Source organism: Typha angustifolia, chromosome 4, assembly GCF_048772165.1.
Source record: "Typha angustifolia cultivar Huaian chromosome 4, ASM4877216v1, whole genome shotgun sequence".
Classification (NCBI taxonomy): Eukaryota; Viridiplantae; Streptophyta; class Magnoliopsida; order Poales; family Typhaceae; genus Typha; species Typha angustifolia.
The window spans coordinates 6934375-7006463 of record NC_133242.1 but is presented as its reverse complement, the minus strand read 5'-3'; the positions used below and the strand labels follow the sequence as shown (position 1 = coordinate 7006463).

Below are 72089 nucleotides of genomic sequence, written 5' to 3'. Positions count from 1 at the left end.
GATAGGCTAAATCATATGCACCAAGCAGCCCCACCATAGGCTGCATCGCAGGAATCGACGAAGTCCGTACACCATCAAGCCGCACATTTTTGTTTCCTTGTTTATATTTCATCCACATGCTCCAGAAATCAAATGTGATGGGTCACAAACTTTGTAACCACTGATCACGAAGGACAACGCCTGCTCCTCGTAGCGCCAACAGATACAAGTCCACAATGATGTTGTGTCCTTGCACCCGTATACCGACTCGGCGACACAAGCTCTCCGCTCTAAACTTCGTGCCGTCTCCAATCGAAATGTCAAACCCCGTAGTCGCATTCAAACTCAATCTCCTCACTAACCTCTTGTCTAGAAAGTTGTGTGTACTCCTCGAATCAATGAGGATATGCACACAATGCTTTCTAATGAGTCCATCTACTCATAACGTCATCGGTGCAGAAGTACCCGAATATGCATGCATCGATATTTCAGTTTGGATATCTTCCTTAACGCCCTCCTCAATGGTCTCCTCATGGGTCTCCTCTAGACACTCTCCATCATCATCAATCTCATCATCCTCCTCAGGACCATTGATAAACATCACACTCCCGATCGGTTTAGAACACCGATGATCGGGGGTGAAACGCTCATCATATCGAAAGCAAAGGCCCTTCGTTTTTCGCTCCTCCACCTGGGCAGGTGTGAGAGTTCGAATGGAAGGTCTAGTGCCTCCTCTAACATTGGAAGAAGGTCTCAAAGGTAGTCGTGGTCTAGTAGTCGCAATCGCTGTTTTTGAAACCGCAGAATTTGCAGCCGGCGTTCTACGTGCAAACCGCCCATCTCGGTTGCCCCAATTGGTTTTCGCTGTCATCTTTAGAGCCTTATGTTTTTGTTCCATCCTCACAGCCTTCTCAAATGCTTCCCCAAGAGTAGTAGGACATAGAGCACGAACATCCGCTTGTATCTCCTCTCGCAGCCCTGAAATAAATGTACTCATCAATGTACGTTCAGGCCACGGTGGCTCACAACGACTACTAACTCTTTCAAACTCAACTTGGTACTCCAATACGGTAGTCCTTTGAACCATCTTGCTTAATGTGGCAGCAAAATCTTCGTATGCCGCTGTCCCAAATCTGCGTATAATCCTCCTACAAAAATTAGCCCATCCGGTAAATCCACCACCACGAATAATCGATCTATACCAATGCAATGCCGTTTCTTGGAGGTGAAAGCTTGCCATCTGAACTTTTGTATCTTTCGCTATACCTTGACAATCAAAATAATGTTCAACTTGAAATATCCAATCCGTTGGATCACTGCCTTGGAATTTTGGAAAGTCCAAACGTGCAATTCTCCCCCGAATAGCATTGTCAGGTTCACTAAATACTTGGTTCAGGTCTAAACCTTTGTGCATGTTGATCACCTTCTCTAAATCCCCGAGCATGTCCATCACCATCTCCATAGGGATCAAGCTCATCCTCATAGTGCCAATCCTCCTCATTGACGAAGTGCACCGGTGCCTCACGCCTCTCGGGCTCCACCACCTCCGATCTTGGGTTTTGTAACGGAGGTGGGGGATAATGTGAAGGCATAGATAGGAGGGGACCATTGACACTCGTATGATGCACCTAGATCTATGGGGTATCGGTTCGTTGGGGTCCCACCGTCGGTCCTTCTTGAAACTTCGTTCGTCGTCGAAGAGATGACGAACCCAATCGATTCATGACATATTCCTTGAATTCATTGTGATCCTTTTGTATGTTGTCAACTCTATGCAACAACATTTAGAACATGCCCCTTAGTTTATCCATATTTGAACCCATAGACGTTGGTTGACTTGGTCCTGCCGTGGTTGCTCCAAGGAAATCAGCCTCACGGTTAGGATCATCGTGCATTGAGTCATCCCTTGTCGGTGTGCTCTCCATAGGTCTCCTTATTGATGTCATCTTCCTTGTTTCAACCATTAATGGAGGAATGAGGTTTGCTTGCTCTGATACCAATTGATAGGCTCTAATACCAATTTGTTAAAGCTCGGATACCAAATTGATGGGATTTAGAATCAAAAGATCGGCTACAAAACAATTTCTTAAGATCTGAATTTATTGCAGGAGAAACCTTGCCAATGGTAGAGGTGGAAGGATGGTGAAGAGGGAAGAGGGAGGATGAAAAAATATAAATCCCTAGACACACGTATGTATCTAACCTCTAGGCAATGATATTTCTCGTTCGCTTAAGTAAAAGTCGGAAGAAATATTAAAAATGAAAGTAGAGATGAACGCCAAGATTTTAACGTGGAAAAACCCAAAACGGGAAAAAAACCACGGATCCAAACTCGGATCAAAACCAATCACTATAATAGTAGCAGTTACAAGACTGACTCACAAAACACCCCGTCGATCCAAACGACTTTGTTTCTCTAAGTCTTGATCGCTAGAACCCACGATTCACTGCTTCCTGTGATTGAAGTCCAATCTCAGTAGCCCTCGAGATTGATCTTTCGTCTAGATCACCCTTAAGACGAAATATTAAATTCTTGTAGATGAGTGAAACCTTGTTGGTAGAAGAACCGATGTAGCTTCAAGAAGTCACCCTCAATAATATTTCTTCCACCACCCTAGAGTTAGGGTTTCATAATCCTTATATATGATATTCAAGATAGAGCCAAATTCGAGTCTTATCCGTACTCATGATCTTCAAGATAGAGCCAACTCCGAGTCTTATCCGTACTCATGTTCTTCAAGATAGAGCCAAATCCGAATCTTATCCATACTCATGATCTTCAAGATAGAGCCAAATCTGAATCTTATCCGTACTCATGAAAGTCCAATATTTTTAAACTTTGTTGGTGCGTTCGAACGGGCTCGAGTGCGTTCGAACGCGACAGCTTGAATTCTTCAGGTTGCGTTCGAACGCGTTTGTGAACGCGGCTCTCTGTCTGTGTGAACGCAGTGCCCGCGTTCGAACGCGTTTGTGAACGCTGCTCTCTGTCTGTGTGAACGCAGATTTCGCGTTCGAACTCGTTTGTGAACGCACCACGTTCGAACTCGTTTGTGAACGCACCGCGTTCGAACGCGGTGTGAACTCAACAGCTTTTCTCCAATAACCTTGCAATTCTTCAGACCAGAGATATTCTAGACTTGTGTAAAGCTCATACACATGTAAAAAATATACTTAGAATATTTTGTACACAATTGCCAACAAATAAAAACCTAACAGAGGACTTAGAATATTTTGTACACAATAGCATTTGATGATGGATTACGGTAAAAATTATTGCAGCACTTCTACCAAACTCCAGAGGCTGGTCATGTGGGTGTCTTGAGGACTTATCAAAGGATATCTTAGAGTTGCTCGTGGCCAAGATTGAGGCGGGATGTGAGAAGTTTTGTCCGTGCTTGCGAAGTCTATCAAAGGGCTAAAGCAACCACATTGAAACCTGCCGGATTACTACAGCCTTTACCTATACTGGACCGTGTTTGGGAAGGTATTTCTATGGATTTCATAGAGGGTCTTCCATTGGTACGTGGTTATTCCATTATCTTTGTGGTGGTAGACAGATTGAGCAAGTATGCGCACTTTTCGATATTGTCACATTCATTTTCAGCCAAGTTAGTGGCTGAAATTTTTGTGAGAAATGTTGCTCATTTACATGGCATGCTACGCACGATTGTCTTGGATCATGATCTGTATTTATGAGCGACTTTTGAATGGAGTTTTTCATATTACAGGGGACTCGGTTGAACTTCAGTTCGGTCTACCATCTACTGACAGACGATTAAATCGAGATGGTAAATCGAGGTATTGAGCAATACTTGAGGTGCTTTGTCGGAGAGATGCCGAGACGATGGTTGGAGTTCTTACTGTGGGTAGAGTGGTCTTACAATACTGCCTACCATAGCAGCATTGGCATGACTCCATTTGAGAGGGTGTATGAATGCACGGCTCCGACATTAGGCGCATATGATCTAGTGGCATCTACAGATCGGATAGAGATGGACTTAGCTTTGATGGATATAGACTCCACAATAAGGAGGTTGCATGCCCATCATAAACTTGCACAAAACTGCATGAATATGATCTTAACTATAGGGTGCAGGAGTTCGACATTGGTAGTTGGGTGTTTGTGAGGGTGCAACCGTATTGACAGGTGACTTTACGTTTGATGTGAAACCAGAAGTTAGCACATTGCTACTTCGGTCTGTTTCGAGTGTTAGATCGTATTGATTCGGTTGCATATCATTTGGAGCTGCCGGAGGGTTCGAGAGTGCATCTTTCTTCCATGTTTCATTGCTGAGGGAGCGGATTGGAGATCACGAGGTCATTGGATCAGTTCTACCGGAGCCATTGGAGGAGATAGAGATTGTACAGTTAGTTCGTGTACTTACTAGGCATCGACGACGACATGATACTAGATTAGAAATGGAGATTCTAGTCGAGTGGCTTGGCAAGCCATCCCATGAGGTGACCTAGGAGTTGGAAACTGATATCTTGGAGCATTTCCCCGATTTTTTACAACTTGAGAGCAAGGTGGGGGAAGCGTGGTGGGCTGATACATTTAGTTAGGATCTTTTCTTACTATATTAGTTGTTTATTTTTATTAAAATAAAATTCCTGTAATAAATCCAGATCTTGAAGGAATCGTTCCATACCCTATCTTTTGGTACCGTAACCCATCAATGGCTTGGCACAAGTCCCTTCTAGTCCATGCTACTCGCTAATGCAACCTCAACTCATGATGCTTCTCCTCTATAAGCAGTGCATCCTCTACCATCTCCTCCATTGTGCTCATCCTAAGGTCCTTGACGTTGACTTGGGTGTCATTGTGAAGACCTAGGAGGAAGGCACTTTGGTGAAGATCGAACCATAGTGGCTCACAACGCTATGGATTCACTCAAACTCTTCTACGTATGACTTTGCTGTTGTCTATTGGCACACCTTGCTAAGCATAGAGTGAAAATTCTCATAACCGGTTAGATCGAACCATTTGCACAAGGCATCAATAATGCAAGCTCATCAAGTGGAACCATCGCAGTGATGTGTACTCTAGGTGGAATTGTGACATGATCACCTTATGATCTTTAGGAGTCCCTTGTGGTACACTCTAGTAAAGAATATATTGGGGTTTAATTGATCTAGACTTCAATTCTGGAATTTATGTGTAGTTAGACTAGGGAAAGGCATAGAATATGATTTCGATGGCGAAATGATACACTTAGTCAAGATTTTATCTAATTAGCTAAATCCAGCTCTGCGCAGTTTTGGAAAATATTTTTAGAATATTCGACACATATCCAAATAATATCAAACTAGTTAGATAAGGTCGACAACCTCTAGATATACAACTTTGATATTCATGACTTCTCCAGATTCAGAATATATCTATGACAAAACGAAAGCTTAATCCAAAAGGTATTCGGAGAAGATAAGAAATACCGGTTTAGTTGGTTTGTTAGGGTTTCATATTGTTTTAGGATTTGTTGGCTAGCCTCTATAAATATGTGGATGGCAACCAACTTCATATTGCTATTGGATTCTTGATTTCTTGCCTCCTATCTTCTCTCTAGACTCCTCTCTCATCCCTCTTCATAATCCTTCCACCTCTACTGTTGTCAAGGTTTCTCCTCGCTTCTAATCTTCCTCGACTGTCGAGCCACCCCTCTTCCTTGGGATCTCGACCACTTCGTTCCCTTTGTCTACTTCCCTTAATCACTTCCATAATCCACCCTCATCTCCATACCTATTCATAACCCTAACATCCACTTCACCCGTCACCACCACCATCATCCACGTTATTCCATATTTTCATTGCTACTACAGTTTGAATCTGCGAAGGACGTAAATACGAAAGTTGTAGATTAGGAAGATACGGATCCAACCCAATTGGTTTCGTAATTTTCCAACTACTGGAGAATATCTGACAAATAGTTTCCCACGATTGTGCGGGCTGCTTTCTGTAATAAATTCAGATCTTAAGGAATTGTTCTGTAGCCGATCTTTTGGTTCTAGATCCCATCAATTTGGTATTAGAGCCTAACACGAAATTAGGCATGTGAGGAGGTTAAATCAATGAGAAGAGCGAGATGATCAAGCCGGTGGTAGTGGTTGGTGCAAAGACCATACTTTAATAGATGATGACCCTCGTTAAAGATTCGTGGTAAACTAGGGCAGATTGCACAGATGATGATAACTTGATAAAATGAAAGATAAGATAAGGGAGAACTTTGATCATTTCTTAGGTCAAGGGGGGGCAATCAATACTCTTACTTCAGTCAAGAAGGAAGAAAGCAATGGCCGAAAAGTTGGAGTTAGAGAGCAAGGGAGATGAAGATAAGAGATCAATACTCTTCAAACTAATCAATGCATAACTTGAAGGGGTGCCTCAACACCTATTTTTAGGCTAACCCACGTCCCAAAGTAATTAGAGAGTCCTAAAGCATGAAAAACATGTAAATAAGTTATGTCTGAATAGTATTCATCGTCGGGCATTCAAATAGGTTTATGGGCATTTGAATGCCCAAGAAGGCCTTCTGCTCTTGGGAACTAGTGTTCGAACGCCTAGACCCGATAATGGAGGTTCAGGCTGATTTTGGTATGTATCATCTTAGAATTAGAAGAATTTCTCCACTGTGAAGATCCACTCGAGTGGATAGCCTTTTTTAAATTTAGGGAAATTGAATTGTTTGTTTTGACCTTTCACATTGTTCTCTTAGTTTAGGTCAAACACAAACCCAGTTGATCCGGGGGGTGAGTGCATCACAATTTGTTGGTTTGGTGACCTTCGACTCGGTGTGCGATGTCGCAGTTCCTCCAACTTGTGCTTGGTCTCAGACACAAGTCCAGCATCCGAAAGGCATCATCTCCCTCATACAATCCCGGCACCATTCTAGTCATAGGACTCAGCTTCGTAGGGATGGGCATGATCGACATATGTGGCGTTGGGGTGCGGTTGCGATTGGTGGCCTCTATTCGAGCAGCAAATGATAGGGTGAGGAGCTCGATAGGTTTTTCATGGTTTTGGTTCACAGTCCTATTCATTTCCCCCATGAGAGTCTATATAGTTAAGAGCAAATATGGACTCTATCACACTCCCTTGCTTTTGTGTTTGGACGATAGCTTCCCCTCATTCCTCTCCGCACATTGATGTCTCTAGTACTGCTTCCTCCATCATGTGTCTCAGTGCCTTGGATTTGGTGGTCATCATCTCTGTATGTGGTCCGAGGATTGACCTGCTCTAATACTAAGTTGTTACAATCCGATCAGGGTAGGTGAGATCATAACAAGGTGCAGCTCTTGACAGATCTAGATAAGAAACTTTTGGGAGCAATACTGATCGATCTAACCATCCAAAAGAACTAAGATTTGATTATGTGTAGATCGAAATCTTGTCGACGGAATCTTGTCGACCGACTTAGTAGATCAAAAGTTACGTTGGGTAGAATGACCAAAAGTCAATGGTGATGAGATGGACATGGATGGTGAAAAGTGGAGTTATAGCTAGGGTTAGGGTTATGAAAGGTGGAAAATGACTGTGGTAAATGAGATAAAGTGTAAAGCTAGAGAAGGGGGAAGAAGGAGACCAACTCTCTATAGGGACGAGAGGGGCGGTCTGACATAAGGAAAGAGTAATGGTGGCAATGACCATGGCTGAGGATGAAGCTTGGCAAGAGAGGGAGGTTGCACGAGAGGGAGATAGTGAGCTACTTCAAATTTTAATTCATCAATAATCCTAAATATGGTCCGCACCAAAGTATTTATAGGTGACCATGGTACAAATCAATTGGCTAGCATAGTCGCATCAACTCAAATCAACTAAAGTTGAAAGAAAATGATCCTAATATGAGGACTAAATTGCAAAAAAAGATAAACTAATTGGAATAAGGGGTTTCGACCCCTATTTGGTCAGCCAAATGACTAGATTGGCCCTAGTTGTATCATTTTATTTAATATTGATAAATGGGGTATCATGTGAGAATAATGTGGATCTAATGCACATGAAGAACACATATTTTATTAGATGGTGCTTTTTTTGTTAAAAGGCAATAGTATGTTATGGTCGCTTTTGGTGAAGATAATTTTCTATCCAATTTAATAATCTAGGTGGAACTCAGTATGGAACTTGCAAAGGTAGTTGAGATCAATCCAACCATTTGAACGATCTGAGGTTGGGATGATACGATCTCCCCTTGGACTAAGATTAGATCTATCCCATTTTTCAGATCTTGACAGGATTTGGCACAGAACTTTGGAAAAGGAGTCCAAAAATTGTCAGATTGATGTAAAACTTTTTTACTTTGTAGCCCTAGAAAAGATCTTTCCAACAAATCTAGTTTTAGGGAAATCGGATGGTAGGATCTATAGATATCATCAAATAAGTAGACAAACATCAGGGGAGTCCGTTAATGGATCCGTGGATGGAAGCACGAGATCCTAGGTGGATTATGGAGGATTAAGGATGAATGGTGGAGATGGAATGGCTATGAATGGTAGATGAAATATGATGGAAGGGAATAGGGAAGATATGGAAGATATTTAAGGAAATATAGGAAAGAATTTGAAATAGATGATGATTGAGGTCTAATTTGGATCTAAATAAAGTCGTATCTTCCAGGCTAATTTACTGATGATCCGACCGTGGATACTTATCAAATTTGGATGGAAGATAGATCTCTGAGTCAGCTTTCTAGAATAGGATTTGTGGGATCTAGGGCGATATGTTGATTTCTAGATATTAAGGTTTTACCAAAATACTCCACTGGATCAGAATAGATCTAGAGCTAGATTATTTGAGATAAATTTTGATCAATCTAACCGTCCAAAAGATCTAATATTCTGGTAGGTTGTTCCCCTAGAAGTCAGGGATCCAACGAAATCAAAATCACGTTGATCGGATGAATAGGTCAAGAGTTATGGTGAAAATATTGACCGAAGGTCAGATGGTTGCGAGATGGACGTGAAAGGTGGAACCTACGGATCGACGGGATGGAGGTCGTCGATGGATGGTGGAAGGCCTATGAGTGTGGGGAAGACCTTAGGACGTGGAGGAGATGAATGAGATGGTGTGGGTTATAGAATATGATGATGAGTATGATGGATGAGTTAGTGTTTTGAACAAGATGAGATAGGAGAAGGGAGCTTCACTTTTCGCTAGAGGGAGAAGGGAGATGCGACGGATGATTATCCTCAGCCATAGACAAGAACTTGGGTTGGATTCCGAGGGCGAGGAAGGAGGAGGGAGGAGTTGACTCAAGCCTAGATGAAAGAAACAAGTTCCAATGATTAATAATCCAAAGAGGTTCCTTTTCCACATATAGCTGATTATCCAAAAACCCTAAACAAATCTTATTACAACTCAACTTTCTCATCACGTGTTCGAATGCACCTCGATCATGTTCGAATGGCCAAAACGCATTTTTTTTATGTGCGAATGTGAGATTAGGCATTTGAATGAGCAAAACTCATTCTCTGTATATGTGAACTGCAAATCAGGCATTCGAACGCTATCCATTTGCATTCGAACGCACCTACCAGAAACTATCTTATTTTTTTTAAAACATAAACATAAATTGATACAATTTGAAGTGGTTTAATTATGTTCACTATGCACTAAATCAAAAACCACAATAGTCCACCATGCTTCCCTCACCTTGCCTCAAGATGCAAAGTGAGGAAACAGTCCATCAAGTCATCCTTCATCTCCCACGTCGCCTCGTCAATGATCCGCCTAAGCCACTCCACTAGAACCTCCTTCTTCACGCTTTAGTAGTAATCTCTTTGGCTCCTCCTCGGTCTCTCCATAAATCAACATCATCGTATCGGTTGACCGTGCACAAAGGTGCCCCGAGATGAACTTCTCGTCATACATGAAGCACTACCCCTTAGCCTTTTGCTCCTCCAAGGTAGGTGTGAGAATCCTTATGGTGGTCCTAGGAGCTATTCTCACATCATTAGAAATGAGAAAAGCTGATCGTTGTCTAGCTGCACGAAGGTAATCTGAGTCATCAAGTGCATGCATCGGCTCTGGTTGTAGCTTACTAATCCATGGTTGCCTCAAGTGCCCACTAAGTGCTTGATGTTTATCCTCCATGAGCAAGGCATCCTCCACTGCTTGCCCTAAGTTCAGAGGTCGCAAAGCACATACATCGGCTTGAATTTCTTCCCTTAATCTGGCAATAAAAGTGGCTTTGATTTGACGATCCATCCAGGTGGTACACATCAACTAGACACCCACTCAAACTCTTCTTGGTATGTCCTCACCATCGTCCTTTGGGCCATCTTCATCAACATAGCATCAAATCTTTGTACCCCGACGATCCAAATTGTTCGTAGACCAAATGGTGAAACTCTACCCATGGAAGATGGAGAATTATTTGGCACGATGAATGATCCAAACTATTTGTAGCTGATCGAAACCACCGTAGTGCCACATCCTCGAGGTGGAAAGATGTAAGGAGAACCCTTTTGTCCTCCTCCGTGCCTTTGAAGATGAAGAATTATTTGGCACAGTAGAGCCAATCTGCTAGATCTCCATGTCGAAAAAACAAAAATTTCAACCGAATAGTGCGTCCACAGATGCTAGTATCGCGGTTGGGATCAAATCTTGCTCTAGCTCTAATTGAAGGTGGATGCTCCTCTAGCCATACATAATTTCTCCAATATAATCTATCAGCTTCTCGACCTTCCTCTTCATCCCTCTTAATATAGGGATCATCATCATCTTTGTACATATCATGCTTATTATCAAGGCCCACCTTGCCTCGATTGGGGCATGGTCTCCTTCTGTGGTCCTTGGTCGACTGGTAGAACCATCATGGAGGGTTCTAGTGTGGAAGATTTGGGTGCCTCATGTACTCGAATCACCCGTAACAAACTAAATTTTCATTGTGTGATGATTTGGCTCAAGGTTTCAATGGTTTGGACGAGGATGATGGAGAAAGTCTGTTCTAAAGCTTCGATAGTTTTTAACATATATGGATTCGCGAAAGAGGATAAAGGAGCCGGCGTTACGTGTGCTTGTTCCTCTTGCCTTTCGGTGCCCGTGCATGGAGGTGTAGAATTCCTCTCTTTTGTGCCCGTGGATGTCTCCCCTTCTTCTCTTCTTCAGGCCGCCATGGATCTAGTGGTTGGCGTCATTGTGGATTCATGCCAAGGAAAGTTGGCTATGATACCAACTTTTTACGGTCGCTTTTGGTGAAGATGATTTTCTATCCCATTTAATAATCTGGATAGAACTTAGTATGGAGCTTATGTAAGCAATTGAGATTGATCCAACCATTGGAATGATCCAAGATTCAGGTATGTTGTTCCTCTATGAGGTGGGAATCTAACATAACTAGAATCTCATCGATCGAGTTAGTAGATCAAATGTTATGTAAGAAAAAATAAATGAAGGTCAGGCGGAGGCGAGATGGACATGGATTATGTGGTTAGGATTACGGAAGATGATGATGATGGGTGTGGTGGATGGGTTAGTGCTTTGAACAAAATGAGGTGGGAATGATATGTTAAGGAACGTCCTCTTCAATATTTTGTTCGGTTGCAAGAAGCAGTCTGTGCAACCGAGGGAAAATATTCACCGAATGTTCTTCCATAGTCAAAAAATTATGAAACTAAGGGTGGTTGATCCGTAACTTCCAAATCTACGTTTTTGGTATTTACGCTCTTCACAGATTCAGACTGTAACAAGGATGAAAATATGCAAGAATGTGGGTGATGGTGGTGGTGATGGGTGGAGATGATGATAGGGTTATGGATGATAATGGAGATGAGGGTGGATGGTTGATTGATACACTTAGTTAGATCTTTTCTTATTGCATTAAGTATGTATTTTCATTAAAATAAAACTCTTGTAGGTCGCGTTCAAATGCCCTTTTGAACGCCTACATCAGGTTCACAAATATAGAGAACGCATATTATGCGTTCGAACGCGATCGGGTGAGTTCGAATGCCTATGTCATGTTCGCAAATCTAGAGAAGAGGCTCTTTTGAGTGCGTTCGAAAGCGATTGGGTGCGTTCGAACGTGATCGACGAGAATCCTCTAGAATTAGGGTTTCATATTATTTTAGGACTTGTTAGCTAGCCTCTATATATATGTGGATGGCAGCCACTTCATTATGCTATTGGGTTCTCGATTTCTTACCTCCTATCTTCTCTCCAGACTCCTCCCTCCTCCCTCCTCCCTCTTCACCATCCTTCCACTTCTACCGTTGGCAAAGTTTCTTCGCTTCTAATCTCCCTCGTCTATCGAGTCACCCCTCTTCTTTGGGATCTTGACCACTTCGTTTCTTTCATCTACCTCCCTTAATTACTTCCACAATCCACCCTCATCTCCATATCCATCCATAACCGTATCATCCACTCCACCCGTTACCACCACCATCACCCACGTTATTCCGTATTTTTGTCCTTCCTATAGTTTGAATCTGTGAAGGGTGTAAATATGAAATATGTAGATTAGGAAGATACAGATCCAATCCAATTAGTTTCATAATTTTCTAACTACTGGAGAATATCTGATGAATATTTTTCTATGGTTATGTGGACTGCCTCCTACAGTAAATTCATATCTTAAGGAATTGTTCCGTAGCCAATATTTTGGTTCTAGAACCTAATAATTTGGCATTAGAGCCCTATAATTGGTATCAGAGCCTTATCCCAAGGAGGTAGGAGGACTTGACAGACGAAGGAGATTAGAAGATAGGTGAGACCTTGCCAACGGTAGAGGTGGCTGGTTGGTGAAGAGGGAGGAAGGAGATTAGGATAGAGAGAGTAGAGAGAGGATAGAGGAAGATAGTAACTAATATTTATTCATCATAATGATTTTGGTTGCCATCCACACCTTTATATAGGCTAGCCAACAAGCCAAAAAAATAATTATTAACCCTAGTAGTAGTGGACTCTCACCGATCACGTTTGAACGGGGTTGATGATACACTCTAATACCAAATTGATGGGTTCTTGTACCAAAAGATCGGCTACGAAACAATTCCTTAAGATCTAAATTTATTGTAGGAAGCAGTCCATGCAACCGTGGGAAAGTATTCTCTAGTGGTCAGAAAATTATGAAACTAAGTGGATTAGATCCGTAACTTCCTGATCTACAACTTTCAATTGATGTCCTTTGTAGATTTGAACTTCAACTGGGACGTAAATATGAAATATCGTGGGTGATGGTGGTAGTGACGGGTGGAGTGGATGTTAGGGTTATGGATGGGTATGGAGATGAAGGTGGATTGTGAATGTGATTAAGAAGAGTAGATGAAGGGAACGAAGTGGTTAAGATCCCAAAGAAGAGGGGTGGCTTGACAGTCGAAGGAGATTAGAAGTTAGGAGAAACTTTGCCAATGGTAGAGGTGGAAGGATGGTGAAGAGGGAGGAGGGAAAGAGTCTAAAGAGAAGATAGGAGGTAAGAAATCAATAATTAATAGCATAATGAAGTTGGCTGCCAGCCACATATTTATAAAGGCTAGCCAACAAGTCCTAAAACAATATGAAACGCTAATTCTAGAGGATTCCCGTCAATCATATTCGAACGCGCTCGATCGCGTTCGAATGCACTCAAAAAGCTCCATCTCTGTATGTGCGAATGCAATGAAGGTGTTCGAATGTGGGCATTTGAACTCGCCCGACTGCGTTCGAACGCACAATATGTGTTCTCTGTATTTGTGAACCTGATGTAGGCATTCATAAGAGCATTCGAACGTGACCCTTCTTGCGTTCGAATGTGACTTATATGAATTTTATTTTAATGAAAATAAACAACTAATGCAATAACAAAAAATCCTAACTAAGTGTATCAACTCACCACGCTTCCCCCACCTTGCCCCTAAGGTGAAAAGTCAGGGAAACGCTCCTCAATGTGCATGCAACCTCCTTAATGTGGCGTCTCTATCCAAACGCTAAGTGCACCTCCGTCCGGTCTGCATATGCCACTAGATTATAAGCGCATAACGTCCGAGCCGTGCGTCCATACACCACCTCAAATGAAGTCATGCCAATGCTGCTATGGTAGGCGGTGTTGTAAGACTACTCCACCCACGGTAAATACTCCAACCGTCGCCTTGGCATCTCTCCAACAAAACACCTCAAATACTGCTCAATGCCTCGATTAACCACCTCGGTTTGGCCATCCGTCTATGGATGGTAGGCCGAACTGAAGTTCAATCGAGTCCCCTACAATCTGAAAAACTCAGTCCAAAAGTTGCTCATAAATACACGATCATGATACAAGTCAATTGTGCGTGGCATGCCATGTAATCAAGCAACATCTCTAATAAAAATTTAAACCACCGACTTGGCTAAAAACGGATGTGACAATGCCGAAAAATACGCATACTTACTCAATTTGTCAACGACCACAAAAATAATGGAATAACCACGTACCAGCGGAAGACCCTCTATGAAATCTATAGAAATGTCCTCCCAAACACGGTCCGATATAGGTAAAGGCTGAAGTAATCCGGCCGGTATCAATATGGTTGCTTTAGCCTTTTGACAGACTTCACAAACACGGACAAAACACCTCAAATCCCGCCTCAATCCTGGCCACGTGCAACTCTGAGATATCTTCCTATAAGTCCTCAAGACACCCTCATGACCAGCCTCTGGAGTTTAGTGGAAGTGCTCCAATAATTTCTGCTGCAATTCATCATTTGCGAGCACCCAAATGCATCCGCGGTCCAGCAGCAAACTACCTCGATTCTTCAACTCTAGATGGCTCTCCGGATCATTCATCACCTCCTACAACAATCTCAAAATATTTGGGTCAAATGTACATGCATACCTCAGCTCGTCAAGGAAGGGAAAGGTAGGAGATGAATAGGCTGCAAGCTTAGCGGTATCGAGTTGGCGCGATAGTGCATCCGCCGCCCTATTTTCCAGTAATTTTGTGACCCATCTTTGCTATGCCGGATTGTGTATACGCTGTCCCATAAAGTATGGAAGGCTCCATTGATCAGTTCGAATAATGAATCGCCAATCGATCAAATAAGGTCTCCACTTTGTCACCGCATGCAGAATTGCCAATATCTCTCCCTCTCATAAGTCGATAATTGCTGAGATTTTTGTGATAAAGCCTTGCTAAGATAGGCAATGGGACGTCCTTTTTGCATTAATACAGCTCCTATGCCAACACCTGACGCATCACATTCCATAATGAATTCTTTTGTGAAGTTCGATAGCGCTAAAACGGGTGCCGTCGTCATTGATGTTTTTAGTTTTTCAAAGGCTAAAGTGGCATCATCCGTCCATCTAAAAGAGTTTTTTTTTCAATAAAGAAGTGAGAGGAGCAGCGATCTTGCCATATCTGGCGATGAATCGGCGATAATATCCGATCAACCCCAAAAATCCTCTCAATCCAGTGGTAGTAGTAGGAATAAGCCAAGCAATCATGCATGCAACATTTTGTGGATCCGTCGCTACACCATCCGCTGAAATGATGTGGCCTAAATACTCTACCTTTGGTACTCTCCATAGGCACTTGGACTTCTTGATCTTCAATTTATTTTGTTTCAACAAATTCAGCATGTTCTCCAAATGCCGCCAATGCTCCAATTCAATCCTACTATACACCAAAATATCGTTAAAAAATACCAAGACATACCTTCGCAATAGAGGCCAAAATATATCATTCATGAGGCTTTATAAGGTAGGTGGAGCATTGGTGAGACCAAAAGGCATCAGCCAGAACTTATAATGCCCGTTTGGACTTCGAAATGCAGTTTTGTGCACATCCGCCGGTTGAACTCTATTTTGATGATACCCGGCCCTGAAGTCAAGCTTACTAAATACAGTCGCCCCTGCAAGCTTGTCCAACAACTCCTTGACAACCGAAATGGGATACCGGTTCTTGGCAGTACTAGCGTTTAGAGCCTGATAGTCGACACAAAAATGCTATGTTTCATCCTTTTTTTGCATTAATAGTGTTTAGTGCCCGAAACAGACCGAAGTGGCAATGTGCTAACTTCTAATTTCGCATTGGACACATGGTCACTTGTCGATAGGGTTGTACCCTCACGAACACCCAACTGCCAATGTCGAACTCCTGCTCGCAATGGCTGTGATCATAAACTTGCTTCATACGGTTTTGAGGAAGTTTAAGATGGGCATGCAACCACCTCAATGTGGCGTCTCTATCCATCAAAGCTAAATCTACCTCCGTTTGATATGTAGATGCCACTAGGTCATAGGCATGTAACATCGAAGCCGTGTGCCCATACACCACCTTGAATGGAGTCATGCTAATACTGCTGTGGTGGGCGGTGTTATAAGGCAACTCCGCTCACGGTAAGAACTCCAACCATCGTCTCGACATCTCTCCAACAAACCACTGCAAATACTACTCAAAGCCTCAATTGACCACCTCGGTTTGGCCGTCCGTCTATGGATAGTAGGCCGAACTGAAGTTCAATCGAGTACCCTATAATTTGAAAAACTCCATCCAAAAGTTGCTCACAAATACACGATCATGATCCGAGACAATCGTGCATGGCATGCCATGCAACCTAGCAACATCTCTTAGAAAAATTTTAGCCACTGACTTAGCTGAGAATGAATGCGATAATGTCGAAAAGTGTGCATACTTGCTTGATCTGTCAACCACCACAAAAATAACAGAGTAGCCACATACCAACAGAAGATCTTCTATGAAATCCATACAAATGTCTTCCCAAACACGATCTGATTTTGGTAGAAGCTAAAGTAATATGGCCGGTTTCAATATGGTTGCCTTCGCCCTTTGATAGACTTTACAACCACGGACAAAACTCATCACATATCGCCTCAGTCCTCACCATGTGCAGCTCTGTGATAGCCTCCTATAAGTCCTAAAAAAGCCCTCATGACTACCCTCTAGAGTTTGGTGGAAGTGTTCCAATAATTTCGGCCGCAATCCATCATTTGCGGGCACCCGGATGCACCCGAAGTCTAGCAGCAAACCTCCTCCGTTCTCCAACTCTGGATGACACTATGGATCATCCAATACCTCCTGTAACAATCTCATAATATCTGGGTCAGATGCACATGCATACCTCAACTCGTCAAGAAAATAAAACGTGGGAGAAGAAAAGGCTGCGAGCTCCACGGTATCGGGTTAGTGCGATAGTGCATCCACCGCTCTATTTTCCGTCCCCTTCTTTTACTAAATTTTATAATCATATCCCCAGCAATTTTGTGACCCATCTCTGCTGTGCCAGAGTGAATTTGTTATCCCATAAAGTACGAAGACTCATTTGATCGGTTCGAATAATAAATCGCTTACCGATCAAATAAAGCCTCAAGTTTGTCACCGTATGCAAGAATGCTAACATCTCCGTCTCGTAGGTCGATAATTGCTCAGATTTTTATGATAAAGTCTTGCTGAGAAAGGCTTTGGGATGTCCTCTTTGCATTAGTACAACTCCTATGCCGACTCTTGATGCATCGCATTCCATAATGAACTCTTTGGTGAAGTCTAGTAGAGCTAGAATGGGCACCGTTGTCATTACGGTTTTCAATTTTTCAAAGGTTGTAGTGGCTTCCTCCATCCATCTAAAAGAGTCCTTCCTCAGCAAAGAAGTGAGAGGAGCAACGATCTTGCTATATTCGGCGATGAAACGGTGATACTATATGGTCAGCCCCAAGAAGCTGCTCAATCCTATGGTGGAAGTAGGGATCAGCCAAGCTATCATGCACGCCACCTTTTGAGGATATGCCGCCACTCCTTCCGCTGTTATGATGTGGCCTAAATACTCCACTTGTGGTATTCTCTATAGGCACTTGGACTACTTAATCTTTAACTGGTTTTACTTCAACAAATTCAACACATCCTCTAAATACCACCAATGAAGAACTACAACATATATTATCTTAGAAAAGAGACAAACCTATATTAGGTAGGTATCTTAAATATCTCCCTATTGTTATACAGTAAGCTACTGAGCATATATCAATTGCTCTCAGAAATTAATAAACTAAAAGCTAATCCGATGCCGACACAGCCACTGCAACAAAAAGTCAATCCTCCAAACCCAGGCCACGGAACAATAGAAACCGAAATAAATACACCAACCAAAAACAGAAGGGAAAGAAACGAGAAGACTCGCGATCCGATCTAATCATAAGCAGTCGGAGATGGCGAAGAAGGCTCTTCTGGTGGGCATCAACTACCCGGGCACGAAGGCGGAGTTGAAAGGCTGCATCAACGACGTGAAGCGCATGCGCTGCTGCCTGATCGATCGCTACGGCTTCGCGGAGGAAGACATCGTCGTCTTGATCGACACCGACGATTCCTACCCCCAGCCCACCGGCGCCAACGTCCGCCGCGCTATCTCCAACCTCATCGCTTCGGCCGAGCCAGGGGACTTCCTCTTCTTTCAGTACAGCGGCCATGGCACCCGTCTCCCTGCGGAGACCGGAGAGGAGGACGATACCGGATACGACGAGTGCATTGTCCCCTGCGATATGAACCTCATTACAGGTAGATAAAATTATTTAAAAATGCCCAAATTTCTTATCAAACATGTTAGGATTAAATGGAATTCGATGTTAGATGATGATTTCAGAGATTTTGTGGACAAAGTCCCGGAGGGCTGCCGGATTACAATCGTCTCCGATTCCTGCCATAGCGGCGGGTTGCTTGATAAATCCAAGGAGCAAATCGGAGAGAGCATGAATCGTCGCGAGGAAGACGAAAGTTCCGATTCCCAATTTGGTTTCAGATCCTTCTTGAAAAAGACGGTTCAAGATGCATTCGAATCCCGAGGAATCCACCTTCGGCACGAACGCCACCGCCATGAAACCGAGGAGGAAGAAGAGGATCAAAATGGAAAGAATCGCTCTCTTCCCCTTTCCACACTGATCGAAATTTTGAAGCAGAAGACGGGCAAAGAAGACATCGACGTGGGGAAGATACGACCGACCCTGTTCGACATGTTCGGCGACGACGCAAGCCCCAAGATCAAGAAGTTCATGAAGGTCCTTCTAAACAAGCTCCAGGCGGGGAACAACGGCGAGGGGGGCAGCTTCATGGGCATGATTGGAAGCCTTGCACAAGAATTCTTGAAAAACAAGTTAGACGAGAACGACGAAGAGTATGTGAAGCCAGCATTGCAGACAGAGGTCTCAAGCACTCAGGAGGTTTACGCCGGAACAAAGCAGAGAAGATTTCCAGATGCTGGTATCCTGATCAGTGGCTGCCAGACCGATCAAACGTCTGCAGATGCGAATAGCCCGCAAGGAGCGTATGGAGCTCTTAGCAATGCGATCCAGACGATTCTTGCGGAAGCCGACGGTGATGTTACCAATCAGGAGCTTGTCTTGAAGGCTCGGAAGATCCTGTCTAAGCAAGGATTCACACAGCGCCCTGGGCTTTACTGCAGTGATGAACATGTTGATGTTCCCTTTGTCTGCTGATAGGGGAATCATATCCTTTCATTCACTCAATTTCCTTGCTGCTTTCTTTTCTTTTATCTCCTATGTGATGAGTGATTGCATTTTCTTCTTTGCTTTCTTACGGGTTGTGGTTTGTTGTGGAATAACTCGTTATGAACATCTCTTAATTAAACTTGGTTTGATGAAGTTACTGCGGTTGTCTCATAGAATTGTCTGTACTGGATGTTATGTTCATGAATGTTACTCTAGGATAATAACAGCTCACATTTTCAATATTTCCTTATTAGCTTGTTTTTTAGGGTTTTAATAACTTTAACCCTTCATTTTTCCTTATTATTTTTATATAATATTCTAAATTAACTTAACCCTCCTTTTTCAAACATAATGGAGTCAATAAAGATATATCATGTTAAAATATAACATGCAATTTTTAAAATACCTAGATTACATTTTAGGGTGATTCAATATATTAGAGATTTTTAATTGGTGGGAAGGATTAGAATCAAGTATGGTTTAGAAAGAATTTGCCTAGTGTGGTTATAGATCATAATTATTTTCACGAGTATTTTAGTAATATAATAAGTAGAGTTATTGATATGACTGGGATTGGGACCTAGTTATCTCAGGTTAAGTTTCTTTTGTCTTTTTCGAAAATAAAATTTTTTCTGATGGTTGCGTTCGAACTTAAGGAATCGTGTTTGAACGTCTACATATGTTCGCAAATATAGCAGACGTGTTTAGCACGTTCGAACGCCCCCGATCGAACGCTTGCATACGTTCGCAAACATAGTGAATGTATTTAGCGTATTCGAACGCACTCGATCGCTTTCGAATGCGATCGAAGAATTTGCACTCTTTCTAGAGTTTTCTTTTGATTGTTTTGCTTGTTAAGTTAGCATCTAAATATATGGAAGGCAACCTTATGATTATTATTAAATGAATTGAGTTCTTTCCCCCAAATTTTCTCCTCTCCTCTCTCGTTCTCTTCCACTACGACTACGTTGTCTCTAATCTCCTCGTCTGGCATATTCCCCTAGACCCATAAGAAAGGCCCATTTCTTCCTCTTCTTCTACACTCCTTTATACCTAAATATTTTCTATTGACATCAAGATCGTATCAGTAGTATTAAAGCCACCGGTTCTTAAATGCATGACCACCACAAGAGCAATGGCCAATCGACGCACCGCAATGGGGGTATCCATGGAGATCGAACCTAATACGCCCTTGATGCCGGCGGGTAGAGCAGATGCTAGCACAAGCACGACCTCGACTAGTTCAGCACCTAATATGGATCCAACATATGATGGATCTACAACGGATGCAGTAGGAGGAGATGAGAGGCATGAGGGAAGAGCTATGGAACCTCGCAACCATCGTGCACATGCTAGAAATTCCAGCGCCAACAAATCCAACTGTGACGGTGTTGCCTCATCCAGGAGCTAGGCCAACCCTTGCCCAAAACGAACCCTTGCTGCCACCACCCAACGGCCCTAAAGGACCTTACCAAGGCCATTATGATCTACCGATGGGTGCAAAGTAGGCACGTCCAGATCTAAGTCCCAACCGCATCGAAGTGGATGTAGGTTGGTTAAATCGGGATGATCCCAGTTGGCACAACGAGAGAGATGATCGAAGGCGCCAAGAAAATGATGTATCGATTCTATATCGTCCTACCATTGGACTTGAACTCGTGTATGATGTAGGGTGCGGTAATCCTATCCACGGTAGAACGACGAGGCTCAAGTACCCTAAGTTCTAAGGAGGTAATCCTTTGGATTGGATTTTTCATACTAAACAATTTTTTATTTATCAAGGAACAACGGAAGATGCCAAGGTGTTGTTGGCAAGCTTCCATTTGGAAGGCGTAGTATTACATTGGTATCAATTCGTGAGCGCATACTAAGCCGAGATATCCATGCATATGCTTATTCTTGCATGAGTGCCTTGAAGACCCTATGAGTGGACGGACTAGTCAAGAAACAGTGTGTGCGCCTCCTCATCGACATAGGAAGCACGCATAATTTCTTGGATGAGCGGCTCGTACGGAAAATTGGATTTGAGGTGGAACCCACCGTCGGCTTCGAGGTGACTATCGGTGACGACACCAAAAGGCTGACAGCATTTGTAGGAGCATCTCCATCCGGGTGCAAGGCTACAACTTAATTGTGGATTTGTATCCATTGGCTCTTCGAGGAGCGAATTTGGTCTTAGGTACCCAATGGCCACAGAGCCTTAGTCTAGTGACCTTCAACTTCTCAAAAATGTGGCTCACTTTTCGGCGAGATAGACGGGTCGTACAACTTGAAGGGGTTTGGACGCCACCAAGCCCCACTTTCCAACCACTGATTGGAGCTCCCCGAGTTGGCGAGCCATCGTACTTCCTCTAGATTGCACCAACCAAACTTGAGACCTTTCTTAGCTTAGGTACATGTGATGATTTGGAGCTTGTGTTGACTAACTTTGCTGCCCTATTTGAGGCTCCACGGGGACTACCACCCGTGAGACACGTCGATCATAGGATCAAGATTGTTCTAGGGGCGAAACCAGCTAACATTCAGCCCACTGTTATCCTCACATCCAAAAGGAGGAGATATCGAGATTGGTTGTTGAGATGTTGGAGCAGGGTATTATCCAGCCGAATCAAAGTTCTTATTCATCGTCGGTACTATTGGTGTGAAAAAAGGATGGGAGCTGGCATTTTTGCGTGGACTATCGCGCTCTGATCGCAATCACCGTCAAGGATCGGGTATCGGAGAAGTCACAACAGCTTTCTGCATATGAGCAAGAGATGCTCGCTATCCTACATGCAGTGATCAAGTGGAGACCATACTTGATCGGACAACGATTTGTGATCAAAACGGACTAGCGGAATTTGCCATTCTTCATAGGGTAGCGGGTTTATACTCCGGCACAGCAGAGATGGGTCACCAAACTGCTAGGATACAACTATGAGTTGCTGTATAAGAAAGTGATGGAAAACAGGGTGGTGGCTTGCGGCAGCCCGCTTTCATTGGGCTTGCAGCCTATTCAACACCTATATTTCCCTTCCTTGCTGATTTGAGGACTGCCAGCGTCATAGATCTGGATGTGTCCAGGTTGATACACGCGCTAGAGAGTGATCCCATGAGTCACCCTGATCTTGAGAGTAGAGGAGGACTGCTGTTAGATCACGAGTGCATCCAGGTACTCTGTGATGATGCCTTGTAGAAGCAACTCATGCATTTCTTCCATTCCACATCGAAGGCGGGACACGAGGGCCTCTTGAGGACCTACAAGAGACTCTCAAAGAGCTGTACATGGGCTGGAATGATGAAGGAACTAAAGAAATTCGTGTGAGATTATGATATTTGTCAACGGGCAAAGATCGATTCCTTGAGGATAGCTAGACTTCTACAACCTTTGCCTGTTCTGGAGAGCATTTGGGAAGATATCTCCATAGACTTCATTGAGGGGCTACCTCCACTAAGAGAGTATTCTATCATCTTCATCGTGGTAGACAGGCTGAGCAAGTATGCTCACTTTTCAGCCTTAGCACACCCATATTCAACAAAGGTAGTTGCAGAGGTGTTCGTGCGCAACGAGGCCAAGGTTCATGGCATGACGCCCTCGATCGTGTCTAACCGCCTCGATCGTGTCTAACTGTGCTAGAGTCTTCATTAGCGACTTCTGGACGAAGTACTTCACACTTCAAAGGACCTAGTTAAACCTTAGTTCGGCTTACCACCCTCAAACAGATGGACAGATCGAGGTGATTAACCGGGGCATTGAGCAGTATTTACGGTGCTTCGTCACCGAGCATCCGAGGAGATGGTGCAATTAGCTTCTTTGGGCAAAGCGGTCATACAACACTGTGTTTCACACTAGCATAAGGATGACACCTTTTGAAGCAGTGTATGGTAGACCCTTACCCTCCTTACGGATATATGACCCAAAGACAACAGTGGTGCGTACGGAGGTCGATCTTGAGTTGATGGATCATGATGCGACCTTACGGAGGCTTAGGACCCACATGGCAGCGGCACAAAATCGCTTGAAGCAAATCTACGACTATCGTCACCGTGAGATGGAGTTCACAGTCAGAGATCTTGTGTTTGTGCACGTTCCGCCTTATCAGCAAGTGACGCTCACACCAGTGTGCAATCAAAAGCTTGCGCACCACTACTTTAGGCCTTTCATATATTGAAGCAATTTGGCCCAGTTGCATATAGATTGGAACTTCCTAAGGGATCGTGGGTGCATCCCATATTCCATGTGTCTTTGCTGTGAGCTTGAGTAAGCGTCGACCAGATGGTAGGGTCGGATATACCTGAGCCGATTGAAGAGATGAGAGCTCTAGAGCTAATTTGTGTACTAGCTAGACGTAGGAGACGTCAAGTAGGACAGTTAGAGACAGAGATCCTGGTGGAGTGGCATGGCAACCCATCTGACTAGTCTACATGGGAGCTTGAATTAGATATCATTGATCATTTTCCTCATTTCACACCTTGAGGACAAGGTGGCAAACGTATGATGGATTGGTATGACTGGGATTGGACCTAGTTATCTCTGGCTTAGTTTCTTTTATTTCTTTCTGAAATAAAATTTTTCTAATGGTCACGTTCGAATGCAAGAAATCACGTTCAATCGTCCTCATTCAAATGCCTACATACATTCGCAAACATAGTGAACGCATTTAGCGTGCTCGATCACGTTTGAACACGATCGGCAAAGCTGCACTCTTTCTATGGCTTTCTTTTGATTGCTTTGCTTGTTAGGTTAGCCTCTAAATATGTGGAAGACAACCTTATAATTATTATTGAATGAATTGAGTTCTTTTCCCTAGATCTTCTCCTCTCCTTCTCTTTCGTTCTCTCCCACCACGGCTACGCTATCTCTAATCTCCTCGTCTAGCATATCCCCCTAGACCCATAGGAAAAGCCCCTTTCTTCCTCTTCTCTTCCATTGACATCAAGATCACATCAGTTACATAGACATATAATAGGATCAAGGTGAGTTAGTCAAAGTGACGATAAAAATAATAAAAATGTAGGGTACTATTTGGAAATTTCTTGTAAATATTTTACAGATGGATGATGCATGATGGATGAACGGATGATGACAAGGTCATGGGAGCCATACTTGTTCCAAAGTATCATTTCTATTAGGCTCGTAAGCCCATATCCTTATAGGATCCATAAGTAATAGTATTACAAATGGTATTATGCCAAATGCGACCAAACCAAAACACGAATTAAGGGCATGACAAATTGAAGTAACACTATCATCCCTAATTAAGTTTTAAGAGACAAGATTGTTTTGATATGCCAGACTAATTTCTTAGTTTCATTTAGGTGGCTTAAACTAGTTAAAGAAAATTGGGTATTTGATTGTGAATTAGAATAGAGGTATTGTTATTATATTTGATGTCAAATATAAAAATAGAAAAATGTTAGTGTTTGGAGAAAAATTAAGGATATAAAAGATAAATAGATAAAAATGGCCTTTATACTTTAAGGTTGTTAGTACAAAAATATTATTATTAAATGTAATTAATTCAATAAATAATAAAATTTTAAGTATATGTGTATGCGCTACAATTGTGCTTGTATGTGCTTTGTACGTATTTGTGACTACCATATTTGCCCTATCGTCCTTCTCCCTCTAGTGAGATCTATTCTTTTATATAGTTTTTTCTTGAAAGCAAAACTTTTCCAATGTTGGAAGTTTGTTTAAACGAGATAGGCTTGGAACAATTGGGCTACATATGAAATTTAATTCATTTAGATGGAGCACTAAAGGTTTCTCATTTTAGTCTAATTTGTCTCCAAATTGGGGATTTTTTTGGACTATAAAGTGTAGGCCTTGGGAAATATGGCATCAAACTTGGCGGCTAGCTATTGAAAATTTTTGGGAGAATAATGATGTGATCTAAACCTAATTAGGTCACGTTGGAGTATATTGGGCTAAATCAATTAAGTTGACTTATCTTGAGTATGTCACTTGCTAATTAAAGTCACCTACTATTTTGATAGAGTCCTAATTAACTAAGTCACCTGCTATTTTGAGTCTAATTGATTAAGTTATTTATTTGACTTAGTCAAGTTACTTATTGTAATAAGAGTCAAAATTTGAGTTTTAGTTGGGTTAGTCTCTACCTATATATGGAGATGATGTGATTCGGGTTGGATCGAGCCACCTTGTGCACTAATATGATCTGTGATTCAATTTCTTACTTTTCTTGATATATAAGGATTTCTAGCTAGGGTGTTCAAACGTTCGCATCTTGCTCGCACATGCAGAGACACTAATATGGACGCTCAAACGCTAGAAAGGGTTGTCCAAATGTGGCGTTTGAATGCCGACATTGCGTTCACACATACAAAGACATTGACTTTATAGTTGAAATGCCTCGCGAGGCTGTTCGAATGCCCACAGCGAGAATGATTGTATTAGGGTTATTTTCCTTAATTGTTTGGTTGTTAGGTTATCCTATAAATATGTGGAAGGTAGCTTATTAGGTTTTTATTGAAGTAATTATTAATTTAACCTATCTTTTCCCCTCTATTCTGAAGCTTCTCACTCCTCGTTCAATTCCTAGTCGCGCATCATCTTGCCGTCGGTTATCTCTAGTCTCTTTCGGGACATGACAAGTGGTATCAAAGCCACCATTCCTCGGACACCATGCCAACAACTAGACCCATGGCATTGAGACCCCATGAAGGCACCTCAAACGTAGATTAAGCCACGGGTATGGTTAGATTTGAGTCGAACCCTAGCACAATAGTGAGGACTTCTCCTTTGGCTTCTTCCATCAACTCAGATTTGATCAAGATATTTGCAGACATGATGGAGGCACAACAAGCCATGCAAGCAACGATAGAAGCCATGACCCAAGTCCTCATGGGCACACCAAGGAACATGGCGGTAATCGAGCTCCCTACATGCACCTAGGTTGTCCCATCATCAAAGGACTCAGCCTCCACCAATCCATGCTAGACTTGAGCAGGACTATAAGGGTTTCATTAGGGGCCAACCAAGAAGGCCCTTGTTGTTCACGTTGCAAGAAAGGTGTACCGAATCAACACATGTTTTTCACCGCAACCATGTACCAATTCTATCTCACCACAAAGATGATGGTGAATAGGTAAACTATGAGAAACCATCAACCCCTCGATATCATCCTAGGGTTGCTGGACTGAACCGAAGAGAAAAGAGGCCCAACTAACATGAAGAAGAAGAAGAAGAAGGCGTCCATGTGGGAACCGTTCACCTTAACTTTCCACCATTCAACGGAAGCGGTCCGCTCAATTGGGTCAATTGAGCGGAGCAATTATTGGAGTACCAAAGAACACATAATGCACAAAAGGTATTGGTAGCATCCTTCCACCTTGAAGACATGGCCATCTGATGGTACTAAGCCACAAACTGAGTTTAGCCCTACAGGTCATGGGAGGAGTCTACTGATACTATTTGCATCCGGTTTGGGCCCTTCGGTTATGAAGATTTTCGAGCTGCCCTCACCAAGTTGACCCAAAGGACTACGGTGAGGGCGTATTAAGATGAGTTTAAATGTGTTAGCAATTGAGTTCAGAGCTGGACGGATTCCCAACTTAATAGTACGTTTGTTAAACACCTTTGGCGAACATATAAGCTGATGTAAAAGCTACTCAGCCAGCCACCTTGCATGAGGCTCTTGCCATAGCTCAAGTGATGAAAGAGAAGCTCAGAGAGCTATGGATGGCAGCAAAAGGGGGTTGGAGCACCATGGAGGCTAGAGGAGTACCTCGGTAAACCACAATTGTGCACCATGTGCTGGCAGGTCTGCTAAGGACAATGGGTGTAAGGTCATTTCCACTACCACAATTAGAGTTGAGGGGATGTCCTCGAGTCCCCATGAGAAAACTAACACAAGCCTGGGTTGTAGAAAGAAGAGAAAAGGGATTGTGCTTCTATTATGATGAGAAAATCACCCTTGAGCACAACTATGCTCGATCGACAGCCACGGTGATGGTATTGGATGAAACTGAAGATGTGGAAGATGGTGAACTATTAGGATTTTACTTGTGGTTCCATTTCTTGTGTAATTTCTAATTTTCTTTAGAAAATAAAGTTTCTAGTAAGTGCATTCAAACGTGTCCATTCGAATGCCTAAGTGCGTTTGCAAAGATAGAGAACGATCAAATTGCGTTCGGCAACTTAATATGATCTCCCCTTAGGCTAAGGCTCGATCTATCTTGATTTTTAGATCTGGATAGGATCTGACACAGAAGTTTGAAAATAGATCCCGAAAGATGTAGCTGTCGAATCGATATGAAATTTTGATATGTTATAGCCCCGGAAAAGAGCTTTCCAACAAATCTAGTTTCAAGTGAATTAGATGGTAGGATCTTAAGATATTGTCCAATTAGTAGATGAATATTAGGGAGTCCGTCCTTGGATCCGTGGATAGAGGCATGAGATCCTAGGTGATGATAGTTGGTGGTAGACCGACGACGATGGGGTGGCACCGGTGAATATGTGGAGGTGGAAGGGTTATGGGTGATGGTAGGGGTTAGGGCAAGGTGATAGATAGATTGGAGGAGTGGGAGGAGTGGGCCGTCCCTAAGGGACTAGGGTGCCTAGTCGAGGGAGGTTAGAAGCAGCGACATCGGGGAACAAAAGAATAAGAGAGAAGAAGATGAAGGAGATAAGGGCAAAACTCAATTCATTTAATAATGATTCTATGGTTGCCATCCACACCTTTAGAGGCTAACCAAACAATTCAAAAATGGCAATTATTAACCCTAAAATAGTAGATTTTCATCGATCGCGTTCGAACGCACATTTTGCGTTCTTTATATTTATGAACTTGATACAGGCATTCACAATTGCGTTCAAACGTACTCCATCCGCGTTCAAATGCGGAGTTCAAATGCGTAAGATCGCGTTCGAACGCGCAGTTTGTGTTCTTTGTTTTTGCGAACTTAATGTAGGTGTTCACAAATGCGACATACAGAAAACTTATTTTTCCATAAATTAAACACTAAAATAATAATAAAATACACCCGTAAAATGTATCTATACTCGAGACAACATCGGTGAAGTCCGAATTGCATCAATCCACCATGCTTTCGCAACCTTGTCCTCAAGGTATGGAATTAGGGAAGCAATCATTGAACTCTGACTCAAGCTCCACCATGACTTGATCCTCTGCACTAGTTCCCCACATATATGAAAATAGAGGAAGGGTTGGTGCTGAAAAGGATGCGAGCTCACTTGTGTTCGGTTGGCGTGAAAGGGCATGGACCGCTCGGTTCTCAATCCCCTTTTTGTAGACTACTCATAGTCATACCCAAGGAGTTTCGTGACCCACCATTGTCGTGCCGGGGTATGCACACATTGCTCCATGAAATAAGGTAAGCTACACTGGTCCGTGCGAATAGTAAACCCTTGGCCAATCAAGTAGGGTCATGATTTGGTGACGGCATGTAGAATTGCTAGCATTTAGCACTCGTAGGTGGATAGCTGTCGTGACTGGTTCGACAATGCCTTGCTCATATAAGCCACGGTTCTACCCTCTTGCATAAATACAGCTCCAATGCCTTTACCCGAAGCGTCGCATTCCACCACGAAGGGCTTGTTGAAATCCGGTAGAGCCAAAACTGGTGTGGTAGACATAGCTATCTTCAATGCTTCAAAAGCCTTCGTCGCCTTGCTCGTCCATTGAAACCCTCTTTTTTTAAGGAGGTCAGCAAGGCAGCAATTTTATCGTAGTTGGCAACGAATCGCCGATAGTACCCTGTCAACCCAAGGAATCCCCTTAATTCTCGCTGATTAGTGGGAATCGGCTAGTCCGCTATATTTTTGATCTTGCTTAGATCAGCTTCCACTTCTCTCGCTAAAATTATATGACCCAAGTACTCCACTTATGGCTCACCCCATAGGCACTTGCTCATCTTGACTTTTAACTGGTTTTGTCGCAAGATATTCAACACCTCACGCACATGCAAGTGCTCACTCCAATTCCTCCTATACACTAGAATATCATCAAAGAAGACGAGCATGTACCGACGTAAGAGCGGGCGAAAAAGGTCATTCATTAGCCCTTGAAAGATAGCGAGTGCATTGGTGAGCCCAATCGGCATGACTCAAAATTCATAGTGCCCATCGTGAGTTCGAAACGCCGTTTTGTGCACGTCTTCCAGGTCGATGCGGATTTGATGGTACACCACTCTTAAGTCAAGTTTGCTGAAGTAAGCCGACCCTGTAAGTTCATCCAGCAACTCCTCGATCACCGGTATTGGGTACCGGTCTTTAACGGTGATCGCATTCAAGGCTCGGTAGTCAACGCAAAACCACCAACTCTCGTCTTTCTTTCGATCCAGCAACACCAGCGATGATTAGGCACTTCTACTCGGTTGAATAATCCCTTGCTTTAGCATTTCCACTATCAATTTACTAATCTCCTCCTTCTAGACATGCGGGTACCAATACGGCCAAACATTTACTAATTCAGCCCCTAGAATGATCTGGATGTGATGGTCGTGCCAACGGGTCGGCGGCAGTCCTCGAGGCTCTTTGAAGAGATCCTTGAATTCCTGCAGTAGCTCTTGCGTAACAGTAGGTATTTTCTATGATGGTGGATATTCTGGTTTAGCAACAGCCATTTGCAATTGATACGCTCTGATACCAATTTGATGGGTTTTTGTACCAAAAGATCGGCTACGGAACAATTCATTAATATCTGAATTTATTATAGGAAACAGTCCATACAACTATGGGAAAATATTCGTCAGATATTCTCCGGTAGTCAAAAAATTACGAAACCAATTAGGTTAGATTTGTAACTTTTTGATCTACAACTTTCGTATTTATGTCCTTCGCAGATTTGAAATTTAACTAGGACGAAAACACAAAAAAACGTGGGTAATGGTGGTGGTGACGGGTGGAGTGGATGTTAGGATTATGGATGGGTATGAAGATGAGGGTGAATTGTGGATGTGATTAAGGGAACTAGACGAAAGAAATGAAGTGGTCGAAATCCCAAAGAAGAGGGGTGGCTCGATAGTCGAGGGAGATTAGAAGTTAGGAGAAATTTTGCCAATAGTAGAGGTGGAAGGATGGTGAAGAAGGAGGGATAGAGAGTCTAGAGAGAAGATAGAAGGCAAGAAATCAATAATCCAATAGCATTATCATCATCATCATCATCCAATTAGGGTTTCCTCCACATATATATAGATGCTCACTCTACGGACTCATCAACTAAATTAAACAACTCTAACAAATCCTAACAAATCAACAACGAAGTTAAAACCCGAACAAACCAACTAAACCAGTCTTCCTTATCTTCTCCAATGACGACGGCGCTCATTTTTATACTACCGGACTTCACCAAAGAGTTCATTGTGGAATGTGATGCGTTGGGAGTTGGCATAGGAGCTGTACTAATGTAGGAAGGATGTCCCATTGCCTTTCTTAGTAAGGTTTTATCACAAAAATCTTAGCAATTGTCGACTTACGAGAGAGATGTTGGCAATTCTACATGCGGTGACAAAGTGGAGGCCTTATTTGATAGGTAGGCAATTCATTATCCGAACCAATCAAAGGAGCCTTCCATACTTTATGGGACAGCGTATACACACTCCGACACAGTAAAGATGGGTCACAAAATTGCTGGGGTATGACTATGAAATTCAATACAAGAAAGGAATAGAAAATAGAGCGACGGATGCACTATCGCACCAATCTGATATCGCCGAGCTCGCAGCCTATTCTTCTCCTACCTTTTCCTTCCTTGACGAGTTGAGGTATGCATGTACATCTGACCAAGATATTTTGAGATTGTTGCAGGAGGTGTTCGATGATCTAGAGCGCCATCCACAGATAGAGAATCGAGGCGATTTGCTGCTGGACCACGGATGCATTTGATGATGGATTACGGTAAAAATTATTGTAGCACTTCTACCAAACTCCAGAGGCTGGTCATGTGGGTGTCTTGAGAACTTATCAAAGGATATCTCAGATTTGCTCGTGGCCAAGATTGAGGTGGGATGTGAGAAGTTTTGTCCGTGCTTGCGAAGTCTATCAAAGGGCTAAAGCAACCACATTGAAACCTGCCGGATTACTACAGCCTTTACCTATACTGGACCGTGTTTGGTAAGGTATTTCTATGGATTTCATAGAGGGTCTTTCGTTGGTACGTGGTCATTCCATTATCTTTGTGGTGGTAGACAGATTGAGCAAGTATGCGCACTTTTCGATATTGTCACATCCATTTTCAGCCAAGTTAGTGGCTGAAATTTTTGTGAGAAATGTTGCTCATTTACATGGCATGCCATGCACGATTGTCTTGGATCATGATCGTGTATTTATGAGCGACTTTTGAATGGAGTTTTTCAGATTACAAGGGACTTGATTGAACTTCAGTTCAGTCTACCATCCACTAACAGACGACTAAATCGAGATGGTAAATCGAGGTGTTGAGTAATACTTGAGGTGCTTTGTTGGAGAGATGCCGAGACGATGGTTAGAGTTCTTACCGTGGGTGGAGTGGTCTTACAATACCGCCTACCATAGCAGCATTGGCATGACTCCATTTGAGAGGGTGTATGAATGCACGGCTCCGACATTACGCACATATGATCTAGTGGCATCTACAGATCGGGTAGAGATGGACTTAGCTTTGATGGATATAGACTCCACAATGAGGAGGTTACGTGCCCATCTTAAACTTGCACAAAACTGCATGGATATGATCTTAACTATAGGGTGCAGGAGTTCGACATTGGTAATTGGGTGTTTGTGAGGGTGCAACCGTATTGACAGGTGACTTTACATTTGATGTGAAACCAGAAGTTAGCACATTGCTACTTCGGTCTGTTTCGAGTGTTAGATCGTATTGATCCGGTTGCATATCGTTTGGAGCTCCCGGAGGGTTCGAGAGTGCATCTTTCTTCCATGTTTCATTGCTGAGGGAGCGGATTGGAGATCACGAGGTCATTGGATCAATTCTACCGGAGCCATTGGAGGAGATAGAGATTGTAGAGTTAGTTCGTGTACTTACTAGGCATCGACGATGACATGGTACTAGATTAGAAATGGAGATTCTAGTCGAGTGGCTTGGCAAGCCATCCCATGAGGTGACCTAGGAGTTGGAAACTAATATCTTGGAGCGTTTCCCCGATTTTTTACAACTTGAGAGTAAGGTGGGGGAAGCATGGTAGGCTGATACATTTAGTTAGGATATTTTCTTACTATATTAGTTGTTTATTTTTATTAAAATAAAATTCCTATAGGTCGCGTTCGAACGCAATGTTCGAAGGCAGGAGGGGTCACGTTCAAACGCCCTTGCGAATGCTTGCATTAGTTTCGCAAATACAGATAATGTGAAAAGTGCGTTCGAACACAGTCGAGCGCGTTCAAATGCATACATTGCATTCACACATATAGAGAACGTCTTTTCTGCGTTCGAACGCGATCGATGGGATTACAGTAGGATTAGGGTTAATTATTATTATTAGGGCTTTTGGCTAGCCTCTATAAAGGTATGGATGGTAGCCAAATTTATTATACGAATGGATTATTGATTTCTTGCCTCCTATCTTTTCTATTCTCTCTACCCTAATCTCCCTCCTCCCTCTTTACCAACCTTTCACCTCAACTGTTGGCAAAGTCTCTCCTAACGTCTAATCTCCCTCGTCTATCGAGTCTTCCCTCTCCTTTAGGATCTCAACCACTTCTTCCCCTTCGTCTCTATCCCTTAACCACATCTACCATCCACCTTCATCTCCATTACTTTCCATAACCCTAACATCCACTCCACCCGTCACCACCACCATCACCCATGTTATTTCATGTTTTTATTCCTGTTGTAGTTCGAATCTTCAAAGGGCGTAAATACAAAAATAGTAGAATAAGAAGTTGTGGATCTAATCTACTTAATTTCATAATTTTTTGACTACAGAAGAATATTTTATGTATATTTTCCCACAATTGTGCGGATAGATTCCTATAATAAATCCAGATCTTGAAGGAATCGTTCCATAGCCTATCTTTTGGTACCGTAACCCATCAATGGCTTGGCGCAAGTCCCTTCTAGTCCATGCTACTCGCTAATGCAACCTCAACTCATGATGCTTCTCCTCTATAAGCAGTGCATCCTCTACCATCTCCTCCATTGTGCTCATCCTAAGGTCCTTGACGTTGACTTGGGTGTCATTGTGAAGACCTAGGAGGAAGGCACTTTGGTGAAGATCGAACCATAGTGGCTCACAACGCTATGGATTCACTCAAACTCTTCTACGTATGACTTTGCTGTTGTCTATTGGCACACCTTGCTAAGCATAGAGTGAAAATTCTCATAACCGGTTAGATCGAACGATTTGCACAAGGCATCGATAATGCAAGCTCATCAAGTGGAACCATCGCAGTGATGTGTACTCTAGGTGGAATTGTGACATGATCACCTTATGATCTTCAGGAGTCCCTTGTGGTACACTCTAGTAAAGAATATATTGGGGTTTAATTGATCTAGACTTCAATTCTGGAATTTATGTGTAGTTAGACTAGGGAAAGGCATAGAATATGATTTCGATGGCGAAATGATACACTTAGTCAAGATTTTATCTAATTAGCTAAATCCAGCTCTGCGCAGTTTTGGAAAATATTTTTAGAATATTCGACACATATCCAAATAATATCAAACTAGTTAGATAAGGTCGACAACCTCTAGATATACAACTTTGATATTCATGACTTCTCCAGATTCAGAATATATCTATGACAAAACGAAAGCTTAATCCAAAAGGTATTTGGAGAAGATAAGAAATACCGGTTTAGTTGGTTTGTTAGGGTTTCATATTGTTTTAGGACTTGTTGGCTAGCCTCTATAAATATGTGGATGGCAACCAACTTCATATTGCTATTGGATTCTTGATTTCTTACCTCCTATCTTCTTTCTAGACTCCTCCCTCATCCCTCTTCACCATCCTTCCACCTCTACTGTTGGCAAGGTTTCTCCTCGCTTCTAATCTTCCTCGACTGTCGAGCCACCCCTCTTCCTTGGGATCTCGACCACTTTGTTTCCTTTGTCTACTTCCCTTAATCACTTCCACAATCCACTCTCATCTCCATACCTATTCATAACCCTAACATCCACTTCACCCGTCACCACCACCATCATCCACGTTATTCCATATTTTCATCACTACTACAGTTTGAATCTGCGAAGGATGTAAAATACGAAAGTTGTAGATTAGGAAGATACGGATCCAACCCAATTGGTTTCGTAATTTTCCAACTACTGGAGAATATCTGACAAATAGTTTCCCACAATTGCGGGGACTGCTTACTGTAATAAATTCAGATCTTAAGGAATTGTTCCGTAGCTGATCTTTTGGTTCTAGATCCCATCAATTTGGTATTAGAGCCTAGCACGAAATTAGGCATGTGAGTAGATTAAATCAATGAGAAGAGCGAGATGATCAAGCTGGTGGTAGTGGTTGGTGCAAAGACCATACTTTAATAGATGATGACCCTCGTTAAAGATTCATGGTAAACTAGGGCAGATTGCATAGATGATGATAACTTGATAAAATGAAAGATAAGATGAGGGAGAACTTTGATCATTTCTTAGGTCAAGGGGGGCAATCAATACTCTTACTTCAGTCAAGAAGGAAGAAAGCAATGGCCGAAAAGTTGGAGTTAGAGAGCAAGGGAGATGAAGATAGAGATCAATACTCTTAAAACTAATCAATGCATAACTCGAAGGGGTGCCTCAACACCTATTTGTAGGCTAACCCACGTCCCAAAGTAATTAGAGAGTCCTAAAGCATGAAAAACATGTAAATAAGTTATGTCTGAATAGTATTCATCGTCAGGCATTCAAATAGGTTTATGGGCATTTGAATGCCCAAGAAGGCCTTCTGCTCTTGGGAACTAGTGTTCGAACGCCTAGACCCGATAATGGAGGTTCAGGCTGATTTTGGTATGTATCATCTTAGAATTAGAAGAATTTCTCCACTGTGAAGATCCACTCGAGTGGATAGCCTTTTTTAAATTTAGGGAAATTGAATTGTTTGTTTTGACCTTTCACATTGTTCTCTTAGTTTAGGTCAAACACAAACCCAATTGATCCGGGGGGTGAGTGCATCACAATTTGTTGGTTTGGTGACCTTCGACTCGGTGTGCGATGTCGCAGTTCCTCCAACTTGTGCTTGGTCTCAGACACAAGTCCAGCATCCGAAAGGCATCATCTCCCTCATACAATCTCGGCACCATTCTAGTCATCGGACTCAACTTCGTAGGGATGGGCATGATCGACATCTGTGGCTTTGGGGCGCGGTTGCGATTGGTGGCCTCTATTCGAGCAGCAAATGATGGGGTGAGGAGCTCGATAGGTTTTTCATGGTTTTGGTTCATAGTCCTACCCATTTCCCCCATGAGAGTCTATATAGTTAAGAGCAAATATGGACTGTATCACACTCCCTTGCTTTTGTGTTTGGACGATAGCTTCCCCTCATTCCTCTCCGCACATTGATGTCTCTAGTACTGCTTCCTCCATCATGCGTCTCAGTGCCTTGGATTTGGTGGTCATCATCTCTGTATGTGGTCCGAGGATTGACCTGCTCTAATACTAAGTTGTTACAATCCGATCAGGGTAGGTGAGATCATAACAAGGTGCAGCTCTTGACAGATCTAGATAAGAAACTTTTGGGAGCAATATTGATCGATCTAACCATCCAAAAGAACTAAGATTTGATTATGTGTAGATCGAAATCTTGTCGACCGAATCTTGTCGACCGACTTAGTAGATCGAAAGTTAGGATGGGTAGAATGACCAAAAGTCAATGGTGATGAGATGAACATGGATGGTGAAAATGGAGTTATAGCTAGGGTTAGGGTTATGAAAGGTGGAAAATGACTGTGGTAAATGGGATAAAGTGTAAAGCTAGAGAAGGGAGAAGAAGGGGACCAACTCTCTATAGGGATGAGAGGGGCGGTCAGACGTAAGGAAAGAGTAATGGTGGCAATGACCATGGCTGAGGATGAAGCTTGGCAAGAGATACAAATCAATTGGCTAGCATAGTCGCATCAACTCAAATCAACTAAAGTTGAAAGAAAATGATCCTAATATGAGGACTAAATTGCAAAAAAAGATAAACTAATTGGAATAAGGGGTTTCGACCCCTATTTGGTCAGCCAAATGACTAGATTGGCCCTAGTTGTATCATTTTATTTAATATTGATAAATGGGGTATCATGTGAGAATCATGTGGATCTAATGCACATGAAGAACACATATTTTATTAGATGGTGTTTTTTTTTGTTAAAAGGCAATAGTATGTTATGGTCGCTTTTGGTGAAGATAATTTTCTATCCAATTTAATAATCTAGGTGGAACTCAGTATGGAACTTGCAAAGGTAGTTGAGATCAATCCAACCATTCGAACGATCTGAGGTTGGGATGATACGATCTCCCCTTGGACTAAGATTAGATCTATCCCATTTTTTAGATCTTGACAGGATTTGGCACAGAACTTTGGAAAAGGAGTCCAAAATTTGTCAGATTGATGTAAATTTGCTACTTTATAGCCCTAGAAAAGATCTTTCCAACAAATCTAGTTTTAGGGAAATCGGATGGTAGGATCTATAGATATCATCAAATAAGTAGACAAACATCAGGGGAGTCCGTTAATGGATCCGTGGATGGAAGCATGAGATCCTAGGTGGATTATGGAGGATTAAGGATGAATGGTGGAGATGGAATGACTATGAATGGTAGATGAAATATGATGGAAGGGAATAGGGAAGATATGGAAGGATATTTAAGGAAATATAGGAAAGAATTTGAAATAGATGATGATTGAGGTCTAATTTGGATCTAAATAAAGTCGTATCTTCCAGGCTGATTTACCGATGATCCGATCGTGGATACTTATCAAATTTGGATGGAAGATAGATCTCTGAGTCAGCTTTCTAGAATAGGATTTGTGGGATCTAGGGCGATATGTTGATTTCTAGATATTAAGGTTTTACCAAAATACTCCACTGGATCAGAATAGATCTAGAGCTAGATATTTTGAGATAAATTTTGATCAATCTAACCGTCCAAAAGATCTAATATTCTGGTAGGTTTCCCCTAGAAGTCAGGGATCCAACGAAATCAAAATCACGTTGATCGGATGAATAGATCAAGAGTTATGGTGAAAATATTGACCAAAGGTCAGATGGTTGCGAGATGGACGTGAAACGTGGAACCTACGGATCAACGGGATGGAGGTCGTCGATGGATGGTGGAAGGCCTATGAGTGTGGGGAAGACCTTAGGACGTGGAGGAGATGAATGAGATGGTGTGGGTTATAGAATATGATGATGAGTATGATGGATGAGTTAGTGTTTTGAACAAGATGAGATAGGAGAAGGGAGCTTCACTTTTCGCTAGAGAGAGAAAGGAGATGCAACGGAGGATTATCCTCAGCCATAGACAAGAACTTGGGTTGGATTCCGAGGGCGAGGAAGGAGGAGGGAGGAGTTGACTCAAGCCTAGATGAAAGAAACAAGTTCCAATGATTAATAATTCAAAGAGGTTGCTTTTCCACATATACCAGAAACTATCTTATTTTTTTTAAAACATAGACATAAATTGATACAATTTGAAGTGGTTTAATTATGTCCACTATGCACCTAAATCAAAAACCACAACAGTCCACCATGCTTCCCTCACCTTGCCTCAAGATGCAAAGTGAGGAAACAGTCCATCAAGTCATCCTTCATCTCCCACGTTGCCTCGTCAATGATCCGCCTATGCCACTTCACTAGAACCTCCTTCTTCACGCTTTAGTAGTAATCTCTTTGGCTCCTCCTCGGTCTCTCCATAAATCAACATCATTGTACCGGTTGACCGTGCACAAAGGTGCCCCGGGATGAACTTCTCGTCATACTTGAAGCACTACCTCTTTGCCTTTTGCTCCTCCAAGGTAGGTGTGAGAATCCTTACAGTGGTCCTAGGAGCTATTCTCACATCATTAGAAATGAGAAAAGATGATCGTTGTCTAGCTGCATGAAGGTAATCTGAGTCATCAAGTGCATGCATCGACTCTGGTTGTAGCTTACTAATCCATGGTTGCCTCAAGTGCCCACTAAGTGCTTGATGTTTATCCTCCATGAGCAAGGCATCCTCCACTGCTTGCCCTAAGTTCAAAGGTCGCAAAGCACATACATCGGCTTGAATTTCTTCCCTTAATCTGGCAATAAAAGTGGCTTTGATTGACGATCCATCCAAGTGGTACACATCAACTAGACACCCACTCAAACTCTTCTTGGTATGTCCTCACCATCGTCCTTTGGGCCATCTTCATCAACATAGCATCAAATCTTTGTACCCCGACGATCCAAATTGTTCGTAGACCAAATGGTGAAACTCTGCCCATGGAAGATGGAGAATTATTTGGCATGGTGAATGATCCAAACTATTTGTAGCTGACTGAAACCACCGTAGTGCCACATCCTCGAGGTGGAAAGATGTAAGGAGAACCCTTTTGTCCTCCTCCGTGCCTTTGAATATGAAGAATTATTTGGCACAGTAGAGCCAATCTGCTAGATCTCCATGTCGAAAAAACAAAAACTCCAACCGAATAGTGCGTCCACAGATGCTAGTATCGCGGTTGGGATCAAATCTTGCTCTAGCTCTAATTGAAGGTGGGTGCTCCTCTAGCCATACATAATTTATCCAATATAATCTATTAGCTTCTCGACCTTCCTCTTCATCCCTCTTAATATAGGGATCATCATCATCTTTGTACATATCATGCTTATTATCAAGGCCCACCTTGCCTCGATTGAGGCATGGTCTCCTTCCGTGGTCCTTGGTCGACTGGTAGAACCATCATGGAGGGTTCTAGCGTGGAAGATTTGGGTGCCTCATGTACTCGAATCACCCGTAACAAACTAAATTTTCATTATGTGATGATTTGGCTCAAGGTTTCAATGGTTTGGACGAGGATGATGGAGAAAGTCTGTTCTAAAGCTTCAATAGTTTTTAACATATTTGGATTCGCGAAAGAGGATAAAGGAGGCAGCATTACGTGTGCTTGTTCCTCTTTCCTTTCGGTGCCCGTGCAGGAAAGGCAGCGTTACGTGTCCATGTTCATCTTATGGTGTAACAACCCAATCTATCAAAAAAAAAAAAAAAATTCTGGGCATGACGCGACCGGCCACACTGTGGCCGGCCTCGTGCCCATGCAAGCTGCGCATGCAGCTTGCGTGGTGGGGGCGCCACATGCCCGCTGCCGCTGCCGCAGCCAATGGGCTGCGACCAGCTGGCCGCGGCGGGCCCCGGCGTCGCCGCAAACCGCCCCCCCCCCCTCACCGCCTTCCCTCTCTCTCTTTAAATCTCTCTCTCTCTCTCCCGGTTGGTCTCTCTCTAAACCTCTCTCTCTCTCTCTCTCTCTCGCCGAGGCTGGACTATCGCCACCGCCGCCACCTCCACGAGCGCCGGTGAGCTCTTTCTCCTCCTCTCTCTTCTTCTCTCTTCTTCTCTCTCTCTCTCTCTCTATCTCTCTCTCTCTCTCTTTCTCTTTTTCTTACCTTGGGCTCGGGCCCGTCGCAGCCGAGCCGCCGGCGAGAGGCCGGCAGCTGGCTGGCCACCAGCTACCGGTGCCCTCCCCGTCGGCCCGGGTCCACACCTCCCTCACCTCCTTTCTTCTCTTTCTCTTCTGTTCTTCTTCTTCTTCTTCTTCCTCTTCTTCTTCTTCTTCTTTCTTTCCTTCTTTCTTTCTTTCTTTTTCTCCTTCTTCCTCAGCTCCTCTTTTCTCTTTCTGCACAGTGTTGGGCTCGGCCCAGCACTGTAGCAGACAGTGCTGGGCCAAGCCCAGCACTGATGGCAGTTGTAATTAATTTATTAATTAATTAGTTTATTTATGTTATTTATTTAAGTATTTTGCTTCTTAATTAATGCAAATAGATTATTTAGACATTAACTATTTTAATAATATTATATATATCCTTCAATGTATTTTTATTAATACTAATTTTTATAATTAATGATTAATTAGGCATAAATATAGGTAATACTTATATTTATTTATTTACTTACTTATATGTATATTAGATTAATAGATAAATTTGTAAATTATAATTATTAGATTTATATTCTAATATTCTTATGATATACATTTTTAAGTAACTCTATTAATTTATTATACATTATTATTTTGTAGCAAATAAGATAATGACTACATAGTCCCTAATTAATCAAGATATAATTTAATTATAATTAGATTTTTATCTATATTTTATTTATAATTAAAATCTAGCCAATCATAAAAACAAGTAGAAATTCTAAAATCTAATAAATCATCATATTTTACTCGAACGGATTATAATGGGATAAACAACTAACTTTATGTTACTTAAACATTTTCAGATCCCGAACCCCCTTATTTGAGACCCCGTGGACCTTGCTAGCGATGAGTGTCACTCGGTTACCTGACAGACGTGAGAGATGCGTGGTTTGTATCTTCTGATTAGTCGGTGAGTAGTCTTATCCCCTAGATCCCTTTCTCAAATTAGGATATATTGTATATTATGTACATGCATGTTTTGGCCTCCAGCATGATTATATGACTTTATATAGAGATGATTTCAGTCGAGCATATTTTATCATGCACTTGATTAGACTGATCTGGGATATGAGTACATTGGTGATATATAGAGATGATTGGAGATGATTATGCTGTTATGGTTTTATGTCGGGATGATTTCTATCATGAGTATGGATGTGATAGATTAGCATGAGTATGCATGTGTTAGATACATGGTTGGAGTTTGCATTACATCATTTTGCTCTTGATTCCTAATCCACCTAAATTCCGGTTATGCATTGACTTGTTATCGTACTGGATATATGCATATGATTTGTCATTTAAAAAGGAAAGCATGAAATGTGATTGATAGGATAGTTGATAGAAAGCGTGAGGATACCCGAGTGGGCGCGAGGGTTAGGACGCGCTTGGTGGATGATTGATCGCTCGACATGGTCGCGATCCTGTTGGCCTTACGTCCAAGGTCGTTAGTCTGTGTGCGCAGCAGACATTCGGACACATGCCATTCGCCAGGGCATATGTGGCGAGTTATCCTCACGAGATTTCTATCAGCTAGAAGGGTGCCCGGTCTGGATGGATGTTGATACCCTTAGCGGATGGCAGGGTATGATTATATTTGAGATACTCCTTGCAGATGGCAGAGTATGCTCTAAGCCTTCGGGCATGATGTTGAGATCGGGTACCGGGTGTTGACTGTGCACAGTGGTCTAGTATAATGATGACATATAGAGATGACATTGATGATTGAGATGTTGAGAAATGCATATAATTTCATTATCATCTGATTACCTGATTATCGAGTGGTCAATATACATCACATATGATTGCATTTGATATCATAACATGGTCATGGTCGGCATGCATCATGTGTCATATTTGATAGAGAGTTATGATGATTATATGACATGGAGATTTATTTATTCATTGTCGAGGATTGTATATTTTTATCAGTATGACATGTTATCTACTTTTTATTTATGTATTATTGAGGATACATTCATATACTCATTCATGACATGATGGTGCTTTCTGATTCATATTATCCAGTACATGATTTACTCTCTGTTTGGCATCACTGATTCGGGGTAAGGTCTATTCACTGAGCCTTTTGCTCATGACTCTCTTTATTTCTTTTCTAACCCCTCAGATATGTGGTACGTGATAGCGACTTGAGAAGATATTTTAGAGTGATGATGAGGTGAGCTATAGATGCGAGATAGTATAGATGATAGTTTATATAGAAATTAAGTTGTACCAGTATTTGATATTTGTACTCTTTTGTATTAGACGATGATTTGTATAATACAGGTCGAATCATAGTGTGTTACGAACCCTCTTTTGGTGCTATGGCTCTGATACCAGCTTGTTACGATCCTTCCTCGGCTATAGGCTCTGATTCAAGATTAATACGATCTTGCACGGAACTTTGAGATCAGATCCCGAAATATCCCGCCGTTGGATCGTTGTGAAATTGTGATATGTTGTAGGCCCGGAAAAGAGCTTTCCAACGGATCTAGTTTCAGGCGAATCGGAGTTGGGGATCTCGAGATATCGTTCGTTTAGTGGACGAACGTCAGGATACTCTGTTTTTGGATTCCGTGGATGAAGGCACGAAATCCTGGGTAATGGTGGATTATGGAGGGCCGGTGTTGATGGGGTGGCACCGGTGTAAAAGTGATGGTGGAAGGGTTATGGATGATGGAAAGGTTAGGGATAGCGATGGATAAATTGGAAGAAGGGGGAGAAGAGGGCCACTCCTAAGGGACTAGGGTGATTGGCCTGTCGAGGGAGATTAGAAGCGGCGTCGCCGGGGAGATTGAGGGAACGGGAGCGAAGAAGATGAAGGAGGCAAGGCAAACTCAATTCTCAATAATCAATAATAATTTTGGTTGCCCTACACATACTTTTATAGGCTAACCAACAACTCAATCTTATCCTAAAACACAATCTTATCCTAAAACTCAATCTTATCCTAAAACTCAATCTTATCCTAAAACTCAATCTTATCCTAAGGTAAATCCAAGCTTGAGACGATGTCGGTGAAGTCCGAATCGTATCAATCCACCACGCTTCCGCAACCTTGTCCTCAAGGTTTGAAATTTGGGAAGCGATCCATGATGTCTGCCTCTAGCTCCCATGTAGACTCGTCAGTAGGTTTGCCCAACCACTCAATCAGCACTTCAGTCTCTAATCTGGATCCTTGGCGTCTTCTCCTACGACTTAGGACTCGAACCGGCTCAGTGGAGCCATCTTCCTCCATTGGTTCGGGTAAGGTTGAACCCACTACATGGTTAGGCCCGATCTGGGCCTTCAATGCCGAGACATGGAAGACGGGATGTATCCTGGTTCCTTCAGGTAGGTCCAATCGGTAAGCTACTGGACCGATTCGTTGTAGCACTCGGTACGGACCATAGTACTTGTATCCCAACTTTTGGTTCAAAATGGGTCTCAATGTGGATTGTCGATACGGTTGAGCTCGAACGAACACCAATTGATCCACCTCAAATTCTCGCTCACGTCGGCCTTTGTCATGCGTTTGCTTCATGCGGTTTTGTGCTGTGGCTAGGTGAGTCTTGAGCCGTCTTAATGTTTCATCTCGATCAGCAAGCTCCAAGTCAAGCTCAGTCCTATCCGTCGCCGCGAGTCTATCGTAGGCACGCAAGACAGGGGGAGTGCGCCCATAAACCGCCTCAAATGGGGTCATGCCAATGCTTGAGTGATGAGCGGTATTGTATGACCACTCAGCCCAGGGAAGAAATTTGACCCAATCCTTTGGTCGATCCGCCACAAAGCATCGCAAGTATTGCTCTAGTCCACGATTCACCACCTCGGTTTGGCCATCCGTCTCGGGGTGATAAGCTGAACTAAGATTGATTTGAGTCCCTTGCAATCTGAAGAACTCGGACCAAAACTCACTTATGAAGATGCGATCCCGGTCTGACACGATCGTCCTAGGCATCCCATGCAAGCGTGCCACTTCCCGAACAAAAATTTCAGCAACCCTTTTTGCTGAAAACGGGTGAGACAATGTTATGAAATGTGCATACTTGCTCAGTCTATCCACCACAACAAACACCACCGATTGTCCTCGAACTTCCGGCAGCCCCTCGATGAAGTCCATGGAGATATCCTCCCAAATACGCTCTGGTATCGGTAGTGGTTGCAGTAGCCCGCTAGGCTTGAGTGCCTCCGATTTGGCTCGTTGGCAGATTTGACATTCACGCACATACTTCTTCACGTCCGTCTTCATCCCAGTCCAAGTACAGTTTTGGGCCAGCCGCTTGTAAGTACGTAATACCCCTTCATGACCTGCTATAGGAGTATCATGGAAGTGTGCCATCAATAGCCTCCGTAGCTCTTCGTTTCGGGGTACCTTGATTCGCCCGTGCTCTAGTACTAACCCATTGCGCTCCTCGTGCTCGGGGTTGCTTGAGGGGTTCGCTCTCAACTCCTCCATGAGTCGGACCAGATCACTATCCTCTGCACTGGCTCTTCGTAGATCTGAAAAGAAAGGAAAAGTGGGTGCCGAGAAAGAAGCGAGCTCCCTTTCTTTTGAAAGTTCAAGCAGCGGTTTACTTCCATCCAACAACACTCTCTGATCATCTCTCCAAAAGGTCAATGTGAGGCTTATAAAATCAAAGGTCACGGGCCCCAAGCTCCGAAGCCATTGGGTCCCCAAAACAATATCGGCACCTTGCAAGGCCAACGGATAAAGATCCAATGTGAAAGTTTGGCCTTGCACCTTCAATTCTGCACCTCCACAAATAGAATCTGCTCGCAAAGTGGTGCCATCTCCAATAGTCACATCGAACCCCTCCGTGGGTTCCGACTCGAGCCCAATCTTCCTAGGGAGCCTCTTGTCAATGAAGTTGTGGGTGGACCCAGTGTCAATCAAGATTCTTACTGTGGTCTTCTTGACTACTCCGTTCACCCGCAATGTCTTTGGTGCCGCCGTCCCCGAATAGGCGTGGAGGGAGATTTTGGCCATCGTGTCCTCCGCGTGATGTTGCTCCTCAACTTCTTCTCCTCGATGTCCAGCCACATCTGCACTTTCAGCTGCCATGGGTGGAAGATCGTGGCCTTCTCCTTTGAGTGGTAGCTTGGCAGGGAGCTGCAACGTCATCGCTGGTGATGAAGCTGTCGTGGTCGACTGTCGATTGACCGAGGAGAATGGTAGAAGATCGCTGGAGGCCATATGCGATTTCTTCTTAGTTGCCGACTCACTATGGTTGCAAAGGGAGCTAGTGAAAGGCGGCCCAAGTGTCGAAATTCGTGATTTCGGATCATCTCCTTCACCACTGATGAGGATTCCTGATGAGGGATATCCAGCGACCAGGTGTGGGGTAGCCAGCACTTCGCGGTTTGTCGACGAGGTCTCCGGTGCATGGGAAGATGTGGAGGTTCCGAGGGCTGCTACAATGGTTGAGGATCTCATTGTAGCCGGTGGCAGTTCGTTGCGGCTGACCATGGGTCGAGGTGTAGAATCTCGATCTTGCCGGATAGCCGAACTCTCCCCTATTTTTGTGATGAGCGGGAAGGCCGTGGAGGATGTTGGGTATGTTGTGGAGGGTTCCCAATGCTGTCTTGTGATTGCCTTGCTTGTTGAAAAAGGTTTCGTCCATGCCCGTATTTCCTGCATCATCTCCATCATTATTTGCTTGTTGATGGCAATCTGTTTGGAAATAGACCCCAACATGGATAGAACGCTAGGTTCTTCCGTATTCCTATTAGATCGAGTGATCGTCATTGGAAGCGCTTGTCCGAGGAACGGTGGCTCTGATACCAGCTTGTTACGAACCCTCTTTTGGTGCTATGGCTCTGATACCAGCTTGTTACGATCCTTCCTCGGCTATAGGCTCTGATTCAAGATTAATACGATCTTGCACGGAACTTTGAGATCAGATCCCGAAATATCCCGCCGTTGGATCGTTGTGAAATTGTGATATGTTGTAGGCCCGGAAAAGAGCTTTCCAACGGATCTAGTTTCAGGCGAATCGGAGTTGGGGATCTCGAGATATCGTTCGTTTAGTGGACAAACGTCAGGATACTCTGTTTTTGGATTCCGTGGATGAAGGCACGAAATCCTGGGTAATGGTGGATTGTGGAGGGCCGGTGTTGATGGGGTGGCACCGGTGTAAAAGTGATGGTGGAAGGGTTATGGATGATGGAAAGGTTAGGGATAGCGATGGATAAATTGGAAGAAGGGGGAGAAGAGGGCCACTCCTAAGGGACTAGGGTGATTGGCCTGTCGAGGGAGATTAGAAGCGGCGTCGCCGGGGAGATTGAGGGAACGGGAGCGAAGAAGATGAAGGAGGCAAGGCAAACTCAATTCTCAATAATCAATAATAATTTTGGTTGCCCTACACATACTTTTATAGGCTAACCAACAACTCAATCTTATCCTAAAACACAATCTTATCCTAGAACTCAATCTTATCCTAAAACTCAATCTTATCCTAAAACTCAATCTTATCCTAAGGTAAATCCAAGCTTGAGACGATGTCGGTGAAGTCCGAATCGTATCAATCCACCACGCTTCCGCAACCTTGTCCTCAAGGTTTGAAATTTGGGAAGCGATCCATGATGTCTGCCTCTAGCTCCTCTTTTGTGGCCGTGGATGTCTCCCCTTCTTCTCTTCTTCAGGCCGCCATGGATCTAGTGGTTGGCGTCATTGTGGATTCATGCCAAGGAAAGTTGGCTAGGATACCAACTTTTTACGGTCGCTTTTGGTGAAGATGATTTTCTATCCCATTTAATAATCTGGATAGAACTTAGTATGGAACTTATGTAGGCAATTGAGATCGATCCAACCATTGGAATGATCTAAGATTCAGGTATGTTGTTCCTCTATGAGTTGGGAATCTAACATAACTAGAATCTCGTCGATCGAGTTAGTAGATCGAATGTTATGTAAGAAAAAATAAATGAAGGTCAGGCGGTGGCGAGATGGACATGGATTATGTGGTTAGGATTACGGAAGATGATGATGATGGGTGTGGTGGATGGGTTAGTGCTTTGAACAAGATGAGGTGGGAATGATATGTTAAGGAACGTCCTCTTCAATATTTTGTTCGGTTGCAAGAAGCAGTCTGTGCAACCGAGGGAAAATATTCACCGAATGTTCTTCCATAGTCAAAAAATTATGAAACTAAGGGTGGTTGATCCGTAACTTCCAAATCTACATTTTTGGTATTTACGCTCTTCACAAATTCAGACTGTAACAAGGATGAAAATATGCAAGAATGTGGGTGATGGTGGTGGTGATGGGTGGAGATGATGATAGGGTTATGGATGAAAATGGAGATGAGGGTGGATGGTTGATTGATACACTTAGTTAGGATCTTTTCTTATTGCATTAAATATGTATTTTCATTAAAATAAAACTCTTGTAGGTCGCGTTCGAATGCCCTTTTGAACGCCTACATCAGGTTCACAAATATAGAGAACGCATATTGTGTGTTCGAACGCGGTCGAGTGAGTTCGAATGCCTATGTCCTGTTCGCAAATCTAGAGAAGAGGCTCTTTTGAGTGCGTTCGAAAGCGATTGGGCGCGTTCGAACGTGATCGACGGGAATCCTCTAGAATTAGGGTTTCATATTATTTTAGGACTTGTTAGCTAGCCTCTATATATATGTGGATGGCAGCCAACTTCATTATGCTATTGGATTCTCGATTTCTTACCTCCTATCTTCTCTTCAGACTCCTCCCTCCTCCCTCCTCCCTCTTCACCATCCTTCCACTTCTACCGTTGGCAAAGTTTCTCCTCGCTTCTAATCTCCCTCGTCTATCGAGTCACCCCTCTTCTTTGGGATCTCGACCACTTCGTTTATTTCGTCTACTTTCCTTAATCACTTCCACAATCCACCCTCATCTCCATACCCATCCATAACCCTACCATCCACTCCACCCGTTACCACCACCATCACCCACGTTATTCCGTATTTTCGTCCTTCCTATAGTTTGAATATGTGAAGGGTGTAAATATGAAATATGTAGATTAGGAAGATACGGATCTAATCCAATTAGTTTCGTAATTTTCTGACTACTGGAGAATATTTGATGAATATTTTTCTATGGTTATGCGGACTGCCTCCTACAGTAAATTCATATCTTAAGGAATTGTTCCGTAGCCAATATTTTGGTTCTAGAACCTAATAATTTGGCATTAGAGCCCTATAATTGGTATCAGAGCCTTATCCCAAGGAGGAGGGAGGACTTGACAAACGAAGGAGATTAGAAGATAGATGAGACCTTGCCAACGGTAGAGGTGGCTGGTTGGTGAAGAGGGAGGAAGGAGATTAGGGTAGAGAGAGTAGAGAGAGGATAGAGGAAGATAGCAACTAATATTTATTCATCATAATGAATTTGGTTGTCATCCACACCTTTATCTAGGCTAGCCAACAAGCCAAAAAAATAATTATTAACCCTATTGTGTTCTCTGTTTTTGCGAACTAATGTAGGTGTTCACAAAGACGTTAGAACGCGATCTACATAAAATTTATTTTTCTAAAAATAAACAACTAATGTAATAAAGAAAAGGCTCTAGCAAAGTATTTCAGAGAAGGGAGCTTCTAGATATGTCTGGTCGCTAGAGGGAGGAGGGAGAAGCGATGGAGGATTAACCTCAGCCGTAGATGAGAACTCAGACTAGATTCTAAGAGCGAGGAAGAGAAGTGGCTCAAGCCTAGATGAAAAAAACAAGTTCCAATGATTAACATATTTAAAGGCTAGCCAATCATTCAAAAACTCTAAACAAATACTATTATGACTAACTTTCAAGTTGCGCATTCGAACGAATTCCAATCGCGTTCGAATGGCCAAAACACATTTTCTGTAGGTGTGAACATGAGATCAAGTGTTCGAACGACAAAAACCAGTTCTCTGTATGTGCGAATAAGACATTCGAACACATTTTCTAGAAACTATCTTATTTTCAAAACATAAATAAAAATTGATATAATTTAAAGTAATTAAATCATTTGTACTCTGCACCTAAATCAAGAACTACAACGTATATTATCTTAGAAAAGAGACAAACCTATATTAGGTAGGTATCAGATTATCTCCCTATTGTTATACAGTAAACTACTGAGCATATATCAATTGCTCTCAGAAATTAATAAACTAAAAGCTAATCCGATGCCGACACAGCCACTGCAACAAAAAGTCAATCCTCCAAACCCAGGCCACGGAACAATAGAAACCGAAATAAATACACCAACCAAAAACAGAAGGGAAAGAAACGAGAAGACTCGCGATCCGATCTAATCATAAGCAGTCGGAGATGGCGAAGAAGGCTCTTCTGGTGGGCATCAACTACCCGGGCACGAAGGCGGAGTTGAAAGGCTGCATCAACGACGTGAAGCGCATGCGCTGCTGCCTGATCGATCGCTACGGCTTCGCGGAGGAAGACATCGTCGTCTTGATCGACACCGACGATTCCTACCCCCAGCCCACCGGCGCCAACGTCCGCCGCGCTATCTCCAACCTCATCGCTTCGGCCGAGCCAGGGGACTTCCTCTTCTTTCAGTACAGCGGCCACGGCACCCGTCTCCCTGCGGAGACCGGAGAGGAGGACGATACCGGATACGACGAGTGCATTGTCCCCTGCGATATGAACCTCATTACAGGTAGATAAAATTATTTAAAAATGCCCAAATTTCTTATCAAACATGTTAGGATTGAATGGAATTCGATGTTAGATGATGATTTCAGAGATTTTGTGGACAAAGTCCCGGAGGGCTGCCGGATTACAATCGTCTCCGATTCCTGCCATAGCGGCGGGTTGCTTGATAAATCCAAGGAGCAAATCGGAGAGAGCATGAATCGTCGCGAGGAAGACGAAAGTTCCGATTCCCAATTTGGTTTCAGATCCTTCTTGAAAAAGACGGTTCAAGATGCATTCGAATCCCGAGGAATCCACCTTCCGCACGAACGCCACCGCCATGAAACCGAGGAGGAAGAAGAGGATCAAAATGGAAAGAATCGCTCTCTTCCCCTTTCCACACTGATCGAAATTTTGAAGCAGAAGACGGGCAAAGAAGACATCGACGTGGGGAAGATACGACCGACCCTGTTCGACATGTTCGGCGACGACGCAAGCCCCAAGATCAAGAAGTTCATGAAGGTCCTTCTAAACAAGCTCCAGGCGGGGAACAACGGCGAGGGGGGCAGCTTCATGGGCATGATTGGAAGCCTTGCACAAGAATTCTTGAAGAACAAGTTAGACGAGAACGACGAAGAGTATGTGAAGCCAGCATTGCAGACAGAGGTCTCAAGCACTCAGGAGGTTTACGCCGGAACAAAGCAGAGAAGATTTCCAGATGCTGGTATCCTGATCAGTGGCTGCCAGACCGATCAAACGTCTGCAGATGCGAATAGCCCGCAAGGAGCGTATGGAGCTCTTAGCAATGCGATCCAGACGATTCTTGCGGAAGCCGACGGTGATGTTACCAATCAGGAGCTTGTCTTGAAGGCTCGGAAGATCCTGTCTAAGCAAGGATTCACACAGCGCCCTGGGCTTTACTGCAGTGATGAACATGTTGATGTTCCCTTTGTCTGCTGATAGGGGAATCATATCCTTTCATTCACTCAATTTCCTTGCTGCTTTCTTTTCTTTTATCTCCTATGTGATGAGTGATTGCATTTTCTTCTTTGCTTTCTTACGGGTTGTGGTTTGTTGTGGAATAACTCGTTATGAACATCTCTTAATTAAACTTGGTTTGATGAAGTTACTGCGGTTGTCTCATAGAATTGTCTGTACTGGATGTTATGTTCATGAATGTTACTCTAGGATAATAACAGCTCACATTTTCAATATTTCCTTATTAGCTTGTTTTTGAGGGTTTTAATAACTTTAACCCTTCATTTTTCCTTATTATTTTTATATAATATTCTAAATTAACTTAACCTGCCTTTTTCAAACATAATGGAGTCAATAAAGGAATATCATGTTAAAATATAACATGCAATTTTTAAAATACCTAGATTACATTTTAGGGTGATTCAATATATTAGAGATTTTTAATTGGTGGGAAGGATTAGAATCAAGTATGGTTTAGAAAGAATTTGCCTAGTGTGGTTATAGATCATAATTATTTTCACGAGTATTTTAGTAATTCAATAAGTAGAGTTATTGATATGACTGGGATTGGGACCTAGTTATCTCAGGTTAAGTTTCTTTTGTCTTTTTCGGAAATAAAATTTTTTCTGATGGTTGCGTTCGAACTTAAGGAATCGTGTTTGAACGTCTACATATGTTCGCAAATATAGCAGACGTGTTTAGCACGTTCGAACACCCTCAATCGAACGCTTGCATACGTTCGCAAACATAGTGAATGTATTTAGCGTATTCGAACGCACTCGATCGCTTTCGAATGCGATCGGAGAATTTGCACTCTTTCTAGAGTTTTCTTTTGATTGTTTTGCTTGTTAAGTTAGCATCTAAATATATGGAAGGTAACCTTATGATTATTATTAAATGAATTGAGTTCTTTCCCCCAAATTTTCTCCTCTCCTCTCTCGTTCTCTTCCACCACGACTACGTCGTCTCTAATCTCCTCGTCTCGCATATTCTCCTAGACCCATAAGAAAGGCCCATTTCTTCCTCTTCTTCTACACTCCTTTATACCTAAATATTTTCTATTGACATCAAGATCGTATCAATAGTATTAGAGCCACCGGTTCTTAAATGCATGACCACCACAAGAGCAATGGCCAATCGACGCACCGCAATGGGGGTATCCATGGAGATCGAACCTAATACGCCCTTGATGCCGACGGGTAGAGCGGATGCTAGCACAAGCACGACCTCGACTAGTTCATCACCTAATATGGATCCAACATATGATGGATCTACAACGGATGCAGTAGGAGGAGATGAGAGGCATGAGGGAAGAGCTATGGAACCTCGCAACCATCGTGCACATGCTAGAAATTCCAGCGCCAACAAATCCAACTGTGATGGTGTTGCCTCATCCAGGAGCTAGGCCAACCCTTGCCCAAAACGAACCCTTGCTGCCACCACCCAACGGCCCTAAAGGACCTTACCAAGGCCATTATGATCTACCGATGGGTGCAAAGTAGGCACGTCCAGATCTAAGTCCCAACCGCATCGAAGTGGATGTAGGTTGGTCAAATCGGGATGATCCCAGTTGGCACAACGAGAGAGATGATCGGAGGCGCCAAGAAAATGATGTATCGATTCTACATCGTCCTACCATTGGACTTGAACTCGTGTATGATGTAGGGTGCAGTAATCCTATCCACGGTAGAACGACGAGGCTCAAGTACCCTAAGTTCTAAGGAGGTAATCCTTTGGATTGGATTTTTCATACTGAACAATTTTTTATTTATCAAGGAACAATGGAAGATGCCAAAGTGTTGTTGGCAAGCTTCCATTTGGAAGGCGTAGTATTACATTGGTATCAATTCGTGAGCGCATACTAAGTGTTCGATGGATGGCCGACATTCGTAAATGCCCTATCTAGGCGCTTTGGAACCGTAGGCTTTGAGAACTACAACGATACTTTATCAAAGCTTGTCCAAAAGATGTCGGTTATTGCCTACTAGGAGGAGTTTGAATGAATCAATAGTTAATGCTGACCACAATGGCCGCAAGAAATTCTAATCAGTACTTTTATTTCTGAGTTAGGCGAGGAGATCCAGGCTGATGTACTTTCTTTATGACCTAGGACCTTGAGCAAGGCCTTTGAAGACGCAACTAGGATGGACTAGAAGCATCAAGCCTTAAGGAATGCTAACAAGCTCGGCTAGAACAACAGGTTTACACCATGGGCGACTAGAGCGATTGGCGCATGGAGTATGGCTGCGAGAGCACCCGTGGCAACAATAGGGCTGTAGGCCATTCCAAGGCTTGTTCCAGGAGTATGAGGAGGTGGAGCACCCCCCCGGGGTCCGTACTCTTACACTTGCACATGTGGAAGAGCAACGAGCCAAGGGGTTATGTTTCAAATGCAGCGAGAAGTTCACTTTGGGCCATCATTGCACTAAGGCAACGAGCAGCGTTATGTTGATCGATGGGCATGAGGATGACATGAAGGAAATTGATGGTGATGGCTTGGTAACTAAGAAGATCGGAGAGGAGACATGTGGGGAGTAAGAGGAAGAGGTACCAGCTGAGATATCCATGCATATGCTTATTCTTGCATGAGTGCCTTGAAGACCCTATGAGTGGACGGACTAGTCAAGAAATAGTGTGTGCGCCTCCTCATCGACATAGGAAGCACGCATAATTTCTTGGATGAGCGGCTCGTACGGAAAATTGGATTTGAGGTGGAACCCATCGTCGGCTTCGAGGTGACTATCGGTGACGACACCAAAAGGCTGACAGCATTTGTAGGAGCATCTCCATCCGGGTGCAAGGCTACAACTTCATTGTGGATTTGTATCCATTGGCTCTTCGAGGAGCGAATTTGGTCTTAGGTACCCAATGGCCACAGAGCCTTAGTCTAGTGACCTTCAACTTCTCAAAAATGTGGCTCACTTTTCGGCGAGATAGACGGGTCGTACAACTTGAAGGGGTTTGGACGCCGCCAAGCCCCACTTTCCAACCACTGATTGGAGCTCCCCGAGTTGGCGAGCCATCGTACTTCCTCTAGATTGCACCAACCAAACTTAAGACCTTTCTTAGCTTAGGTACATGTGATGATTTGGAGCTTGTGTTGACTAACTTTGCTGCCCTATTTGAGGCTCCACGGGGACTACCACCCGTGAGACATGTCGATCATAGGATCAAGATTGTTCTAGGGGCGAAACCAGCTAACGTTCAGCCCACTGTTATCCTCACATCCAAAAGGAGGAGATATCGAGATTGGTTGTTGAGATGTTGGAGCAGGGTATTATCCAGCCGAGTCAAAGTTCTTATTCATCGTCGATACTATTGGTGCGAAAAAAGGATGGGAGCTGGCGTTTTTGCATGGACTATTGCGCTCTGAACGCAATCACCGTCAAGGATCGGGTATCAGAGAAGTCACAACAACTTTCTGCATATGAGCAAGAGATGCTCGCTATCCTACATGCAGTGATCAAGTGGAGACCATACTTGATCGGACAACGATTTGTGATCAAAACGGACTAGCGGAATTTGCCATTCTTCATAGGGTAGTGGGTTTATACTCCGGCACAGCAGAGATGGGTCACCAAACTGCTAGGATACAACTATGAGTTGCTGTATAAGAAAGTGATGGAAAACAGGGCGGTGGCTTGCGACAACCCGCTTTCATTGGGCTTGCAGCCTATTCAACACCTATATTTCCCTTCCTTGCTGATTTGAGGACTACCAGCGTCGTAGATCCGGATGTGTCCAGGTTGATACACGCGCTAGAGAGTGATCCCATGAGTCACCCTGATCTTGAGAGTAGAGGAGGACTGTTGTTAGATCACGAGTGCATCCAGGTACCCTGTGATGATGCCTTGTAGAAGCAATTCATGCATTTCTTCCATTCCACATCGAAGGCGGGACACGAGGGCCTCTTGAGGACCTACAAGAGACTCTCAAAGAGCTGTACATGGGATGGAATGATGAAGGAGCTAAAGAAATTCGTGTGAGATTATGATATTTGTCAACGGGCAAAGATCGATTCCTTGAGGATAGCTAGACTTCTACAACCTTTGCCTGTTCTGGAGAGCATTTGGGAAGATATCTTCATAGACTTCATTGAGGGGCTACCTCCACTAAGAGAGTATTCTATCATCTTCATCGTGGTAGACAGGCTGAGCAAGTATGCTCACTTTTCAGCCTTAGCACACCCATATTCAACAAAGGTAGTTGCAGAGGTGTTCGTGCGCAACAAGGCCAAGCTTCATGGCATGACGCCCTCGATCGTGTCTAACCGCCTCGATCGTGTCTAACTGTGCTAGAGTCTTCATTAGCGACTTCTGGACGAAGTACTTCACACTTCAAAGGACCTGGTTAAACCTTAGTTCGGCTTACCACCCTCAAACAGATGGACAGATCGAGGTGATTAACCGGGGCATTGAGCAGTATTTGCGGTGCTTCGTCAAAGAGCGTCCGAGGAGATGGTGCAATTAGCTTCTTTGGGCAGAGTGGTCATACAACACTGTGTTTCACACTAGCATAAGGATGACACCTTTTGAAGCAGTGTATGGTAGACCCTTACCCTCCTTACGGATATATGACCCAAAGACAACAGTGGTGCGTACGGAGGTCGATCTAGAGTTGATGGATCATGATGCGACCTTACGGAGGCTTAGGACCCACATGGCAGCGGCACAAAATCGCATGAAGCAAATCTACGACTATCGTCATCGTGAGATGGAGTTCACAGTCAGAGATCTTGTGTTTGTGCACGTTCAGCCTTATCAGCAAGTGACGCTCACACCAGTGCGCAATCAAAAGCTTGCGCACCACTACTTTAGGCCTTTCGTATATTGATGCAATTTGGCCTAGTTGCATATAGATTGGAACTTCCTATGGGATCGTGGGTGCATCCCATATTCCATGTGTCTGTGCTGTGAGCTTGAGTAGGCGTCGACCAGATGGTAGGGTCGGATATACCTGAGCCGATTGAAGAGATGAGAGCTCTAGTGCTAATTTGTGTACTGGCTAGACGTAGGAGTCGTCAAGTAGGACAGTTAGAGACAAAGATCCTGGTGGAGTGGCATGGCAACCCATCTGACGAGTCTACATGGGAGCTTGAATTAGATATCATTGATCATTTTCCTCATTTCACACGTTGAGGACAAGGTGGCAAAAGTATGATGGATTGGTATGATTGGGATTGGACCTAGTTATCTCTGGCTTAGTTTCTTTCATTTCTTTCTGAAATAAAATTTTTCTAATGGTCACGTTCGAATGCAAGAAATCACATTCAATCGTCCTCATTCGAATGCCTACATACATTCGCAAACATAGTGAACGCATTTAGCGTGCTCGATCACGTTTGAACACGATCGGCAAAGCTGCACTCTTTCTATGGTTTTCTTTTGATTGCTTTGCTTGTTAGGTTAGCCTCTAAATATGTGGAAGACAACCTTATAATTATTATTGAATGAATTGAGTTCTTTTCCCTAGATCTTCTCCTCTCCTTCTCTTTCGTTCTCTCCCACCACGGCTACGGTATCTCTAATCTCCTCGTCTAGCATATCCCCCTAGACCCATAGGAAAAGCCCTTTCTTCCTCTTCTCCGCTTCCATTGACATCAAGATCACATCAGTTACATAGACATATAATAGGATCAAGGTGAGTTAGTCAAAGTGACGATAAAAATAATAAAAATGTAGGGTACTATTTGGAAATTTCTTGTAAATATTTTACAGATGGATGATGCATGATGGATGAACGGATGATGACAAGGTCATGGGAGCCATACTTGTTCCAAAGTATCATTTCTATTAGGCTCGTAAGCCCATATCCATATAAGATCCATAAGTAATAGTATTACAAATGGTATTATGCCAAATGCGACCAAACCAAAACACGAATTAAGGGCATGACAAATTGAAGTAACACTATCATCCCTAATTAAGTTTTAAGAGACAAGATTGTTTTGATATGCCAGACTAATTTCTTAGTTTCATTTAGGTGGCTTAAACTAGTTAAAGAAAATTGGGTATTTGATTGTGAATTAGAATAGAGGTATTGTTATTATATTTGATGTCAAATATAAAAATAGAAAAATGTTAGTGTTTGGAGAAAAATTAAGGATATAAAAGATAAATAGATAAAAATGGCCTTTATACTTTAAGGTTGTTAGTACAAAAATATTATTATTAAATTTAATTAATTTAATAAATAATAAAATTTTAAGTATATGTGTATGTGCTACAATTGTGCTTGTATGTGCTTTGTACGTATTTGTGACTACCATATTTGCCCTATCGTCCTTCGCCCTCTAGTGAGATCTATTCTTTTATATAGTTTTGCATTTTGGCTTTATTGCTTGATTTTGTTAAGTTTTGTGACTGGTAAATTTGTAAGAAAGTAAAGTCTTTCATAATATAATTTATTTAGATTTAAATGTAAAGATTAGTAACACAATCTCTTCCAATTTGACAATCAAAATTGGAGTTGTTTTAGTTTGAATAAGTGTCGTAGGATTTCAATTCAAAATCTATTCAAATGAGATTTGATTATGTTTGAATGAGATTTGATTATGTTCGAATAAAATTAAACATTTAAATAGAATTCTTAAATGCAAATTTTACCAATGTTGGAAGTCCATCAAAATTTTTTTTCTTGAAAGCAAAACTTTTCCAATGTTGGAAGTCTGTTTAAACGAGATAGGCTTGGAACAATTGGGCTACATATGAAATTTAATCCATTTAGACGGAGCACTAAAGGTTTCTCATTTTAGTCTAATTTGTCTCCAAATTGGGGACTTTTTTGGACTATAAAGTGTAGGCCTTGGGAAATATGGCATCAAACTTGGCGGCTGGCTATTGAAAATTTTTGGGAGAATAATGATGTGATCTAAACCTAATTAGGTCACGTTGGAGTATATTGGGCTAAATCAATTAAGTTGACTTATCTTGAGTATGTCACTTGCTAATTAAAGTCACCTACTATTTTGATAGAGTCCTAATTAACTAAGTCACCTGCTATTTTGAGTCTAATTGATTAAATTATTTATTTGACTTAGTCAAGTTACTTATTGTAATAAGAGTCAAAATTTGAGTTTTAGTTGGGTTAGTCTCTACCTATATATGGAGATGATGTGATTCGGGTTGGATCGAGCCACCTTGTGCACTAATATGATCTGTGATTCAATTTCTTACTTTTCTTGATATATAAGGATTTCTAGCTAGGGCATTCAAACGTTCGCATCTTGCTCGCACATGCAGAGACACTAATATGGACGTTCAAACGCTAGAAAGGGTTGTCCAAATGTGGCGTTTGAATGCCGACATTGCGTTCACACATACAAAGACATTGATTTGGTAGTTGAAATGCCTCGCGAGGCTGTATGAATGCCCACAGCGAGAATGATTGTATTAGGGTTATTTTCCTTAATTGTTTGGTTGTTAGGTTATCCTATAAATATGTGGAAGGTAGCTTATTAGGTTTTTATTGAAGTAATTATTAGTTTAACCTATCTTTTCCCCTCTATTCTGAAGCTTCTCATTCCTCGTTCAATTCCTAGTCACGCATCATCTTGCCGTCGGTTATCTCTAGTCTCTTTCGGGACATGACAAGTGGTATCAAAGCCATCATTCCTCGGACACCATGCCAACAACTAGACCCATGGCATTGAGACCCCATGAAGGCACCTCAAACGTAGATTAAGCCACAGATATGGTTAGATTTGAGTCGAACCCTAGCACAATAGTGAGTACTTCTCCTTTGGCTTCTTCCATCAACTCAGATTTGATCAAGATATTTGCAGACATGATGGAGGCACAACAAGCCATGCAAGCAACGATAGAAGCCATGACCCAAGTCCTCATGGGCACACCAAGGAACATGGCCGTAATCGAGCTCCCTGCTTGCACCTAGGTTGTCCCATCATCAAAGGACTCAGCCTCCACCAATCCATGCTAGACTTGAGCAGGACAATAAGGGTTTCATTAGGGGCCAACCAAGAAGGCCCTTGTTGTTCACGTTGCAAGAAAGGTGTACTGAATCAACACATGTTTTTCACCGCAACCATGCACCAATTCTATCTCACCACAAAGATGATGGTGAATAGGTAAACTATGAAAAACCATCAACCCCTCGATATCATCCTAGGGTTGCTGGACTGAGCCCAAGAGAAAAGAGGCCCAACTAACATGAAGAAGAAGAAGAAGAAGGCGTCCATGTGGGAACCGTTCACCTTAACTTTCCACCATTCAACGGAAGCGGTCCGCTCAATTGGGTCAATTGAGCGGAGCGATTATTGGAGTACCAAAGAACACATAATGCACAAAAGATATTGGTAGCATCCTTCCATCTTGAAGACATGACCATCTGATGGTACTAAGCCACAAACTGAGTTTAGCCCTACAGGTCATGGGAGGAGTCTACTGATACTATTTGCATCCGGTTTGGGCCCTTCGGTTATGAAGATTTTCGAGCTGCCCTCACCAAGTTGACCCAAAGGACTATGGTGAGGGTGTATTAAGAGGAGTTTAAATGTGTTAGCAATTGAGTTCAGAGCTGGACGGATTCCCAACTTAATAGTACATTTGTTAAACACCTTTGGCGGACATATAAGCTGATGTAAAAGCTACTCAGCCAGCCACCTTGCATGAGGCTCTTGCCATAGCTCAAGTGATGAAAGAGAAGCTCAAAGAGCTATGGATGGCAGCAAAAGGGGGTTGGAGCACCATGGAGGCTAGAGGAGTACCTCGGTAAACCACAATTGTGCACCATGTGCTGGCAGGTCTGCCAAGGACAATGGGTGTAAGGTCATTTCCACTGCCACAACTAGAGTTGAGGGGATGTCCTCGAGCCCCCATGAGAAAACTAACACAAGCCTGGGTTGTAGAAAGAAGAGAAAAGGGATTGTGCTTCTATTATGATGAGAAAATCACCCTTGAGCACAACTATACTCGATCGACAGCCACGGTGATGGTATTGGATGAAACTGAAGATGTGGAAGATGGTGAACTATTAGGATTTTACTTATGGTTCCATTTCTTGTGTAATTTCTAATTTTCTTTAGAAAATAAAGTTTCTAGTATGTGCATTCGAACGTGTCCATTCGAATGCCTGAGTGCGTTTGCAAAGATAGAGAACGATCAAATTGTGTTCGGCAACGTAATATGATCTCCCCTTAGGCTAAGGGTCGATCTATCCCGATTTTTAGATCTGGATAGGATCTGACATGAAAGTTTGAAAATAGATCCCGAAAGATGTAGCTGTCGAATCGATATGAAATTTTGATATGTTATAGCCCCGGAAAAGAGCTTTCCAACAAATCTAGTTTCAAGTGAATTAGATGGTAGGATCTTAAGAAATTGTCCAATTAGTAGATGAATATTAGGGAGTCCGTCTTTGGATCCGTGGATAGAGGCACGAGATCCTAGGTGATGATAGTTGGTGGTAGACCGACGGCGATGGGGTGGCACCGGTGAATATGTGGAGGTGGAAGGGTTATGGGTGATGGTAGGGGTTAGGGCAAGGTGATAGATAGATTGGAGGAGGGGGAGGAGTGGGCCGCCCCTAAGGGACTAGGGTGCCTAATTGAGGGAGGTTAGAAGCAGCGACATCGGGGAACAAAAGAATAAGAGAGAAGAAGATGAAGGAGATAAGGGCAAAACTCAATTCATTTAATAATGATTCTATGGTTGCCATCCACACCTTTAGAGGCTAACAAAACAATTCAAAAATGGCAATTATTAACCCTAAAATAGTAGATTTTCATCGATCGCGTTCAAACGCACATTTTGCGTTCTTTATATTTACGAACTTGATGCAGACATTCACAATCGCGTTCAAACGTACTCCATCCGCGTTCAAATGCGGAGTTCAAATGCGTAAGATCGCGTTCGAACGCACAGTTTGTGTTCTTTGTTTTTGAGAACTTGATGTAGGTGTTCACAAATGCGACATACAAAAAACTTATTTTTCCATAAATTAAACACTAAAATAATAATAAAAGACACCCGTAAAATGTATCTATACTCGAGACAACATCAGTGAAGTCTGAATTGCATCAATCCACCATGCTTTCGCAACCTTGTCCTCAAGGTATGGAATTAGAGAAGCGATCATTGAACTCTGACTCAAGCTCCACCATGACTTGATCCTCTGCACTAGTTCCCCACATATATGAAAATAGAGGAAGCGTTGGTGCTGAAAAGTATGCGAGCTCACTTGTGTTCGGTTGGCGTGAAAGGGCATGGACCTCTCGGTTCTCAATCCCCTTTTTGTAGACTAGCTCATAGTCATACCCAAGGAGTTTCGTGACCCACCATTATCGTGCCGGGGTATGCACACATTGCTCCATGAAATAAGGTAAGCTACGCTGGTCCGTGCGAATAGTAAACCCTTGGCCAATCAAGTAGGGTCGTGATTTGGTGACGGCATGTAGAATTGCTAGCATTTAGCACTCGTAGGTGGATAGCTGTCGTGACTAGTTCGACAATGTCTTGCTCATATAAGCCACGGTTCTGCCCTCTTGCATAAATACAGCTCCAATGCTTTTACCCGAAGCGTCGCATTCCACCACGAAGGGCTTGTTGAAATCCGGTAAAGCCAAAACTGGTGTGGTAGACATAGCTATCTTCAATGCTTCAAAAGCCTTCGTCGCCTTGCTCGTCCATTGAAACCCTCTTTTTTTAAGGAGGTCAGCAAGGCAGCAATCTTATCGTAGTTGGCAACGAATCGCCGATAGTACCCTGTCAACCCAAGGAATCCCCTTAATTCTCGCTGATTAGTGGGAATCGGCTAGTCCGCTATATTTTTGATCTTGCTTGGATCAGCTTCCACTTCTCTCGCTAAAATTATATGACCCAAGTACTCCACTTATGGCTCACCCCATAGGCACTTGCTCATCTTGACTTTTAACTGGTTTTGTCGCAAGATATTCAACACCTCACGCACATGCAAGTGCTCACTCCAATTCCTCCTATACACTAGAATATCGTCAAAGAAGACGAGCATGTACCGACGCAAGAGCGGGCAAAAAAGGTCATTCATTAGCCCTTGAAAGGTAGCCAGTGCATTGGTGAGCCCAAACGGCATGACTCAAAATTCATAGTGCCCATCGTGAGTTCGAAACGTCGTTTTGTGCACGTCTTCCAGGTCGATGCGGATTTGATGGTACACCACTCTTAAGTCAAGTTTGCTGAAGTAAGCCGACCCTGTAAGTTCATCCAGCAACTCCTCGATCACCGGTATTGGGTACCGGTCTTTAACGGTGATCGCATTCAAGGCTTGGTAGTCAACACAAAACCGCCAACTCTCGTCTTTCTTTCGATCCAGCAACACCGGCGATAAGTAGGCACTTCTATTCGGTTGAATAATCCCTTGCTTTAGCATTTCCACCACGAATTTACTAATCTCCTCCTTCTAGACATGCGGGTACCAATACGGCCAAACATTTACTAATTCAGCCCCTAGAATGATCTGGATGTGATGGTCGTGCCAACGGGTCGGCGGCAGTCCTCGAGGCTCTTTGAAGAGATCCTTGAATTCCTGCAGTAGCTCTTGCGTAACAGTAGGTATTTTCCATGATGGTGGATATTCTGGTTCAGCAATAGCCATTTGCAATTGATATGCTCTGATACCAATTTGATGGGTTTTTGTACCAAAAGATCGGCTACGGAACAATTCATTAATATCTGAATTTATTGTAATAAACAGTCCGTACAACTATGGGAAAATATTCGTCAGATATTCTCCAGTAGTCAAAAAATTACGAAACCAATTAGGTTAGATCTGTAACTTTTTGATCTACAACTTTCGTATTTATATCCTTCGCAGATTCGAAATTTAACTAGGAATAAAACACAAAAAAATATGGGTAATGGTGGTGGTGACGGGTGGAGTGGATGTTAGGATTATGGATGGGTATGGAGATGAGGGTGAATTGTGGATATGATTAAGGGAACTAGATGAAAGGAATGAAGTGGTCGAAATCCCAAAGAAGAGGGATGGCTCGATAGTCGAGGGAGATCAGAAGTTAGGAGAAATTTTGCCAATAGTAGAGGTGGAAGGATGGTGAAGAAGGAGGGATAGAGAGTCTAGAGAGAAGATAGAAGGCAAGAAATCAATAATCCAATAGCATTATCATCATCATCATCATCCAATTAGGGTTTCCTCCACATATATATAGATGCTCACTCTAGGGACTCATCAACTAAATTAAACAACTCTAACAAATCCTAACAAATCAACAACGAAGTTAAAACCCGAACAAACCAACTAAACCAGTCTTCCTTATCTTCTCCAATTAACTCTCGGATTAAACTTTCATTTTGTCAGAGATAGATTCTGAATCTGGAGAAGTCGTGAATATCAAAGTTGTAGATCTAGAGAAGTCATGAATATCAAAGTTGTAGATCTAGAGGTTGGCGACCTTATCCAACTAGTTTGATATTATTTGGATGTGTATAATATTCTACGAATATTTTTCCAAAATGTGTAGAGCTAGATTTAGCTAATTAAATAAAATCCTAACCTACTAAGACTCTAACTAAACAAAATAACCAGATAACAAAATTAGACTCAATTCATTGAGCCTAATCTCCCTTTGATGTGATCCGATCTGACCCGGTTCGTATCAATCCAGCACGCTTCTAATCACCTTATCTTCAAAGTGTCCATGGTGGTTTCCAAACCTTCCAAATTTGTCGAATCGTTCGCACCAACATCCGAGCCGAGTCTAAGAGCGCAAGACTTGTGGAGGAGGCCATGGCTCGGCCAAGTGTAACATAATGTAGTACGTTAATTTGTGGTCGACCAGTTAGTCCAAGGCTAAGATTTAACTCACCCACAATCTAAAATACGCTCGAGTCTAGTCTAGGCCTCACGCAAGGGCTGATCTGTTTAGGCTTTGGTATATTGCTTATGGGCTGACGAGGTTGTCCTTTAGATCGGTAAGAAACTTGATGGGCAGCCATGACCATAGGATCGAGCCGTCGAGGTATCAGATCCTCGATATTTTTCAAAGCTTCAATGCCCTCAATCAATGGCTCGGGTAGCAATTATGATGGCTGATGACCGTTTTGGAATTCCTAGCTGTCGGTGTGGGCAATAAGGTCTCCTTTGATGGTGATGTATACCTTGGTGGTCCTTCGTTTGGCACTAATCGTCGTCAAGGAGATAACGAACCCAATCGGTTCATGACATATTCCTTGAATTCATTATGATCCTTTTAAATTGTGTCTACTCAATGCAACAATGTTTGGAACATGCTCCTAAGTTCATCCATATTCTCACACATGGACATTGGTTAACTCGGTCTTGCCTTGGTCGCTCCAAAGGAATCGGTCTCACAGTTAGCGTCATCGTGGATTGAGTCTTCCCTTATTGGTGTGCTATCCATAGGCCTCCTTATTGATGTCATTTTCTTCATTTCAACCATTAATGGTGGTCTAAGGTTCGCTTGCTTTGATATCAATTTGGTATCAGAACCAAGTTAACCTTAGACCTCCATTAATGGTTGAAACAACGAAGATTACATCAATAAGGAGGCCTATGGAGAGCACACCAACAAGGGAAGACTCAATCCACGATGACCCTAATAGTCAAATTGATTTCTTTGGAGCGACCATGGTAGGATCGAGTCAACCAATGTCCATGGGTGTGAATATGGGCTTGGCGGGTGAACTTAGGGGCATGTTCCAAACATTGCTAGGGTTAATCGGAGAAGATAACGAAGACTAGTTTAGTTGGTTTGATAGGGTTTTAACTTAGTTGTTGATTTGTTAGGATTTATTAGAGTTGTTTAATTTAGTTGATGAGTCCCTAGGGTGAGCTTCTATATATATATGGAGAAAACCTTAATTAGAGTATGATGATGAAGAATGCTATTGGATTATTAATTTTTTGCCTCCTATCTTCTCTCTAGACTCTCTCCCTCCTCCCTCTTCACCATCCTTCCACCTCTACCGTTGGTAAGGTTTCTCCTAACTTCTAATATCCCTCGTCTGTCGAGTCACCTCTCTTTTTTGGGATCTCAACCACTTTGTTCCCTTCGTCTACTTCCCTTAATCACATCCACAATCCACCCTCATCTCCATACCTATCCATAACCCTAACATCCACTCCACCCGTCACCACCACCATCACCCACGTTATTTCATATTTTTGTCCCAATTTTAGTTTAAATCTGTGAAGAGTGTAAATACAAAAGTTGTAGATCAGGAAGTTTTGGATCTAACCCACTTAATTTTGTAATTTTCTGATTACCGAAGAATATCTGATAAATATTTTCCCACGCAATGATTCCTTATTTTAACCATTAATGGTGGTCTGAGGCTTGCTTGCTCTTGAAGAAATCATTGCGTACCCTATCTTTGGTATGAGAACTCATCAGCGATAGTAGAGCTCAGTCTCCTACACATGGAAGTTCCAAAAGTGGTTGCAACGTCGGCTCTTGCCACGGTTGGTTTCCATCCAGCAGCACTCTTCAACCATTCCTCCGAAATGTAAGTGTGAGGTTTGAAAAATCAAATATTATAGACCCCAAGCTTTGAAGCCATTGGGTCCCTAAGATAATGTCAGCACCTTGCAAGGCCAACGGATAAAGATCTAATGTGAAAGTTTGGCTTTGCACCTTCAATTCCACACCTCCACAAATAAAATCTGCCCGCAATGTGGTGCCATCTCTAATTGTCACATCGAATCCTTCCGTGGGTTCCGACTCGAGCTCAATCTTCCTAAAGAGCCTCTTGTTAATGAAATTATGGGTGGACCCGGTGTCAATCAAGATTCTCACTATGGTTTTCTTGATTACACTATTCACCCACAAAGTCTTTGGTGTGGTTGTCCCTGAATCGGCATGGAGGGAGATTTCGGCTATCATGTCTTTCACAGGTTACTCTTCAGCCACTCCTCTTTGCTGTCTAGCCACACCTTCATCTTCAGCTGTAATCTCATCCTCTACCTCCTCTAATCCGTCTATTAGCATCACCATTCCATCGGTTTAGCACAGCGATGTCTAGGTACAAACTTCTCGTCACAACAAAAGCATAGGCCTTTGGCTCTTTGTTCCTCCACTTGAGCAGGTGTGAATGCTCGTCCCGGACCTCTAGGTGCGTACTTCACATTTCACATCTTGGGAGGGATTTAGGGGTGCTCGAAGAGACACCATTGCAATAGTGGTTCTTGGTACGCTGATAACATTTCCTACCGCTCTAGTTGGTTGAGTTGGATTGTGGCTTCCTTGGCTCATCTAGTTCTAGTTTAGGTGTAACTTCATGGCTCGATGTTTGTCTTCCATGAGTACTGCATCTTTGAAGGCCTCCTTTAAGGTTCTAGGCCTTAAAGCCCTCACGTCAGCTTGTATATCTCCCCATAGCCCGGAGATGAAGGTGCTGCGAAGTTGTTGATCCGACCATGAGGGTTCACATCGGCTACTTATCCTCTCAAATTCATCTTGGTATGCCCCAATCGTGGTCCTTTGCACCGTCTTTGAGAGGAGAGCATCAAGGTCTTCATACCTCGACGCCCCAAATTGCCACGTGATATCAACACAAAAGTCGGCCCAAGTTTCAATCATCTCATAGGCATTGGCTACTCGAAACCAATGAAGCGCCGCATCTTCAAGGTGGAAGCTCGCAAGTGTCACCTTATATTCTTCTACTATACCCTGGTACGCGAAGAATTGTTCTGCCCTATACAACCAATCGATCAGATCACCACCTTTGAACTTGGGAAATTCAAGACACACGATTTGCCCACAGATGTCGTTGTCTCAATCCGGATCATATCCAAGTCCTTGTCTAACCGGAGGAGGATACACCATAAATGGTTGATGATCCCTCCTTCGATTTTGGTTAACTCGACACGGTTCCGGTTCGTATTGCTCCGCCCATAGATCTAGATCTCCAAGACAATCTCTATAGTGGTTCGCTCGTCGGATGGGCTCACCTGCAATTGGGCCTAGTGGAACCATTCTTGCTTGTCTCTGCCCATAGGGTGGTGGCAGCAGAGGCTCTTGTGGTTGCAAATTCTAAACCAGTGGCGGCAGATTCATGGGGATGGACTCGCATCGTGGGGTCGATGGTGCATTTCCATTTGCTATGGCTTCCATTGTCGCCCATAATTCCCGCATCATCTCCATCATCATCTAGTTGTTGATGGCCATTTGTTTCGGAATGAGACCTAAACATGGCTTGAATGTTAGGCTCTTTCTTAATCCGATTTGGTCAGGCGGTTTCGCGAGTGGAAGTCCCCACAACTGTTTCCCCCTCCTGTATTGTGGAAATCTCATCTTCCTCATCTCACCATGCAGCCATGGCTCTGGTTGTCGTCATAGGAAACACATGTCCAAGAAACGGTGGCTCTGATACCAACTTGATACGATCTCCCCTTAAGCTAAGGCTCGATTATCCCGATTTTCAAATCTGGACAAGATCTAACATGGAACTTGAAAATAGATCCCAAACGATACAGATGTTAGATCGATGTGAAATTTTAATATGTTTTAGCTCCAAAAAAGAGCTTTCCAACAAATCTAGTTTCAAGCGAATCGGACGGTGGCATCTCGAGATATCGTTCGATTAGTAGACGAACATCAGGAAGTCCGTCTTTAGCTCCGTGGATGGAGGCACGAGATCCTAGGTGATGATGGTTGGTGGTAGACCGACAGTGATGGGGTGGCACCGGTGAATAAGTGGAGGAGAAACCTTGCCAACGGTAGAGATGAAAAGATGGTAAAGAAGGACGAGGGAGGAGTCTAGAGAGAAGATAGGAGGCAAGAAATCAAGAATCTAATAGCATAATGAAGTTGGCTACCATCCACATATTTCTAAAGGCTAGCCAATAAGTCCTAAAATAATATAAAACACTAATTTTAGAGGATTCCCGTCGATTGCATTCGAACGTGCCCGATTGCGTTTGAACGCACTCAAAAAAGCCTCTTCTTTGTATTTGCGAACGCGATACAGGCGTTTGAACATGGGCATTCGAACTCTCCCGATCGTGTTTGAACACGGGCATTCACAATGCGTTCACAAGTCATTCACAAGGGTGTTTGAACGCGACCTATAGAAATTTTATTTTAATAAAAATAAACACCTAATGCAATAAGAAAAGATCCTAACTAAGTGTATCAGTCCTCCACGCTTCCCCCACCTTGCCCTCAAGTTGAAAAGTCGGGGAACGCTCCAAGATATCAGTCTCCAACTCCCATGTCGCCTCTTTAGATAGCTTGCTAAGCTACTCAACTAGAATCTCCATCTCCAATCTGGTATTATGTCGTCGTAGCATGTACTTGAACTAGCTCTACGATCTCTATCTCCTCCAATGGCTTCGGTAGAACTGATCCAATAATCTCATGATCTCCAATGCGCTCTCTCAACAATGAAACATGAAAGACAGGGTGCACTCTCGACCCCTCGGGCAACTCCAAACAATATGCGACTAGACTAACATGCTCCAACACCCAAAACGGACCAAAGTAGCGATGTGCTAACTTTTGGTTTCGCATTGAACGTAAGGTCACCTGTTGATACGGTTGCACCCTCACAAACATCCAACTGCCGATGTCGAACTCCTGCTCCCTATGGCTACGATCATAAACTTGCTTCATGTGGTTTTGAACAAGTTTAAGATGAGCACGCAACCTGCTCAATGTGGCATCTCTATCCATCAATACTAAGTCTGTAATGCCCCCGCTCGGCATAGGCACGTGCACGCCCACGCGCCCACACGGCACGTGCGACGCACGCGATAGGTAGGGCGGGGCCCGTCATGCACAGGTACTCTCTTGTGCATATATAATAGACATCATCAAATAAAACCTACTAACCTATCCATGATCACATAATCCATCACCAAATAAATCATACTATTAACTAAATAATTTTGTTAACATATGAATGTCCAAGTCAATAATAATATACACTAGACCACTACATAATCTAGTAGGACCCACACAGGCCACAACAAACTATCAAGATACAACTAAAACAACTAATACAAGAATACGCTGTGATTCGACCTGTATTATACAAATCATTATTTAATACAAAAGAGTATAAATATCAAATACTGGTACAAATCAATCATTATCTATACCGTCTCGCATCTATAGCTCACCTTATCTTTACTCTAAAATATCTCATCAGGATATCTCAAGTCGGTATCACATACCATAATATCTGTGGGGGTTAAAAAAAAAGAAATAAAGAGAGAGTTATGAGCAAAAGGCTCAGTAAATAGACCTTACCCTGAATTAGTGATGTCAAATAGAGAGTAAATCATGTACTAATATGAATTAAAAAGCAGCATGATGCCATTTATGAGCATGTATATATGTATCCTCAATGATATATAAATGGAATCAATTCTCATGAATGAGCATATTATATCCTTGACCCAAAAATATATCTCATGATGAAATTATAATATAACACCACTTAATGTAACAACATATAATGTATAACAATCATGATCCAATGATACTAGTCACATCAATGATGATGCATGATGCGTGCCAATCACTAGATAATCGTATATGTCAGAGCCAGATATAATCTACATATCTCTCACTATCACAATCATCCATCTCAACTCTGAATATCATCCATCATGCTGGACTATAATACCCGACCCCAAACTCGATACTCATCATGGCACAAACTCAGAGCATATCTTGTCATACGCTAAGAGTATCTCTAGAGATAAATCATACCTTGCCATACGCTAAGGGTATCTCAGAGGAAAGTAATCATATCCTACCAAATGCTAAGGGTATATCAATGATAGTTGTACCCTGTCATATGCTAAGAGTACAACCATCAGCTATCACTATACTCTGTCATACGCTAAGAGTATGTTTAGTACCAGTCTGGATCAAATACCGTTCCAGCCATCACATCACATCACATCACATACACATGTATTTTTATGATTTTCTATACATGATAGATCATATGCATATCCGGTACTACAACAGATCATGCAACTTAGGAATTTAGGTAGTGAAGAAGCCAAGAGAAAAATGATGCAATGCCAACTCCAACCATGTATCCAACACATGCATACTCCTACTAGTCTATCACATGCATACTCATGATAGAGATCATCCTGACATAAAACCATAATAGTATAATCATCTCCAATCATCTCTATATATCACCAATGTACTCATATCCCAGATCAACCTAATCAAATGCATGTTAAAATATGCTTGATTGAAATCATTTCTATATAAAGTCATATAATCATGCTGGAAGCCAAAACATGCATGTACATAATATATAATATATCTTAATTTGAGAAAGACGTCTAGGGGATAAGACTACTCATAGTCTGATTGAACCACGTATCTCTAACTTCTGTCAGTCAAACATCAACTTGTCGTCAAGGTCCACGGGGTCTCACATAAGGGGGTTCGGGGTCTGAAAATATTTAAGTACCACGAAGTTAGTCATTTATCTAACTAGAATTAATTCAAGTAAAATATAACTATTTATTAGGTTTAGAATCACTTCTCTTTTATTTTCGATTACATAACTAGGTCTATATTATAGATACGATTCAAATACTATAATTATATTATTATCATAAAATGCTAGTTATAACATAAGGAGAAAGGTTTGTTTATTTTTATTTATAATATTCTAAATATATAATTATAAAGTAAAAGCTAAATAATTATAAATAAGATGTAAGTATAGATAAGATTTATTTTATAATAAATTTATAATTCTTAGTCTATTTTGATTAATTAGAAATTATATATAGTATTTACTTAATTATGCCAAATAATAAATAAATTAATTCATTAACAGGAACAAGTATCTTATTCTACACACAATAGTATACAATAAATTGTTAAAATTACTTAAAATTCATAAATCTAAAATAAATAAATAAATAAATAAAATTATTACCTATATTTATGCGTAATAGTTATAACCTCATTAATCATTAATTATACTAATTAAAATTAATAATCATCATGTTGAAGAATATATATATTATTATGAACATAATTAATGTCTAAATAATTTATCTGCATTAATTAAGGAAGTAATACCTAATTAAATAAATAAACAAAAATAAAATAAAGTAGATAATAAAATAATGTCACCATCACTACTTGCTACAGTGCTGGGCCGAGCCGAGCACTGTTGTAGAAGCAGAAGGAGCTAAGAGAGAAGAAGAATGGCAGAAAAAGGAAGGAAGAAAGAAAAGAAGAAAGAGAAAGGGGAAAGAAGGAAGAAGAAAGAGAAAGAAGAAAGAAGGAAGAAGAAGAAGAAGAGGAGAGGAAGAAAGGAAGTTAGGGGACTGGGCCGGTGGGGAGGGGCTCGGCCGCTGCTGGCCAGCCAGTGGCCGGCCTCTCGTCGGCGGCACTGTTCCGACAAACCCAAGAGAGAGAGAGAGAGAGGAAGAAAGAGGCTCACCGGCGTTAGTGGAGGTGGCGACGGTAGTAGTAGGCCGACGGAGTGGCGACGGTAGTAGATAAAGAGAGAGAGAAAGAGTGTTTGAGAGAGAGGAAGAGAGAAAAGTGAGAGAGAGACCGAAAGACAGAAAGAAAGAGAGAAATAAAAGGGAGAGAGGCGGTGGGGAGGGAGGCTACGGCGACGGGCCCACGCTTGGGGCACGTGGCGCCCTCCCCATCTGCCACTACATGGCACGAGGCTATCGTGCCATGCAATGATGTTTTTTTTTTAAAGATTAGGGTGTTACAAAGTCCACCTCCATCCTATCTATCGATGCCACTAGATCATAAGCGCGTATTGTCGGAGCTGTGCGTCCATACGCTACTTCAAATAGAGTCATGCCAATGCTACTATGGTAGACGGTATTATAAAACCATTCTGCCCACGGTAAGAACTCCAGCCATCATCTCCGCATCTCTCCAACAAAGCACCTCAAAAACTACTCAATGACTCGATTAACCACCTCAGTTTGGCCATTCGTCTAAGGATGGTAGGCCGAACTGAAGTTTAATCGAGTCCCCTGCAATCTGAAAAACTTAGTCCAAAAGTCACTCATAAATACACGATCACCATCCGAGATAATTGTGCTTGGCATGCCATGTAATTGAGCAATATCTCTAACAAAAATTTCAACCACCGTCTTAGCTAAAAACGGATATGACAATGCCAAAAGGTGCGCATACTTGCTCAATCTGTTAACCACCACAAAGATAACAGAATAACTACGTACCAGCAAAAGACCTTCTATGATGTCCATAGAAATGTCCTCCTAAGCATGATTCGGTATAGGTTAAGGCTGTAGTAATCCGACCGGTTTCAAAATGGTTGCTTTAGCCCTTTGACAAACTTCGCAAGCACGGACAAAACTCCTCACATCTCATCTCAATCCTGGCCACGTGCAACTCTGAGATATCCACCTATAAGCCCTCAAGACACCCTCATGACTAGCCTCTACAGTTTTGTGAAAGTGCTCCAATAATTTCTGCCGCAATTTGTCATTTGCGGGCACTCGAATGCATCTGCGATCTAGCAGCAAACCGCCTCAATTCTCCAACTCGGGATGGCGCTCCGGATCATCCATCACCTCCTACAACAATCTCAAAATATCTAGCTCAGATGTACATGCATACCGTAGCTCGTCAAGGAAGGGAAAGAT

General features: G+C 42.6%; 2 protein-coding genes across 2 annotated transcripts; both read left to right on the top strand.

Annotated features, from left to right (window-relative positions):
* The first annotated feature begins 17948 nt into the window (after nt 1-17948).
* LOC140759588 (metacaspase-4-like) lies at nt 17949-19535 on the top strand. The gene is made up of 2 exons (XM_073096191.1): nt 17949-18431; nt 18504-19535. The coding sequence occupies exons 1-2, from the start codon at nt 18086-18088 to the stop codon at nt 19364-19366; spliced, it is 1209 nt and encodes a 402-aa protein (XP_072952292.1). The 5' UTR covers nt 17949-18085; the 3' UTR covers nt 19367-19535.
* Nucleotides 19536-49057: 29522 nt separating this feature from the next.
* On the top strand, nt 49058-50640 carry LOC140759508 (metacaspase-4-like). Its single transcript, XM_073096090.1, has 2 exons — nt 49058-49536; nt 49609-50640. Exons 1-2 carry the CDS (start codon nt 49191-49193, stop codon nt 50469-50471), a joined length of 1209 nt encoding a protein of 402 aa, XP_072952191.1. The 5' UTR covers nt 49058-49190; the 3' UTR covers nt 50472-50640.
* The last annotated feature ends 21449 nt before the right edge of the window (nt 50641-72089 follow it).

Coding starts and splice junctions, on each gene's coding strand:
- LOC140759508 (XM_073096090.1), top strand. CDS start 49,191: ATGGCGAAGAAGGCTCTTCTGGTGGGCATCAACTACCCGGGCACGAAG. Junction 49,537..49,608: donor CGATATGAACCTCATTACAG/GTAGATAAAATT, acceptor ATTCGATGTTAG/ATGATGATTTCAGAGATTTT.
- LOC140759588 (XM_073096191.1), top strand. CDS start 18,086: ATGGCGAAGAAGGCTCTTCTGGTGGGCATCAACTACCCGGGCACGAAG. Junction 18,432..18,503: donor CGATATGAACCTCATTACAG/GTAGATAAAATT, acceptor ATTCGATGTTAG/ATGATGATTTCAGAGATTTT.